Source organism: Odocoileus virginianus, chromosome 4, assembly GCF_023699985.2.
Source record: "Odocoileus virginianus isolate 20LAN1187 ecotype Illinois chromosome 4, Ovbor_1.2, whole genome shotgun sequence".
Classification (NCBI taxonomy): Eukaryota; Metazoa; Chordata; class Mammalia; order Artiodactyla; family Cervidae; genus Odocoileus; species Odocoileus virginianus.
Window position 1 is genome coordinate 4,851,727 of NC_069677.1, and position 72,089 is coordinate 4,923,815.

A 72,089-nucleotide genomic window follows, 5' to 3' on the forward strand; every position below is an offset into this window, starting at 1 on the left:
TGCAAAGAGTTGTACACGACTGAGCGACTGAACTGAACTGAACTGAACCTTAATTTTTAGAGCTCCATCTTTTCATATATCTATACATTGCTTCATCCGTGGTTTTACTCCATATTGCCTACCCTAAAAGCAAGAGATCTCTTTTCTAAAATTTATTCCATTTAAGAGAATCTCTTCTCTACATATCCAAAACCAAATGCATGGTCTTGATTTCCAAATTTGGGTCTTCTCAAATATTCTCTATCAGGGAAAGGAGTCATCATACATTCAATTCAGGCTAAAAAGAAAGGAATCAAACTTGTCACTTTCTTTTTCCTAATCTCCAGTATCCAGTGCATCACAAAAATCTTGCCAATTTTACTTCTAAATAAGTTTCCTAAATCTCATTTACCTGTATATCCATGTTACCACTAATTCAAACTCCTTCAACCTCCTGCCTGATTACTGCAATGCTCATGTGTTCATTGTTCACACTTGTCATCTCCAATCAGTTTTCAAATTGCACCCAGAGTAATTATTTTAAAACACAACATCAAGTCTGTCATTACTGACAGGTGAGGGTTAACTTATCCAAGAGAGACCCCCTGGGCCTTCTGTAAAGATCCAGGACAACGGAGGAAGGATCTGAACTTAAGGCAATCAATCCTGGCTGCCTATAATGCTAAAACTCTAGACCCTTCTCATGCTAAGGGAGGGGTCCCTGCTTTCACAAACAGGACAGTGATATGGGGAATTCTGTTACTTACTTACTACATCATATGCCTCTGAACTTCAGCGCCCTGTTTAAGTCACCATGGAGACTGGTTCTACCCACAATCATAAATGCTGAATATGGCTGGGGCCAAGTTTCTGCCTCATAATATTGCTATTATTTTTATGCTCAATTACTAGTCACATGATTAGTGCTTCCCTAATCATGCAGCTTCAAAATCCCAAAGGTCAAGGGGAGGGTTCTTCTTAAAGTCTGGTATATCTGGATTTGCTAGACCTCTGTGGCATATTCTAGAATACAAACGCACCCACCACTGAGTTGGTCTCCGTGAGATAACTTGGGGGTTAAACTTTAATTCCCCAAATGCTATCCTAGCAGGTTTGGTGTCCTTGTTCAGATAACAACTGCCAAGTTTAAAACCCTTCAGAGGCACCAACATCATTCTTAGGATAAATACCCAAGTCCTTACTAGGGGATGCAGAGCTCAGCATGACCTGATCTGCCTCCTGCCTCCTCTCCCAGATTCGCTTTGCAACCTCTTGTTTAGTCTGTTTTGGTTAACTTGAATTCTTTCATTTTTCACAAATACAATGTGTTTCTTTATGCCTCAGGGCCTTCAAATGATTTTTCCCAAAGCTCGAACATTTCTTCCCACTCAACCTTCTGATTAAGATCAAAAGTCACTTCTCCAGGAAAGTTCTCCCTGTTCTTCCAGACTAGCATGGCTGTCCTTTCAAAAAACAAATAAAAATCAGAAAACCAGGAGTCTTTTTTGTTTCTTTGCAGCTGTTATTTCAAAATTAAAGTTGAAACCTATTAGGAAAGGCTTATGCTATTAATCATCAGTTGCAGAAAAATGTGTTTATGGTAATAGATGTGTTTTCAGTATGCATGTTCACTCCAAAAGAGACCATTTTGTTAAAAAAAAATTAAGTTTTTGTTCCTCTCAGTAGAATACTATACACTCTTGCCACTGCATTTCATACCTGTTCCCCACACTTATCATAGGTGCTATTATATGACTAAATGTGAGGTTGTCTGATTTATTTCTAGCTTCCTCTCTAGACTATATTTCCTGCATGCAGGACAGGACTTTGGTCGGCTTCTCACTGCACTATAGTCTCACTGCATAGCATAGAGCCTGGCACATACTAGGTATTCCACAACTGTTTGTAGAGTTAAAAAATGATTGTTTAAACGAGTGCCATTTCTAAAAAGAAAAAAGAAATAAAAGATATTAACATTTTAAAAAATACATGATACTTATAAAAAGTTAGGAAAGGAATAAAAAAGAATATTCACAATGCCATCAATCAAACATATTTGGCTTTTTTTGTTTAAATTTACAAAGCCCAGTTTCTTTATCACAAAGATATATGCTACTTCTTCACTCACAAAAAGGGGAAAAAATGAAGGATTGAGAGGGCTGGACTTGGGACCCAGATGACAAACATAGGCTTGAAGCTTCTGTAGTGAGAAAAGAAAGGGTAGAACATACATTCCTGATTTAGTCTTTATAAGTGAAGAAAGTAGGCTGAGACATTAAATGAATGATTTGCTTTCGTTTTTTAAGGAATATGTTCGAGGGAGTCTCATTTGCCAAATGTCTTTGGAAACAAGCAAGGGAAACAGACGAGAATTATTAGATCAAATAGTGGTTAATGTACAAGATGTTCTACACCTAATAGATAAACAAGACATAGAAAAATCACCAGGACCAGATGGCAGTTCTTATGTCCTTTCATATGTAGGATTTTCCTCTCCAAAACAGAGATGAAGCCCACATGTGTGTCTGGGCTTAGACTAAGTGCTAGGAGCTGGGGGAGGAAGATAAGTCCGTCTGTTTCTAAGGCTGCCATCTTTCAATAATTTTGCATTCAGAAATAAAGAACCAATAGAAATGTCACCCCCTATCAAAATCTTCTGTAACTTTCATGACCAATAAATTCAGTCTGAAAACAGAACAGAACATCTCTACACAGAGCTTATGCTTAATCATATAATAACTCAATAAAGTGAGTATTTTGCAGTACGTCTGCAATTAGACACAATGGCACTCTACAAGATAAACACGTACAGTGGATTTGTATTTTTTCTTTATCCATTAACATGAGATTATTCAATTCTGGTTCTGATATTTCCAGCCAGAAGGGATCTAGACAGCTGGTTGAGTGAGTCATTCCACATATTCTCAGAGACAGGCATGAGATTCATTTGCTCTTTGCTTATGGGGATATATTAATGAATCTTCAATCTTGCTCTCACTGTCCCCCATGGGCATGATGCATTTGTAGAGAAAACAGGTTTACACATAGAAAGGCTTCTGTCAATAGTATTAAACCTGCTGTTATTTATCTTCCTCATCTTGGAATATGGAAAGAAGGGACAAGGGGAAAAAAAACAAAACAAAGTCAAGAATGGTACATTTGTTTAACAATAAAATACAGGATTATCTTTTAGTTGTTGGGTTGGTTTTTTTTTTCCCCTTTCCATTGTGGTTGTTATTCACAACTGTGAAGTTGAATCCTAATGGGGGAGCCTGTGATATTAGCCAACTGTTCTGGAAAGATGTCTTTATGGTAACTGAAGTAATTTGGACATACATATTCACTCTTAAAAAGAGCCAATCTTTGTTTTCTTGAAACTTAGTTCTTTCTTCAAAGACTTTCTGCCTCCTGCCTTCTTTGGTGGGGGCTGGCTATTCTGAATCATCTCTTATTACTAATATGATTCTTTGATAGAGCATTGGACAGCAGACATGATGATCAAAACACATGAATAAAGGATTGGGGAAGTATACAACAGCAGAGCTTGAAAAGCAGATCCTACTACGCCTAGTGTCTAAGCAAAAGCAGCCACTGTTTTTGTTTGGCCTATGGGTGGTTTTATGCTGCACCAGGGTTTGTGATGTGGAAAAGGGAGAGGAAGATGTACACTGAGGGAGACGCAGGATTAGCAGGGGGAGCCTGTGTTGTTGAAAACCTCAAGGACAGGGAAAAGCCGGAGACAGTGGGGAAAGGGTCTTACGTGGTCTTCTATTGTATCATTCTGTGAGTAGAGCCCCCAGAATTGTACAGTACAGAAACTCTAGAAATAAGAGGCATGACCTTCACCCTTCGACTTTTCCAGAGCCACCCTCCTATACTGTTGGTAGAAATGCAAATTGGAATAGCCGCTATTGAGAATAGGATGGCGGTTCCTTAAAAAACTAAAAATAGAGTAACCATATGATCCCACACAGCCACTTCTGGAAATATATGTGGAGAAAAATCTAACTGAAAGAGATAACATGTGTCTCAATGTTCACAGCAGTGCTATTTTCAATCCCTAAGACATGGAAGAAACCTAAATGTCCAGAGACAGATGAATGTGTAAAGATGTGGTATATACATATAGGAAAGTCTTATTCAGCCATAAAAAAGAATGAAACAATGCCATTTGCAGCAACATGGTGAACCTAGAGATTATCATACTAAATGAAGTAGATCAGAGAAAGACAAACACCATATGATATTACTTACATGTAAACTTTAAAAAATGGTACAAATAAACTTCTTTATAAAACAGAAATAGAGTCACAGATGTAGAAAACAAGCTTACGATTACCAAAGGTGAAAAGGGTGAAAAGCGTTGGGGGGAGGAGAGATAAATTAGGAGATTGGGATTAACAAACGCATACTTCTACATTTAAAATAAACAACAAGGAACTATTATATGGCACAGAGAACAATATTTAATATCTTGAAATAGCCTATAATGGAAAAGAATCTGAAAAAGAGTATATACATATGTGTGTATAACTGTGTGTATTTATATGTGTGTATACATATGTGTTATGTGCGTGCATATGTGTGTATACCTACATATATGTATGTGAAAGGTTGTTGCTGAATCACGCAAAGACACCGGGGTTCTTGGCCTCCGTAGGAGAAAATTCAATCCGGGGCCAGGGACGAGGCTTGATCGCTCAGAGCTTTTGTGTAATAAAGTTTTATTAAAGTATAAAGGAGATAGAGAAAGCTTCTGACATAGACATCAGAAGGGGACAGAAGGAGTACCCCCTTGCTAGTGTTAGCAATGGAGTTATATACTCTCCAATGAATCCAAACAATGTCTGGAGCTCGTAAAGACCTCACCAGACCTACTCCCATAATTACATTTTAAGATAACAGGATTAGCCAGAAGGTTTAATCCAGAGACTGTCCTCAGGCAGGATGCATTATTGTTATACAATCCTAAGGAATGTAGAGGAAAGAAAAATAAAGTTTGTCCTTTTTTCCTCCTTGAGAATTCCAGACCCCTTTCTTCTTGGGGACCCTTAGACTTCTTATCAACCTGCCTAGGAAATGACTCTCTCATATGTATGCTGTTTAGTTGCTAAGTCATGTCCAACTCTTTGCGACCCATGGACTATAGCCCGTTAGGATCCTTTTCCATGGAATTCTTCAGGCAAGAACAATTGAGTGGCTTGCCATTTCCTTCTCCAGGGAATCTTCTCAACTCAGGAATCAGATGCAAGTTTCCTGTTCAGCCGGTGAACTCTTTACCACTGAATCACCTGGGAAGCCCATATGTGTGTGTGTGTGTGTGTGTGTGTGTGTGTAACTGAATCACTTTGCTGTACACCTGAAATTAACACAAACTTACAAATCAACAATACAACAGTGGGGGGAAAAAAGAGGTAAGGAGAGTGCAGAGACGCAGGAGAGGGTCCTGAACTGCTGCTCCTCCTTTTCCCTTTTGTCTCTGACATGAGGAAAGAATGCGCTGAACTAAGGGTACATGTATGATGTGTATAAGGGAAATGGTGAAGAAAACCCAAGCTGAAAAACAAATCCCACTGTATCCAGAAAACCTTCATTATAAACTCTTCTCTTAGGAAGGGTATCCATTCCAATTGTATCACAACATGTTATGGTATTACAGCACCTCCCTCTGAGAGTCTAAAAGTTTGGCTGGTGGTTGAGTGGCTACTGTAGGGGTGGACTGCAAAAGCAAGAATGCACTGGTATCAGGATGGAAGGCAAATAGAAAGACATGGAAAATTAAATCTATCTACTTCACACTCTGCCAGTGGTCAATCCTATGAAGGCACAATTATAAGACCACATTTACACAAATTTTATTTCTGTAAGCTCCACTATGCCCCCTCCTTTCCATTCCTGTGGCAATTGCAGATATTTTTCTACTGTTTTGGACTGGTGCAAAAATCTCTGTTTTTATTTCTCTAATCCCCTTCCACAGAGAGATTCGTAAATTTTCCTAAAATACATTTTAGATAGTTACCACCACCATCAAACACCCTTGATGCCTCATAGAACCTCACTATTGCACTCAAGACTCCTATGATCTGAACTCTTTCTAGTCTGTCTTCCCCCACAACTCACCATGAGTGCCAGACTTCAACACATAAAAGTTATTTGCCATTTCCAAATATTCACATTGATGACACTGTGCCATGATCATTCCAATCATTTTGGAATTTCCTTCTTTTTGTGTAAAATAACCCAACGCATCCCACCATGTTTCTCACACCTCTGAGGCCTCCATGATGTTAACAGCTGGAATTCAGTACTCCTTGCACGCACCTCTAGCACAACATCACCTACGTCAGGGAGGAAGCACTTTTCAGTTCTCCACTGTATTATTGTTTGTCACTGTATGTTAGTCTAAGTAGCTCATTTCAAGTCCCTTCAAGTAATGTTCTTATCTTATTCTTTTCAGAATATCCACAATGTTTTCCATCTAATATTCTCATTGAATAGTAGTTCAATGACCTGCTAACTAACTAGAAAAGCTAAGTATATATGAAAATCATTACACAAAACTGATTGCAATGGGACATAAGAATAACATCTTTATGGGACTTCCCTAGTAATACAGTGGAAAAGAATCCACCTGCCAATGCAGGGAACACAGGAAGCTATCACACGCTGTGGAGCCACTTAGCCCATATGCCACAACTACTAAAGCCTGCATGCTGTAGGACCCATGAGCCACAACTACTGAACACACATGCCACAACTACTGAAGCCTGCATGCCTAGAGCTTGTGCTCCACAAGAGAAGCCCTCACAATGAGAAGCCTATGCACTGCAATGAAGAGTAACCCCACTTACTGCGTCTAGAGAAAGCCTGAACACAGCAATGAAGACACAGTGCAATCAGAATTAATTAATTAAAAAAGGAATGATATATCTTTATGAAGGTAAAACTTCTTCTAAACTGGGATTATATACATGCATATAGAATAAACAATTTAAATGATATCAAAGTCTTGCTATGGTAGAAAGTAAAGCATTTAATAAAGATGAAGAAAATATTAGGGCTGCAGGAGGCTAGTCCAGTATCCATACTATCATACCATGAGGCCAATCTCCGAGAATGAAATCATGGAAAATGCACAGGCAGTCCACAGAATGTGGACTTTGGCCCTGGCATAACTTTAACTCCTGAGGTCATCCCTTACTATCTTTGTGACCTTGGATAAGTTGCTCAACCTCTTCAGGTTGAGGAAGGTAGGATAATAATGTCTATCTCAAGGATGTTTTGTTAAATAATGTATAAGGAAGGTGCTTGGCACAGAATAATAGTTGCCATTTATTGAATAGTAATTTTTTTTTTTTTTTTTTTTGGTGTGAGAATGATCATGCTAATCTAAGTAAATGAGTCAGCTCTTTGCATCAGGTGGCCAAAGTATTGGGGTTTCAGCTTCAACATCAGTCCTTCCAATGAACACCCAGGACTGATCTCCTTTAGGATGGACTCATTGGATCTCCTTGCAGTCCAAGGGACTCTCAAGAGTCTTCTCCAACTCCACAGTTCAAAAGCATCAATTCTTCGGCACTCAACTTTCTTTATATTCCAACTCTCACATCCATACATGACCACTGGAAAAACCATAGCCTTGACTAGATGACCTTTGTTGGCAAAGTAGTGTCTCTGCTTTTTAATATGCTATCTAGGTTGGTCATAACTTTCCTTCCAAGGAGTAAGTGTCTTTTAATTTCACGGCTGCAGTCATCATCTGCAGTGATTTTGGAGCCCCCAATAATAAAGCCAGCCACGGTTTCCACTGTTTCCCCATCTATTTGCCACGAAGTAATGGAACCAGATGCCATGGTCTTAGTTTTCTGAATGTTGAGCTTTAAGCCAACTTTTTCACTATCCTCTTTCACTTTCATCAAGAAGCTCTTTAGTTCTTCTTCACTTTCTGCCATAAGGGTGGTGTCATCTGCATATCTGAGGTTATTGATATTTCTCCCGGCAATCTTGATTCCAGCTTATGCTTCATCCAGCCCAGCATTTCTCATGGTGTACTCTGCATATAAATTAAATAAGCAGGGTGACAATATACAGTCTTGATGCATTCCTTTTCCTATTTGGAATCAGTCTGTTGTTCCATGTCCAGTTCTAACTGTTGCTTCCTGACCTGCATGCAAATTTCTCTAGAGGCAGGTCAGGTGGTCTGGTATTCACACCTCTTTCAGAATTTTCCACAATTTGTTGTTATTCACACAGTCAAAGACTTTGGTATAGTCAATAAAGCAGAAATAGATGTTTTTCTGGAGTTCTCTTGCTTTTTCGATGATCCAGCAGATGTTGGCAATTTGATCTCTGGTTCCTCTGTCTTTCCTAAAACCAGCTTGAACATCTGGAAGTTCACAGTTCACGTATTGCTGAAGCCTGGCTTGAAGAATTTTGAGCATTACCTTACTAGTGTGTGAGATGAGTGCAATTGTGCAGTAGTTTGAGCATTCTTTGGCATTGCCTTTCTTTGGGATTGTAATGAAAGCTGACCTTTTCCAGTCCTGTGGCCACTGCTGAGTTTTCCAAATTTGGTGACATATTGAGTGCAGCACTTTCACAGCATCATCTTTTGGGATTTGAAATAGCTCAACTGGAACTCCATCACCTCCACTAGATTGATTATCCACCTAAATATAGCAGTATGAGAAGGGTTAGATTGGAGTTTGGGATTGACATGTACACACCGTAGCTTTTTTAAAAATAATGTTAAGAATCATAGAACCTGTTCCATTAGAGATTACTAATATAAAATGTGTTTACTTATCTTTTGTGCATTTGCTGACAAAACTTAGCAGTGAGCAAAGAGGACACTACCCTTACCCATGAAGAATTTTCCAAAGGCATCATCAAAAACAACAATGTCAAGCAGCACTATTTTCAGTAGTTAGGACGTGGAAGTAACCTAAATGTCCATCAATAGAGGAATGGATAAAGAAGATGTAGTATATATATACAACGGAATACTACTCAGTCATTAAAAGGAATGAAATTGTGCCATTCGCAGAGACATGGATGGACCTAGAGACTGTCATATGGAGTGAAATAAGTCAGAAATAGTAAAACTGATCATATACCAACACATATACGTGGAATCTAGAAAAATAGTATAGATGAATTTACTGGAAAAGCAGAAACAGAGACACAGACATACAGAACAAATGCATGGACCAAGGAGATAAAAGGGAGGGTGGGATGAGTTGGGAAACTCAGACTGACATACATATATCACTATGCATAAAGTACAAAGTAGATAACTATGAGAACCTACTGTTTACTGTTTAGGGAACTCTACTCAATACTCTGTGTTGACCTAAATATTGAGGAAATCCAGAAAAAGAGGGGATATATATGTGTGTGTGTGTGTGTATCAGAATCACTTTACTGTACAGCAGAAATTAACACAACAATGTAAACCAACTATATTCTATATTCCAATAACAAAAAAAAAAAAAAACCACAGTGAAGGCAGCTATATGAGACAGCTGTCAGTTAGCTATCCTTTATCAGAGGTAGAAAACTAGCTTCCTGTTTATAACTAAAGTGTTTAAAATTTACTTATTTTGGTTCATTTCTTTTGATACAAATTCTTTCTTCTAATATATATCTCTTCTTTTGATACATTGAAAAATAAAAAAAAATTAACCATAAAAAGGAAATTTCTTAGAATTCTCTCAGTGACGATGTCAGTATAATATGGTATCTCTCAGAAAGCTGTAAGGCTCAGAAATGTGATACAACAGTTAGAGAAAAAACAATCGCAGTTCTCTTAATTTTGCAGAAACAGGAAGGCAATTTGACTTGTCAGTCATGGCTGAAGGTTGTGCTGATTGGGCCTGTGAGTGTGCCCCCTCCCAAATTCCATATCAACACACATTTTTTGAATGCTTGCTCTGTGTTCAGAGCTGTGAGTACAAAAATGAATAAGAAAGGCATTCTTCCCACCTAAACCCTATAAGCCTTTAGAAACACATCCTTGAGTAAAAAACCACTTGCTTTCCATTAGAGTTACCTTTATACTCATAATGCTTTAAACAGAAAGCTTCCTCTCCACAAATACGAGATGACGCTTTGATGCATAAATTCATGCTATATTTTTTGATGAAGAGGAAACTTAATTACACTTTAAAAGAAAGGGATTGTAAACATGTGACTCCAGTAATTAGGGCTCAAATATAACGAGCCATTTAGAAATAATGTTGCATTACATTTTCAATGACACTTAATAGTTTACTCATTTACATAATGTGTTACATTCACTTTTTTCCATTTAATCATTCTGATGACTCCGTGAAGCAAGCATTTTTACCCTCATTTTATGAATGAGCAGGCTGTTACTTAGAGGAGCCATATTATTTGCCCAACAAATCACATGTAGGACAGTTACTTAAGCAAGAATGCCAAGAAGAAAATCTGGCCCAGTTCCTATTGTGTTCTTGGGCTTAAGGCATCACTGCACACTCGAAGAGAGAGCAGGATCTTGGAGTTCTGCCCCATGGTTACACTGTCTACTGCTTTAGATTTTACATTTTGAAACTCCACCCCCAAAGTTTTACCTAATAGAGGCTGATTATTCAAACAGATTAGTGTGTATAACATTCCATATACTCTGTTTATAAATATTTCAAAAAGGCAGAATTTAAAACACCATTATAAGAAACTGAATGTGCTTTAATATTTATTTGACACAATGTCTTTTAGCATTTTGCAGATCTCAATATTATGTCAATAGGAGTGGCAACTCAAGTTGAATCTGTTTTCTGTCACAGCCTAAAAGTTCTTTTTATTATGGTCACTATTTGCATATTTATTCAGCACTTTGTTTCTTCTACCTGAAGTACAAAATATGCAACTGAGGTTCTACTGTCATGCCAGTTAATAGAAATGTCTGGTTAACAGAATGCTAAGTAAGCCAAATTTTGCCTTGTTTAATTCACAACCATTTTTAGAAATAGTAGGGGAAAATGATTACTTAGGCAAACTGCCTGGCAATACTGTATTCAAGTTATGCCTATGTGACCTCATTTTTCTTCTTACCTAGAATGTAAGAACAGAAAAATTTAGAGACTTGAGGTCTACCTACTTCTTTCCATATTTGAGGCAAGTCATGTGCAAAGAGGAGAAACAACTTATTAGAGGCCTATTAACAAGTTTACTAAAAAATTCTGGAATTATTTGGAGGTTGGAATGGTCCTGACTTCTACTCCAGCTGTGCATGTGTATTCCGTATCACATATGGTGTGGATATCTGTGGTAGAATGGTAGAGATCAGCAATGATATTTTAACATAGAGGGGTTAGGAAAGTTCTCTCTGAATAGATGACACCCTCAAATTAAATACAATATTTCTTATCTGGCAATGATTTGATCTCGTTAGTGTATCTGCTTTCAATGGTAAGCTCTTCATAGGAAGTTTCAAATCTACATAAAGGCCTGAACTAACACATCCTGTAAAATTTGGTGTCTTTAAAATGACTTATGTTAACTCCTGCCTTATATAAAGGACAGACAACTTTCAATTAAGAAGTGATTGGTCTTAGCATATTATTGTGGCCACGTGATTTCAATTTCTGATTCAAATGTATTTCATTATTTATTACAATCTGCACATGATTGAAGAGTTAAAAGAAAAAAAATAATCCAAATTAATCTCTTTATTCAGATTTTTTGGGGAGGGGATAGGAAAGGGCAGTCCACCATTGGCCAACATGATGTTTTTATTTTACTATTTGTAAATTAAATTGACTCAAGGTATCTGCATTTACTATGATGGTATATAAATGAAATTGTCTAAAGGAGAAATGGCAAATTTTGCATTAAGTCCTTTCTATGTGACTAGGGACAGAAAGTATATACCTACCGACCTTATCAATATGGATGCAGATGTAAACTATGACTGCTTAAAATCAGACACAGTGATCAGGAATTATGTTTCTGCATATCTCAAAACAACCAAATTGAGGTGAACTGGTTCAGTCAAATCACAAATGGACCAATAAGCTGACTTTAAATGTTATCATTTACTGTTTAAGAGTCAACAGACTTCAAGACATTTCGATTCTGAAACAGTCCTACATTTTTTTTTAAATTTATTTATTATATTTTTTCCATTTATTTTTATTAGTTGGAGGCTAATTACTTTACATTTTTTTAATGTATAAAAAGTTTTCAGATTTTTTTAAAAAAATTGAAGACAAATAAAATGTTATTCCAAGTTAATATCTTCATAGCATTGTAGCATCTTTCAAATATTGTTTTCCAGTGAAAGATAACATAATGAGATAAAGCTTTTACAAGATCGAATACTGTAATTTACACAAACATTGGAGCAGAATGGAGCCAAGTCACTGAGCTCTGAGTTACAACCAACCATGTTGCCATTTAAAGTGATAAAATGTAAAAAAAAAAAAAAAAATACTTATGCATTCTCATAGGGGAGGAATAAGATGTACTGAAGATGTACATAGGAACTGGGCAAATAGCAATGAGACTAACAGTTCTTATATTTATTATTTGTAATTTTGTGAATAAAAAAAACCCACTCAAAATGTAATTGTGCTAATTGAAAAAATGGACTTGAAAAGGCATAGAAACAAAATAAACTGGGAGTTGTGACAAAATGCTACACTTGCATATCTTACAGAATAGTAGGCAAATTGTCATTTTTCTTTGCAACAAAGATCTAAATATATACTAACTGTATTATTAACTATTAATTATATTCATCATTATATAACTATATAATGACTATATTATTAACTATCCCCTAATATTAATTATTATAAAATAACTATATAATTAATATTATTACTATTACAATTAATGTATGGATCCACTCATTCTTCTATCATAAAGTTCCCATACGTATCAGCATTGTTGTAGTAGAATGTTCTATGTGCTAAGTCGCTTGAGTCATGCCTGACTCCTTGCGACCCTATCAACTGTAGCCTGCCAGGCTGCTCTGTTCATGGGATTCTCCAAGCGAGAATACTGGAGTGGGTAGCCATGCCCTCCTCCAGGGGATCTTCCTGACCCAGGGATCAAACCCGCAACTCTTATGTCTCCTGCATTGGCAAGAGGGTTCTTTACCACTAATGCCGCCTGGGAAGCCCGTGTGGGAGTGTAGATACCCTTATGAAGCTTATGTTCTATTAGGAAACAATAATAATTCAAGAGAACAAAAAGGTAACTTCAAAATCTTCAGTATTATTAAAGAAACAAAAGAAGGCAGATGTGATAGTGATTAACTGAGGGTATAGGTCCTTGAAGAGAGGGTTTCTTTTATGATATTGTAACAAGTGATTTGTGCAGGAAGAATTAGGAAATAAAAATGAAAACCATAAATCAAGTGTTACCTCTAAGTATGCAGCAAAGAATTTAGAGATACAGTATAAGGAATAAATATCATAAATTAAATACGGAGCTTAGTAGGCAAGATGGAAAGAACATTCTAACAATGGAGAGAAGGAATGTTTGCCCTGTTTTCATTGTACTCCAGAGTTTAAATGTGCTCAGAATAAAAGTGGACACTATCACTGAAATCCAGGAAGAATCTATACAAACGCTAATGAAAGCTTATACATTCTCCCTGGATAGACTCCTCAACTTTTGTTACTACTTCTCTTTATATTTTACACAAACCTGGGTTTATTTCCTTTCTCAGCACAATTTTATTTACCACTTTATGGCATCTAGATTTCACTCAAACATGGTTTTTCATTTCTCCATTTTTAAGTAAATGCCAAACCCCACCAAGTATGGCTAGGGTATGGCATGGAAGGGGAAAGATAAGTGGATAAAGAAAATAACATTTGTGATTTTCCCAAGAATGTCTTTAGTCCCATTCTGATGGTTCAAATGGCTTTGCTGGGTAGAGAGGAAATGTAGGAAGGGGTAGAATGGATAAAACAAAGGTTTTCCACAACTGAACCAACTCTCCACTTTTCCCTTCAAAACAAACATGAGCCTGGAGCATCGATGATAATCATGAAAAGTCACAGTGCCTTGCTTTCCCATGGGTAGGTGTAAAGACCTGAAAAAGAGATCAGGAGTGCCCACCTACTGACTCAGAATTTTTCTGGAGTATCTGCCTCTCAGATTTTGGACTTTTTTACAACTTCATCTTTTCATCTCCAGGATCAGATATTGCTTGGAAACAAGGAAAACTTATGAAGCAATTTTTTTTCAGTTCCTTTCTGAAGTGCAAAATTAAGTAATGTTGTTACTTTTAATAAGGATGGATATTAATAATCTAGCATGGTACAATTGACATGTTTTTAATAACAACCTCTGCTAAATTAAAAAAACAAACAAACAAGAATCTGGTTTTTTCTTCACCAGTGAAAAAGTTACCAACTCAGGTCTTCAACTATACAACCTATGGCAGTCACACAAAGGAAGTGCTGGGGATGAGGAGTGACAGCTGACTCAACTGGAGTTGAACTGAGGGAAAAGAGAAGAAAGTAAGAAAACACGTTCTTAATTGAAGGACAAAGGTGAAGCAAGAAGGCAAATTGGTTTTGTTTACTTAAGAAGATTAATGAGATAAAGTCAGGAAGATGCTATAGTTTTATTATGTACATTAAGAAGTTCTTATGTTAGGGATCAAAAAAGCAGTGTAGCAAGACAAGCAAATGAGCCTGGCAGACAGATCTCAGGAGGAAAATGTGAGCTGTGTGTATTGCAATGATGATAGAGAAATTAAAAAGAAAGTGCATAGAGTTTCCCAATATTGAATTAAGTTTGCCAGGTGGAGTTTGTATTGCCTCTCTGTTATTTGCCAGTATCTGTTAATGACATTCTGCAGAAGACTCACTTTTTTTTTTTTTTCCTAGCATTTTCCTGGTGAAAAAGGAGTTGAAGGATATTGAAAAGACTATCCTTTGGAAACCACTGTTGCAAAAATCTATGCAGCTGGACCTTAAACACTATTTTGGGCATCTATAAAGTTGTGTGTAGAGTCTGTTGAATCAGTTTAAGAGAACTAGGTGGTTGTTGTTGGTTTTTTGCTTTGCTTTGTTATCATTTATTTCCAATCAGGTAGTTATAACAAAACAATTTAGCTTCCACTGATTCTTTAATTCATGTCAAATTCTTAACTGAAAAGTGGCAAACTTGCCCTAAATATTAGTTGGACATAAATTTCATACACTAAGAACCAAGTGTTGCCTGCTGTTTGATGAATTTTCAAAATACATGTAACCTGTTGAAAGGGATCTGGGAAGGCTAAGCTTTTTCCAGTGACTTTCATTTAAAGCATTTTTATTGGCGTAAAGCTGATTTGCAACGTTGTGCTGGTTTCAGGTATATAGCCAAGTGAATCAGTTGTGCATACAGTCCCTCTTTTTTAGATTGTCATCCCATATAAGTCATTACAGAGTATTGAGTAGCATTCCCTGCTCTATACAACAGGCAAGAATACTGGAGTGGTTTCCCGTTTCCTTTTCCAGGGGATTTACAGACCCAGGGATCGAACTTGCATCTCTGGAGTCTCCTGCATTGACAGGCAGGTTCTTTACCTCTAGCACCACATGGGAAGCCCAGATTCTTATTAGTTATCTATTTTGTATATAGTAGTGTGCAAATGTCAATCCCAGTCTTCCAATTTATCCAGTGACTTTATTTCATTTCTCAATCAGACCTACATCCAAAGCATCCCTCTGAAAACAGAATCTAAGTAAAAACCATGTGTGTCCCATGCACCTTTTGTCTTCAAGGCTAGTTCCTCAGCATCTCGTTTTCTTTCCTTATGATAGTACCACTATAAGTGCCTCCTACGTAGAAGTTTCTAAGACATCACTTGGCCAGTAACATTCTCAATAACAACTTAACATTCTGTTCCCAACCTTATGTTCTAGGAAAACATTTTATGGTAATAAAAATAAACACAAATACTCAAAATAAGTTCCATTTGTAACAAGGGCACCTCTTGTGCTGAAGAAAAATATTTCCTTAGTGTCTAACTAACTTTCAAGGATCCTTTCCTTTATATACACATATTTGTGTAATGGGCTCATTTTAACTAGGTTTTTAGAAACTGAATATACGTCAGTAGTCAAGGAAAAAAAAAACCACATAGGGAACAAAAGAAAATAAAAGAAAAGCAACTAAAGTGAAGGGCTGAAGGAGGAGGAGGTATTCCTGTCTCTCTGTAATCTTGCTTGCTTCTTTCCCACTGAGGCAGCGAAGGGACCTGCCAAGATTTCACCACAAGGGGAAAGTTTCAGAGATGAGAAGCCACTTCAAATTGACACAAGACTGTTTTATCTGTCATTCAAGGCATAAGGTGAAAAGCAGAATAGCAACAATGTCACTAAAATTATATTTCTTTTCTTCAAGTACATACATATTTTATTTCTTTTTTTTATATTTATTTTCTTATATTGATACATTCCTAGATATAAAAGAGTGCATTTTTGAGTTACTCCTATTTCATAATAAATATTCAAATCTTCCTGGTTCACTGACATAAATTCTGAGTGCAAGACTATTGAAGTTAGAGGTGATGTCACATTACACGGCGGTGGGCAAATGCAACACCCTGATCCCTGAGGTTGCAGCCTTAGATCTGAAGCAGCTTTTGATAACTGGTAAGATTTCCTGAGGATGGCTATGGAGCATCAGCAGCTCCTCCCACGCTGCAAACAGGAGCAGGTGCTGGACGGCTACTGTCCGGAAAGGCTGCGTATTAATAAAACTAGGGACCGGGGTTTTCTACACCCTTCACATCCTTGTGTGGCTGCACGTCCTGAGTGCCCAGGAGACATACCATAGTCTCTCCACGGCAAGGTGCAGAGTAATACTCTCTCTTGGGAGGGCTAGGAAGATTCTAACCTTATCTCTTGGAGGTGCAGCCAAAGGAATGTTTGTAGGGAAAGAGACTAAAACCTTCTATTTTAAATCTGATCAACTTTATATTACATAAAGCTGATCAAGGGTCACTGGGGTTCCCAGCAGCTTAGATAAAAGCCAGGTTTCATTAGCCTTAGATGAAGAGATGAAGAAGAGGCTATACAAGTGTTTGTTGAATCAATAACAATATTATGTCTCAGGAAAAGGAAAAGCCTTTATATACCAAAAGGAATTCGAAGCTAGAGAAAAATGAAATACTTATCATAACAATATTGAAGGCGCAAGGTAATTTCACATATGTCCATGAAAAAGCTGCTTCAAAGAGTCTATCTAAAAACATATGGGAAGATGACAGAGGGATTCAAAGGAGGAAAATCTATAAAACCATTACAGACAGCAGAATCAACCAACACTTACTTTCTTTGATTTTTTTTCCCCCTGAGATAGGAAGAAATCATTATCATCATTCCTGCCATTTGTTGGGCACCCCTTGTATGCAAAACTGTGCTACCAAACACTTTCTATTACTTTTTACAAAGGAAATAAGACACCTCATCCTCAGCTTTCATGGACTAGCTTTAATAGGCAAAGTCAAAGACATCATAGGAAAGCCTTAAATAAAGTTCATCAATGGACACATGGTTGAGTCAGCTAGGTATGTGTGAAATGGATGAAGCCCAACCTACCCGTATTACTTCTAGAGTGAGAATTTCGCCCCTTCCCAAAGAAAGTGGAAGAAAGGAAACAAAGCACAATCGTGTAAGTCCACTACATTCAACGTCTGATTTTAGTGTCTCCTGTATATTTAGCTTTATGTTACACCTATTCCAGTCCTCAAAACTTTCAATCCAATTGAGAATAAAAACTAAAAAAATCATTTTATTGTAATACCAGACAGGTGGGTAGCTAAATCAATATTGAAGGGAGTTTAGGGCTATTGACATTGAGAGGGAGGCTCCATTCCTAAGGGTGAGAGTAAGAATTAAAACAAGAATACAATACTCTATCCAATCCAAGGACTGTTTCTGACAATCTCTATTTGGAGAATTTTGAGTTTTGAGTGTGCAAATTGGCTTTTATTATAGTGGGAATCATTTTTTAAGAAGTAAATTTTTCTCCATTAACACGCTAAAGGTGGTGAGTAAGAAATGGGAGTTGATGAGAATATTTGTTGTCAAGAAAGATACGAGAGCTATTTAGTGAAGAACACATCATAATGAATGTCTGCCATATAAACTCAAGAATACACTATTGCTACCTAAGATGGTGGTTATTGAAATGAAGCAGGATCCTATGGTCCTTCCTCACCATGTCCTCAGCTTGCTTTCTGTCTATGGAAAAATTTTAGCCAAAGAATGAGTTTAACCAGAGAAGTGAGAACATGAAGAAGCAAAGAAATGCAGTCAAACAGGACAAAACAATAATAGTCTAGTCATTGAGCAAAGTCAATGGCCTTTAGTTCCTTCTTATGGGCTATAGACAATACTCTGAGCCATATCCTGTGAGCTGTCTTATAAATACTGAACCCCCGCCCCCCATATCAAGTAGAAGTAATTAACTCCATGATGACCAGACTGTAACAATTACATAAGCTGCCTCTATTCCAAGAATTGGTCTCAAGGAATAGGGAATAAGCCAACCCTGGAATTGAAGATTAACTGTACATAAAATAATCGAGATGACACTGACCAGACCACTGCATGACCAATTTCAAGATGAATATCAGAGCTGACTGCTGTCTTTGCTTACAGACCCTTCCCTTGGTCTATAAAAGCTCTTGGCCACTGGTTGTTGGGGACAAGGTGGGGGATGTAGGGGTGGCAGCCTTTAGGCAGGAGCCCGTCCACCCCTGACCCTCCCTCCCCTGTTGCCAGCATCCAAAATAAAGCAAACTTTCCTTTCCACCAATCTTGTCTATTGGAATTTTGAGCAGTAAGCAACCAGACCTTACTTTCAGTTTCATCATCTCTGGCCAGCATTGACTCTTATATTCCCCCATGTGCTTGTCACCATCATGTTTCTATTCCTGGTTTCCAATCATAAATCATGGCAACAAGCATTTTTTTTCCCCCGGAGACTTTCAGCAAGAAACTGGAATGCTCCTTACTACTGCATCTTTCATTAGGAACTTCTGTTGCAATATAATAACCTTGAATTTCTTCTCTATTGTTCTATTTTTCACAAATGTATTGGAATTAATGAAGGACAGAGAACAAGTCTACCTCATGATATCCTGAAAGCTGTTTAGCTGGTACTGAATATAGAAGATAAATTTACAAATGGATGAAGAGATAATTGAACAGAGGTGAACATAAGTAATATTAGCCCAGAATGCCTTCAGGATTATTAAATTTTCATTATATAAAACATATATGTACCTTCACCAAAAATTCAAGTTAGGAACATAGCTGGAGAATTCAGTTTTCCGGAGTTTACCCCCGCCCTTCGGCTTCCAGGCCATTGCAATTTCCACAGGGACCTAGAACAAAATACTCAGCCCTCCTGTCCCTTTTTAGTTTGACCACTCTAGGTTGTATTGGTAGAAACCTATTTATTCTTTTTTTTTTTTTGGCTTCTAAATTTTCTAGTGGAGGTTAGTAATATTAATACATATAGACAGTATATTTCAGCAAAGAGCGATGAAAAATATGGGAAAAGATGGCAATTTGATTGTATGCCAGAAAAGGAAACAAAGCAATGAAACATTTTTATTCCAACTGTCAGTTCTCTGATAATACTAAGGGTTTCTTGAATTGTATAGTTTAAAGAAAGACACAAAGGAGTTTTTCTAGAACACAAGATATTATAATTTTACATGGTCTATAACTGTCAAAGATGGTTATGCAAAGGACTATTAAGAGCACATCTTTACCGGTAACAGTAACATTGATTGTGAACTTAATCACACAGATTAACCCTTGATCCCCTTAATTTCCTGCTATTTTGTTCATATTTTAATTTCTTCATTTCATCTCTTTGGGGTTTCCCTGATAGCTCAGTTGGTAAGAATTCCGCCTGCAATGCTGGAGACTTGGGTTCAATCCCTGGGTTGGGAAGATCCCCTGGAGAAGGGAAAGGCTACCCACTCCAGTATTCTGGCCTGGAGAATTCCATGGTCTGTATAGTATATGGGGTCACAAAGAGTCAGACATGACTGGGTGACTTTCACTTTCACTTTCTTCTCTTTATCTATACCTCAGACCATTTGCCTCCCTGGCTAGATTTGAATTTACTTCTCTTAGAAGTCTCAATATTGTGAGATGGAGGCCCAATATAAGCCACTGTAAAGAACAATCTAACAGAAGAAGGAGGGTGCTCCAAGTCCATAATGAAAAAATACATGCAGAGGTTTTTTATAAAGTATCTATACAACACATGTCCATGAATTGACTACACATTTCATTCTAATGTCTCAATATTGTTAACTTCCTATTCAATATTATTTTAGATATATTAAACATTTGAGCTATTTGCACAATCATATTAACAATAGTGAACATTTTTACATGGTATTTAGGAATGTATGTGTGGTAAACAGTTTTATAACCACATTAGTTTTCCCTGAAACATATTTAAAAGGGGGAAAGGCAGGTATATTAATACACCTGGAATTAAAGCAGTTGGGAGTTGAATTAAAAGTAACACTGCTTATGGCACAAACAACTACAGTGCAGAATCTGAGCAATTTGAGATGGAAAGTATCCAACTTGACATCAAACCTTTTCATTGCTTGCCTTGCCTCCTCCATCACTTTCTTGAATGCGTTTGGAAGACATATTTCAGCATTTCACTTCAGGTCACCCACCACTTCCAAATCAATGTCACCTCCAAATTAGTCTATCCACAGGGTAGATGTCATTAACCACCACCCAATTTCTACCTGCTATCTAAGCTGGATTTTCTTTTCAAAACCCATTTCTCTGTACAGTTCTACCTGTATCCTTTTTATCAGCATAAATTATTTCTTCCTCCATTACGTGTTTATGGTTTTCAAACACGTACACACATACCTTCCTTAGCCAAGTTGCACAGACATAATTCTTTCAAACTTTTCCCATAAGTCAGCCTCTTTCTGCTAATGAATTGTGAAACTCTTCTTTGGATTCTGTCCAATCTGTCTACTTATTTTCGGTAGTCAGAAAAACCAAACAGAATGGGGCATTCTAGAAGAGGTCTCATGAATGTCATTGGGAGTGGAACTGTCATCCTCTATTCCATGATGAAATGCTCTCAATACAGTGCATCTAAAAATAGCAGTACCCTTTTGGGTCCCACACCACACTAAAAATGTGTCGTCTTTTTTGTTTTTCAGTTTTGTATCTACAGATGTCCCTCCTAGCATCTCAGGAATAAATCCTGATCAGTCCAGATTCTTAAGAGAGTATGCTGTCTAATGTTGTTCATAAACATTCTCTATCGTCTTCTTACATTTTAAGTTTGGTTTTCTTTATGTAATTCCTTAAGCTCTTCAAGACTCTACTGTACACCTGTGTGCATCTACCACAGAAAATTCCCTAAAGGCTTTTTTAAACAGTTATTTGCCCATTGCTTGTCTTTTGCTAAGAATACATTTTTTCCTTTGACCCTTTTCAGTTTAACTCAATAAACATCTATCAAATTCCTCCAATGTCATTCACTGTATTGATAGAAATGGAGAGTATAGCAATGGAGAAAAAGTATAGCAACTGAGAAAGAGTAATGTCTACAGGAGAGACAAGCACATGATGATCATTTAAACATCACTTAATTCCCTTCTGGACATCCTGAGCACGAGTCTTCCTCTGACTTACTCAGATCCTAAACGCACCATATGGGCTTCCCTGGTGGCTCAGACAGTAAAGAACCTGCCTGCAGCGCAGGGACACAAGTTCAATCCCTGGATGGGGAAGGTCTCCTGGAAAAGGACATGGCAACCCACTCCAGTATTCTTGCCTGGGGAATCCCATGGACAGAGAAGCCTGGTGGGCTACGGTCCACGGAGTCGCCAAGAGTCAGACACAACTTAACAGCAAAACAACAGCATGAATAACACAGTTAATGTCTCTCTGCCTCAGTGACTGCTGAAAAAACTCAACTGGGCCCCAAGGACAAGGATGAAGAGCATTCCATTATGTGTAAGTGGTACAGCCTACACTGTGGGTCCTCCTTGATAGGTGGGAGCACAGCTCCCAGGCTGACCTATGCACGGGGCATTATTGGTAAACAACCTAGCTTCCAGAAAATCCTGGAAATCAGATTCTCCCTCTAGGAATGCCAACCAGCACTGTATGCAGCTCTTATCACTGACCTCTTTGCTTGCTTCAGTTTGCCCAGATTATGCCTTAACTTTGTTTGTTCTGCATTTAAATTTAAATTTTTACTCTCATTGAACAAGAATAATTTCAATCAGGAAAGACACCTAGGTAGAAAAAATAGAAGAATATTATAAAACAGAAGACCTGGATTCTCATCCAGGTCTTAGCACATCCTTACACCACAGCATGATTTGTCTGAGTCTTGTCTTTGCTCTAAAACCACCAGGATTTAAATATGGCACAAAGAAGAAAGAATCACCCCACTTCTCTATGTCTCACTTTTTTTTCCCCCATGTGCAAAGTGGCACCAATAATCCTGTCTCTGTCAGAGCTTGTTACCAAGATGAAAGGTGTGGTGGAGGTCTCCCCTTGGTGCCTGGCCTGCAGCAAATCTCCATAAATATCATCTGTAGGTTCTGTACTGTGCTGACTCTTTCTGGTGATTATTTCAGGTTGATTTGCTAACATCATAGCAGCATCTTTGAAAAGTAAGCAAATTTTCTTTCATTGTCATTCTAATAACATTTATTAATGTGTACCCATCACTTACTATGGCAAGCAAACTTTGTGTGATTGCTTTGAGAAATCAGTAACCTTGTTGACTGAGGATGACTTTTCCAGTATCTTCTCTCCAGAAACAGGACAATCAGTGAAGGAGAGGTAGAGAAGTGCTGCTCTGGTATGAGAAGTTGAATTGTTTGCACCATTCCTGATCCTTCCCACAACTTCTCTGACCTCCTCCATCTCAATATTGAATCTTTGTGACCCTGTTTCCCCACGGCTTCTCTTCTGCACCATTTTTTCAAACTTCTACCCCCAAAACCCAGGGGCATAAATGCCAATGAGCTTTACATTTCCGAGTTGACATCTTATCCACTGATAAATTTTATGCTGCACTTGTTTTTCTCTAACCTAGATTGAAAACCTCTAAATCAGGGAGGTGCTGTCTTGAGTTGCTTGTCCTGCACCACATAAATCATTAGCAGATAAATCATCATAACGATGCTGCCAACTAACCCCATGTCGCACTGCCAGGCCCTTCTTCTTACAAACTGTGTCCATTTTGTCTGAATCGTCTTCTAATTCCATCTTAATATTTAAATGAAAGTGAATTAATTTAAAAATCAGAAACCTTGTCACACAGCCTATTTAATTCTAAAATGAGAGGTATAATATTTTTTATATCTATGGCTATAGAAATTTCTTTCTCAATGAAATTATTCAGCACATTTAGATCAGTCTGATAAAATTGTTTTCTTTTGTCCTTAATATTTTCATTACAACCAGAAGAAGTTTATACTTGGCCTTATTGACATCTTTCTTTATGATACAGTCAACCACATCAGTATTTATTCACCAGACATTAATAACTGGTATCGTGCTTCTCATTCTCTGGTCTCCTGGATTTATTACTGTACCTTGCTTTTCCTACTTGCAATGTTTTAATTTAGTTGCTTAGTTGTGTCTGACTCTTTGCGACCCATGGACTGTAGCCTGCCAGGCTCCTCTGTCCATGGAATTCTCTAGGCAAGGATATTGGAGTGGGTTGCCATTTTCTCCAGAGGATCTTCCTGACCCAGGGATTGAACTCAAGTCTCCTGCATTGCAGGCAGATTCTTTACCATCTAAGCATCCCAGCAGTCTTCAAATAGCTTATTAGATTTGTTTCCGTATTGTCCCATTTCCCATGATAACATCTTTTGTTTTGTTGCCCTGTATTTTCATTTTATACATAACATAAAATTTACCAGTAGCCACTTTTAAAGTGTACAATTTGGTGGCATTAAGTACATTCCCAGTGTTGTACAGCCATCACCACTATCCATTTTCAGAATTTTATCATCAGCTCTAACTGCAATTCTGTTTTTTTTTAATTAAGCATGGTTGATTTACATTATTATGTTAGTGTCAGGTGTACAGCATAGTGATTCAATATTTTTATAGATTATACCCAAAGTTATTATAAAATATTGGCTAGGCTCCCTGTGCTGTATAATATATTTGTGGCTTATTTATTTTTATACACAGTAGTTTGTATCTCTTCCCATGGTAACTTTTTTGAATCTTTGGCATGTTGATATTTTAAGAAGCTGTTGCTTCTGTTTTTATTCAGTCTTGTTTTGTTTTTTGATCAATTCTATTTACAGATATTCAAGCATGCTAATATTTACCTGTCAGATATTTTGACAGGTAAATATTTTATATAATATCATCACACTCAAACTATAAAATATTGACAAAATATTTACCAGAGATGAATTTTTCACATGCCACTAAAATATTTGCTGGAAATTTCATAGTTCAACAGTTTCTTAGAGAACTGGTTTTGACCTCAGAATTTTAGCCAATTAATATGTTTACAGAAATCATTTCTTATTCACTTAACATAATTACAGAACTATGTTCATGGCTGTGAATATTAGCATGCAGTGATCAGCCCCTTCTTTGACTCTCTTTTGATGTTAATAAACAGGATAGAAACCACTTTTTAGTCTAAATATCTCAGTCTTTTGTGAAATACCAAGACAGTGACCTTGGCAAAGAGCATCTCAGAATACTTAGAATACATTTCTAAGTAGTTTGCCCAGGCATTTGTTGAGGTCTCCTCTGAAACCTTTTAGGAATGAGAGGAAAATAATTTTATACCAAATTTTATGAAAAGAAAACTGGAAATATGGAGATTATTATTTTAAAACTATTGAAAATTAAGTATTTATCCAGCCAAGAAGGAGCCAAGTCCAGAGTCTGTCATGAGATCATCACATTATAAGTATTCAAGAAACATTTGTTCAATGAATGTTGGAGTAGACAGTTCATGCAACAGAAAGCAAAGGCTTGGGAACAATAGTAATACTAAGTACTAGTATTATTTATGAATCCTCTGTATGTGTCAGGCAAGTTAGTAAGTTTTTTCATGCAAGATTTAATCATCACAATGACTAGAAGAAGAGATGATGTTTTAATCCCACTTTACAGATGAGGAAACAGGTTCACAGAAACTGTGAACTATAATCCAGGCATTTTGACTCTAAAATGATCATTCTCAACTTCTGTTTCCCTCCTCTCCTGACCACAAAGTCTTTCATCAAGCAGAGAGAGTTAAACTGAGCACAGGCTCTGGACAAGGGATTGGAAATTGGCACAAAATATTTATTTGTAGAAAGACTGAGGCTTGGTATTTGTTGAGCAAGATCTCAAAGTCATTTTTTAGAATTTTTTTTTTTTTTTTTTGAGGTCAGAACTGGTTTCTGAGTAGAAACGTATCTTAATCCAAAAATGAAAATGAACAATCTCAAGGGGAAATAGAGGAGTAACAGAGCCTGACAATAACTGTTAAAAGTTGTGTATAAATAGTTTAGGGGGCTCAAAAGCTAAACTTGAGAGGAGAAATGCAATTTATAGATGTTGGAGAGCAATTATTCAGATATGAAAAAAAATAAGTGTAGTCAAAAGTCATCCCTAATTTAGAAAATTATTGATGCTGCAAAAGTTATCTAAATCTCTTTTATAAGCCACTCTGCAAATAAAATTACAATAGCATTTTAAGTTTCACTGAATACTTGGGTTGAACAAGGTACTATACATAGATTCAAATCTCCTCCCAGTTGCTTCTATTTAGGTCAAACCTACTTGGGAATTTTGAGCCCTAATATCATCAAGACAAAGGATTTTATTTAACTATGTCCAAAATAATTAGGAAAATCAGGCAAAATCTCATACTCATTTAAAACTTTGGTTGGATAAAATTAAGGCTTGCCTCTGCTGTGGAATGCCTTTCACCTCTAACCTGAGAATACACTGACCCTGCCATTAGGACAGAGCCTAGGGAAACATCATTCCGGTCATGGGCCTAACCTAATCCTGAATCCAAACCCACTCTTCTTCCTTTAAAGGAGCTCTGTGCAGATCCTGCTCACCTTCAAACACCTCTGAATGTGCAGCTCCAAATATGCTGACAATCTGGATGTGGGGAGCAGAGGCATAGGTAAGAGCTCAGGTATTTTTATACTTGCCCCATTATGGAAATAACTTTCCTGATGGTGAAGACTTTGATTTAGGTTTAGGTTGCTAATCTAAACAGGCTTTTAATTTCTGTGATACATTTAATTTAATTTCTGTGCTACAACTCACTTTCTCCTGTAGCTTAAGGTCCTTGACTTAATTTTCTAAATTTTGTGATATTCAATCCCAGCACTAGATTCTCCAGTTTTAGGATGTTCAATAAATGATGCTTTTGAACTGTGGTGTTGGAGAAGACTCTTGAGAGTCCCTTGGACAGCAAGGAGATCCAACCAGTCCATCCTAAAGGAGACCAGTCCTGAATATTCATTGGAAGGACTGATGCTAAAGTTGAAACTCCAATACTGGCTACCTGATGCAAAGAACTGACTCATTGGAAAAGACCCTGATGCTGGGAAAGACTGAAGGCAGGAGGAGAAGGGGACAAGAGAGGATGAGATAGTTGGATGGCATCACCGACTCAATGGACACGAGTTTGAGCAAGCTCCTGCAGTTGGTGATGGACGGAGAAGCCTAGCATGCTGTACTCCACGGAGTCGCAAAGAGTTGGACACGAATGAGCGACTGAACTGAACTGAATAAAAGATGTGCTATTAGCAACATTCGGAAAGTCTGCCCTGGTTTTTCCAAATGGTGACTTTTTTTTTTCCCCACCAGGGAGGGTAATCTAGAGCAGTAATTGAGTGCATCATTATTTGTCACTGATGATAGCTGAACAAATCAAATATCAATCTACTAAAATGTTTCCCTGGTTTGCCTATACAGAATTCCAATTATGTCAAAATATTTAATCTCTAGAGTAGTGATATGTGTGTATATGTCTCTGCATATATAAATGTGCAGACACTCAAAGTCCTTGAAACATTCAACATCTGCTCAGCCAACATTTCAAGGGTATTTAAGCTTAATGTTACCAATATTAATTCACATATAAAATGAAAGTTTCAGCTTCAATATTTGCTTAACAATTTTGATAATATAGGACCAGTCTCCTGCAAACTGTAACCAAGTACAAAAATATTAGCAAAGAAAGTGCAAGAAGTTATAGCCAGGGAGTAAATGTCCAGCAAGAGGCCTGGTGAGGGCATTTAATGGAAAGCAACGTCATGGCAGAGGGGGAGAAATTCTACTGGGAAAGAAAACGGAATGCAGTGTTCCCAGAAATACAGTGAAGAAAGGTATTTGTATCAGGGACACAAAGTGGAAGTGAGGTGGACAGGAGAGCCTTGTTATTTCACAGTTGGGGGATAGATGCAAAAAGAGAGTGGTGATTGTTTTTGAAATGTACATTATTTCTCTTACTGTGAAGGAGAAGGCTTCTAAAACTCGACATCCTTTGCAACCAAACTGCCGGTTTCACTGCCTCCTAGGTAAGTGTCACCTTCATCTCCAGACCTTGTCTGTCCCTGGCCATGGCTGAAAGGCACTCCCCCTGGACTCCTGTGAATATGTCATCTAATGAAGACATCTATTAATGTGTGCACATTACAGCTCGCCATCTGGCTCTGCCTCTTAGACCGCTCTCCTCCCTATAGATCCCCGCACAGCGCGCTCTGTACTCAGTCAATTATTTATCCCCTCTCTTCCCTGCCGCCACACACCCAGCCTCCGCTCTCTGCTGTAGGGCTGCTGCGGGCTGATGGCACACGTCTCAGGCCTGAAATACTTTTCCACCTGAAATAAACATGGACTCCTCTCGCTCTGCTCTTTTCTCTGGGTTCCCCTCCATGGGTATATTGTGAGTGTTTCATGGGTATATTGTGATACTTCACGGGGATATTGTAGCAGAATAGGCTTATTTTGAGTATTAAACAGATAAGCATCAAGAGTCTAGATGAGTACCTGGCCCATAGTAAACCAAGTTATTGTGCTGTTATCACTCTCTCCTTTTATGTTACCACATACATTAATCTGCTCATTTTTTTTTCACATTCATTTCATGTCTCAGAGTTTCTGTAACAAAAGTTGTCTTTATCTCTTCCATATTATTCCTTCCACACCCTTTAAGACTTTCCCTTTGAAGTAGTAACAAGCATTGTTTCTCTAAATTTGTTCTTATTCCTTATCCTATTTTTCTTTTCAGTTTTACTCTTTCTTGTTCACTCTTGTCTTGATTCACTAATATTCCTCATTTACATCTCTTTTTGTCACTTTAGTAACTTCGTCCAGATACAAACCATGAATGAGATAAATTGCTATAGTGAATTTAATTTTCATAGTATTCTGTACTGAGTTCATTTAAAACATAAATAGCTATTATTTAGATTATTGGAAAACAATAAATATCTCATTCTCAAATTAAGCTGAGATTGTTTTTCAGCTGTGCTATGACAAAGCAGTCCCATGATGAAAACCAGCCAGTGAGATTCAGATTCTTTCTGCCTCTCTCCTGCAGGCTGTTCCCCCCACACACCCCCTTGCCCCTGACCCGCCTCTTCCTTTTTCTCCCCTGCTCTAATTCTCTAAGAAATATCACTTTTTAGTAAAAGGTATAATATGTGTCTTAACTTCAAACTTTCTGTTCAAACACTTACTATTTTAAAAATACCATTGACAATCACATCTCAGGAAAACCTTCTTTGACTTAATGTTTCTGTGGACTTTTGGTTAATGACCAGTGGTCTAACTTGAATTGTTCTGGTTGAAAGGAAGAGCAGGAAAGCTGGGCTTTACTTTTGAATACTACCTCAGCTGGCATTTATCCATCTGAGAGTTATGCAGATTAGTAAGAAAAAAAGTTCTTCCAATAAAGGCCTTTATAGTTCATTAAAACATTTATTCAAAATGCATTCATTCTAGTCTATATCAAGATTCTCCTTGAGCACTGAGGAATGATAGGAAAAAACAGGTGTATCCCTTTCCTTGGCTCCTTCCCAGGCTTACACAGATAGGCTTGATTTTAAGAAAGGCCAAGCATCAGGAGCAATATTCGCAACTTGGCAGAATAACTGCTCTGCAGGGAAGAGAAGGGTGATGCCAAAATGCAAATATTCACTGAGCACTGTTCCTGAGGGCATGTTGCTCTCTCTGTGTTTAACAAAGATTGGAATGTGGGCCTGTCTGAGTAAATGGCTGGTTCTATGTGTTTTTGCAAAATGATGAGATGGAAAAAAAAATGAATATTTATGCCATCTTTGATTCTTCTAAATTTTTTACCAAACTGCCCGCCTGTGCTTTAATATTATCATTAATAATACAAATTAGAATAATGTAATTAAATGCCCTTGGGCATCACCTGAGCATTTCTGTACAACTATGATGCCCCGAGGTTCCCAGATCCTAATGGTCTCATGGGTAGCACTTCACATGAACATACCCAGGTTGGCTATTTTATTTCTTGCCTGAAACTGTCTCTCTGCTCCCATTCTTTGGCTTTGGCTGCAATTAGATTTACACTTTGCTGTACTGTAAAAATCTCATTTGACGATCCATATCCATCTTCTATAAAACTTGGCTCCAGTGGAGGTGAGAGAAGCCCTTCACCCATGGCATACAAGGCAACATCTAGGGCAGAGGGTTTGGACTCTTCAGTGCCTGATGAGGCCATCAGCGAAATTAATGTCTCCATGTATTAGGAGTGCTACAGCCACATTACACATTGCAGGATCACTGAAGCTGCTTTCAGTAAAGGATAAAAATGCCATTCATTTTGCACACCGAAACCAAATGTTTTATAAGCCTACTCCTCCCAGATTCAGAGAGCAAGACTGGATTCTCCACATATTGAGGGAAAGAACCAGGGGCAAAACAAATTCAGGAAAGAGTCAGAAACCCAGGCTAGAGGGGGAAACCAGACCTTCACAGGAGGTTTGAGAAGCCTTGTTAAGATATGTAAGTATCAGTAAAATTGAAAAAGCAGACTGATCTGCAATACACAAGAAGGACAAATCATGAGATGGGAAGTGGTAAAAATGTTGCTGCTGCTGTTCAGTCGCTAAGTCGTGTCCAGCTCTTTGAAAGCCCATGGACTATAGCCCACCAGGCTCCTCTGTCCATGGGATCTCCCAGGCAAGAATGCTGGAGTGAGTTGCCATTTTCTTCTCTAGGGTAAAACGGCTGAAGAGCATATAATCCAAACGGCTTTGGGGTAATGCTTTGAAGATACTGAAACACACAGTCTTTTAAACAGAGGCTAAAGGCAGAGATCCTAACTTTTTCTACCCTCATACACCCTTCAGGGGTGACTTTCTGGGCTCAAGGTTACTCCCTTCTTTCCCTGTTCAACTTTCCTCACCCTCCCTGTACAAAAATCTGGAGACTGAGACTAATGCTCTGTGTGACTCTCCTTGGCCAGGAGTGCAGGGACTGCAGAATGATGACCGCTTTTGGCAGAGGCCCAGAGTGGAAAATTTATTTACTACCTTGTCGATGTCTGGTGAGATGGGCTGCTGACTCTCTGCATCCATTATAAAGTGCACACGGGACTAGGACAGAAACTGACAAAGGGCTTTGGCTTTGGTAACCTCAGTGAAAATTATAAAAGACCCAGGACAAGAAGTCACAAAACAGAACTGGTCTGGAGTGACACTAGCTGGGGTCAAGGCACAGAGGAAGGAAGCCACTGCATGCTCACTCTTCAGGGTGCTGGTTTTTGAACCTTCACCCACAGGAAACTAAGACAAACATATACATTAGCTTGTGTTTTTAAAGTAAAGTGAATACCACTTGATGGATAACTTCCCTTTTAGTTTTGGTGGGGATAACACTGCAAAACAGTATTTATTTAGCAGTTTTCAAACTACTTTCACCTTCAGTCCTCATTTTCAAGCTAATGGGAGTTGGTGATTCACCAAGAACTTTTAAAATTAAGGATCATTACTTTTGCTACATTTAAATTCAAATTACCTGGGATACTCAATTAATCAATCTTTAAACAATATTAAAACAGTCAAGGCCTGTCACAGTCTCATCGCTCTGATGGAAAAGGATTCAAGATTCCAGCCAAACAAACAAACCATTCTGAAGGGAGGGACCTTAATATATTCCACCAGTGTTCTTCATTCAGCTTTGTTCCCCGTGTTTTGTAATGAAGAAAAGACATATGTTGGCACTGAAATGGCTGTTGCCATCTTACTCTCCCGTCTGGCTGTCGCACAGCTAATTGTCCTAAAACAGCTGGAAGAAGCAATAGCATCATTAATGGCTCAGCTTAAATATGGTCAGGCAGAATGAGTACCACTGTATGCTAGGTCCTCATACAGCAAAATATCTTCCAAGAAAAATGCACTTTTAATATATTGCGTAGCCCTAAGTCTCTTTCTTTTTCAAACAGTATTTGTTCTTTGTATGATATCCTGTGTTACAGTTTCAGTTTCTTTCAGAGATATCTACATAAACTTTCAAAAAAAAAAAAAAAGAATAAAATATACTGTTTATTCCAGGATACTGAGCATTTTAGTTTGTGATGAAAACTAGGAACATGATACACATTATAATAATGCTTATTTGTCTAGAATTTTATAATCTGAAAATTCATCAAGTCTTTCCTTCATCCTCCTGTAGAAGGCTAATACATGTTTATGTGACAGCAACTTCAAAATTTTGAGAGATGGTAATTTCCATTTACTGGTTAAGAGGAATATTCTTAGTGCCAGAACATGCCATCTCCAGTCATTCTTAATAAAGGCTGCTGAGCATATAAGGCTTAATATATAAGATGCTTAGTTTCTACAGAGGGTGTGAGCTACATGGATTGGCTCTTCTCTGAAAGTTAAGCAGCTTATTCTCTAAATCAAGACTTATGAATGTACAGGCTGTTATTCTAGATTCTAAAACTGCCTTTGTTAATTATATTCATATAAATGTTCAATCCCCTTTTAGAGTCTTCCTAAATTATCTGTTTAATATTGTCCAGCATCAGTGATTTTCATAGGTTAATTATTCCCCACATAATAGAGCATGAGCTTCATCCAGTCAAAATTTGTTACCTTGTCATTTGATTAACTTTCCTCCTCTGGTTCAAAGAAAGAGAATAGAGTGAGAAGACATTGACCATCTATCTAAAACAATACCCCACACTTATAGAACATCTATTTGTCTGTCTGTCTATCTACCTACCTACCTACCTGCCTACCTCTCTACACCATGTCTGCATATCCATAAACATAAGTAGCAGAGGGAGAAAGAGAGAGATTAGAAGGATCACCAGTTTTATTCCTACTCTGTCCCTCCACTCAATATGTAAAGGACAATGTGACCTTGGGTGCTGCCTTCCTGCAATATGTGAGGTAACCAGAAAAGGCATGTTTGATTTGGCTGAAGAATTAGAGGGTAAGTGAGAGAGGGGCAGTGGCAGGTTTTACATTTAGGTGTGAAGAGGTATCTTCCAGCTGACAGCTGTTACACTACCATAACCTTTTATGCTGTTTCCCTTTGTCCAATCCTACACGGACATCTGGAAGCTGAAGAATTCTTTTGCCTTAAACACTGAATCTGTAAAAGCAGTCCATTAGTTCATAAAAGATGTATTTCTTTTACTTACCTCCAAAGACTCCCTCCATAATCTATTCCTAGGGCCATAGAATACCTACTCCATCCAGTGTATCTTTTAATTTTTCTTTAGTCTACTTATGTTCTTTTGGCCCACTAATGTTTAAGCTCCTTAAAGTTGGAGGTGAATTGTTTTTATGAAATGTAGTAGGTGCTTAACAATATCTGTGGAAATGAACTGTGAGATCAAGTCTAACTTGGTAATCAAAGCCAGCATTACATTTTTGGCTTCTTCAACCTGTTTATTTGTAGATGGATCCAATTAAAAGGTCCAAAATAGACATTTGATTCCATTTTCAAATCAGTCCCCTACTCCAAATCTTTCTAACCTCAGAAGAGCACATTCTCGCCCACTGAGTTACTCAGGCTAGAAAATTTGGAGATATCCTTTTCCCTCCTCTTTCTCTCATCTGCCACATTCAGTGATCAAAATGTGTCCATGTCTCTATTCCCAATGCTGCTTTCATAGTCTGGAAAATCATGATCTCACCTAGACTCCTGAATGATTTTTATGTCTTCTACTCATCTTGGGTCACTCGCTCACCTGAGCTTTAGTAAAAAAGTGAAAATGTTAGTCACTCAGCCATGTCCAACTCTTTGGGATCCCAAGGACTACAGCCTGCCAGGCTCCTCTGTCCATGGAATTCTCCAGACAAGAATACTGGAGTAGGTAGCCATTCCCTTCTCCAGGAGAGCTTCCCAATGCAGGGACTGAACCTGAGTCTCCTGCACTGCAGGCAGATTTTTTACCCTCTGAGCCACCAGGGAAGCGCTCAGGTTTTGCAGTCTCCACCATTCTCAGGACAATGGTCCCTGTTCTGAAGCTTACATTCTAGTGTGGATGAGAGAGGAGAAAGTAGAGACACATGATTGTGACATCCACAGTCTGTGGTTAAATGCTATAAAGTGAACAAACAACTCAGACAAAGACGTATAGGAGAATATTCTGATTTTCCTCATCCTTTGGGAAATACTGGGGTAGCATTTCTTTAAAAAGGTCCATTTTCATTGTCTTAGCACATAGTGGAAGCTCAATCTTGGTTAGTGTTGGATGGATGATCTTAGTCTCATCCTTGATTTCTAATTTTATCTTTCTGGTAAGTCAATTTTCATTTTTCACAGTAAATACTAAAAATGCCAGTCTTTTAACAAAAATTTTAAATGAAGGAACCAGGGTGTGTGTGTGTGTGTCTGTGTTCTGTTAAGCTAAAATCAACTTAAAATTTAAATCCATTTTTTTACACCCTGAATTACTCAGTCGTTTTACTTTCTGCTTCAGGGATCAGGTTCTATATTGACTTATTTTCAGTGACTGAAAATTTAGAGAAAAGTTGTCAGATGGAATAGCTGAAATGTCTGTTACAATAGAGCACAGGTATTAGTTTAAAATTTGCCTTTTGGCTCATATTGCAGGTAGTTTAAAAATAAATATATCATTTAAGGTTTGGGGTTTACATATATATATGGAGGTTTATATTCTGCTTCTGTGTTTTAAGATTGACAATCACCATCCAAGTGACTTGACAGGCCCATTCTTTGCTCAAAATGCTTATCTCCTTTGAATTACAAAATTCTTAAATTCTCATGTACCTCACACTATCCATCTATATTGTAAAAAAAAAAAAAGTAGAAATAATTAAACTATTCCATCTAATGAGCCTCTTTTAAATTTAGATAGTTTTAATTAGATGGCATAGAGAGAGAGCAATACTGACAGATACTATTTTCCACTGACCATCAGATTGGGGATATCTCCTCTTCTACTATCTCTATCTACCTATCAATTATATATCTTTCCTTCCATCCTTCCCTCCTTCTTTTCTCTTCTTTCCTTTCTTCCTTCTTCCCTCCCTTTCTCTTTCTCTTTTTCTTTTCTCCCTCCCTCCCCTCACTTCCCCCTATTTCAAATGACTATTCCTAGGGAGGTACTTTGAATGCATCAGCCATAGATGATAGCAAACTGAAATTCTATCCTTTCCCTTGGCCATCTCTTCTGGCCCAGGAAATCTAGGGAAGTAGCAGAAACCCAACACAAACTATAGATATAGCTCCAATATTGTCTATGTGTGTGTGTTAGTTGCTCAGTTGTGTCCGACTCTCTGTGATCCCACGGACTGTAGCCTGCCAGGCTCCTCTGTCCATGGAATTCTCCAGGTAAGAATACCGGGGTGGGCTGCTATTACCTTATCCAGGGGATCTTCCCAACAGAGGTATCAAACCCATGTCTCTTACATTGCAGGCAGATTCTTTACTGTCTAAACCACAAGGGAGACCCATTTCTAATATTGATTCCCATGAAATTAAAATACATATGTCCCTCACACTCATTTAGAATATTACTAGGAAGTCCTGTTTATTACTAATCCTGGTACAGCTGAGGTAGTGAAAGTAACACTCAGTATGTCATTATATAAATATGTTACACCCGACCAATGACTTTCCTACTAATAAGGACATAAGTGCAAGCATTTTTCACATTTTATATACTGTGCTTCGTAAACATTCCAAGCAACGTTTGTAAAAATTCTGAAACAAATTTGTAAATTAGTTTTCTCAAGTATCAAAAAGGTATCAGATCTTTTGCTATGGAACTTATAAGAACAAATCATTAGAATAACAAAGAAACAGAATATATTATTGAATGTCTATTCCTGGAAATAAAATTTTCCTGACAGTGAAATAAAACTCAGACTACAAATTACATAAAAGCATGTGCACATTCACTCATAAAAAATACAGAATACATAAAGACTGAGCAATATGATATAAATATATTAACTAAATATAAATATATATTTATGTTTGCATGTATGTACAAGATAAAAAGACTGAACAAAAATGTAGGAAAATATTAATAATATATCAGGGTGATGCTCTTGAGCATTTTAATTTCTAAATACTTTACTGTGTTTGTTAAAATTTCTGTGTTGGATATAGGATATAAGTTTTTTCAAAAGATAAACTACAACCCATAAATTCTGATTAATCATAGCTAGCAGTGTAAGATAAGATATATCATCTGGCTGAATCAGGAATTTGATTAGATACCTGGATTCAAACTATAACATGTACTTATGCCTTCAGTTTCTCATAGTATGTACAGAAGTCATAATTCCTTGTGTTCCTTCCTTCATTTTCATCACTGAAATGGTATCAATACACTACTTTTAGGAAGCAATTCATCATTTGCCAAGAACTTTTATGTGAATTCATCACTTATTGTTTACAATTTGTTCATTACTGAGTAGGCAGGGGGAAAAAAAGGCTTCCCTGGAGGCTCAGATTGTAAAGAATCTGCCTGAAATGCAGGAGTTAGCATAAGATGCATCTCATCCCCTAGGGCTTGCCTAGGATCACCCAGCCAGGCTCAAATCTCATCTGAAAATCCAAGTCAAGCATCGTTTATCTAAAATGACCTGTGGCTAATGCTCATACTTCCAGTCATTGGCCCCTAATGGCAGCTGAGAGCAATCAATATAGGTTAGCAAATGTATGTATAAGTACCTATTGTCTGAGACATGGAGAGAGCATGGAAATGCCTACTCTTTTCACATACTTAATTTTCCTAGTCTGCTATCCTGTGCTCATTCTATAGAACAGAATACTAATATCATATAAAATTTTCAGGGTATATCTCTGGCCTTTGACCAAATGATTAATATAAAGGGAAAAACAGTAGAGTGGGATCCCACCAAAGGGACAGGGAATTGTTTCCTTGTGTGTGCTCAGAATGAGTCATGGCCTTACCACAAATCTTGCAGCAACCACAATAATATAGATTTCTGCTTAAAAGTGTTAAAGTGATTGACATTATGGATTTCATCCAAGGGCTGTATTTGACTAGAAATCATTGGGGACTATCAGAAAACAGATTAAAGCAGTTAGTTAACTAATTTATAAACAAGACTTTGAGAATTGCTCAATCTTACTCACAGGGAAAGTAGATAAAAGAGGCACGATTCTAGTTCATTTCTGAACTACCAGAATGTCCAGCCACTGGACATGCACCAGCCCTGTCAAATGTCTGGCTTAAAGCTTGGTGGAGAATGTACTACATTATTCAGGATCTCTTTAAACCAATACATTTTTATGTGCCTTTCTGCAATTTCAACATCCATTTCAAAGATAGGTAGGAAAAAGAACAATTGATACCAGATCATAATATGATATAATAGCTATTGAAAATAATGTGTTCGTAAAAGAAACATTTAAATGATGACATTAACAAAGTACAATTAGAACTCAACTGGTTTGCACTGTCCCCTAGAGGTTCATAAACCCTCAGATGAGGCTCTGAATTAAGAACCAGATATGGCAAGATCATCTTAATTGCATCTTGTTTAACTTGACCAGGAAATGTCTTGGATCATATGTGATTTTATCTTTATCTTTTCATGATTTTTCTTTCAATAAATAATGACTTTCAAATATAGAAAGGAAAACCATTACAAAAACTTGGAGTTTTGAATCCCAAAGAACAAGGTTGAGAGGATCTTTTTGCTATTGAGGGATGGTAACTGCATGGTATGGAGAGAAGGGAGAATCTATAAATTTCATGGATTACATGAGTAGTAAGTAGCTTCATTTCATTGTTTAAGAGAGCAACTGAGTGAATTACCACTTGCTTATTATAAAATAAGTGCATGTGTATATACACATATTCACAGTAGCCAATATATAGACCAACTGCAGAACTCAACTCAGCTACAAGTAAGGGTTATCACTGATTCTTTACTTAAAAATAACTAGAAGTTGTATCTTTAATAGTTTGTATAAGTATATATTATAAAATGCACAATGTTCTTATGTTCTAAGTGGTAGATTTAGAGTGAGGATTCAGTCATTTTAAATAAATTCTGTTCACATCTCTACCTCTGTCTATACATATATTTATCTAAATATTAGAATCTTTATATCTAATATATTTCTAAAGGCACATACACACAGACTTCCAGGGTGAGTAGAGACTACCTTGTTACGGTCAAGATTCAAGTATCCTGAACAGGCAATAATAAAAGAATTGGCTCCCTTTACAGAATTCTGTTTTAACAAGGCTTATTTCTGTCTGGGTGTGCTACATAATACATTAACTCACTTATAAAATACTCTCTATCTGGGGTCAGGTTGTAGTAGAATAGACCAGAATTCCTCGATAAAGCTAGAATCAGGCAAACTGACATTTTTGTAGAATATTTTCAAATGTCACAAAAGTTTTTGGAAAGTATAGCTTTCTGCCAATTTCAAAGTAAATTATATAGTTTGTCTCAGGTTTAACATAAAATCCAGGTAAAATTTAGAAATATAATTTGAGTGTTACACTGAGGCTTTGTGGAAGCTTAAACTGGTAATTAAAAATCTAGATGGCACAAAATTGCAAAAATGGAAAGTCAAAATGAAATTTACACAGTTTTTCTGAATATGTACTCTAATGATTTCTCCTGTCTACAGGCTTAGATTATGTCCTACAAGACATATGATATAATGAGAATAAAATGGAAAAGAGTAAGAAAAACAATTGCGCTGGAAAGAAATATAAGAGCAATGAGTTTCAGATTGTCAGGGTAGTTCTGATTAAATAACTACTCTATATTATTTTAATGGTTTATTATATAATTCAAAATGATGTAATTACAAGATTTTCTAAGTTAATCGTCATCAATAAAAATGCAACAGAGTCAGGAATCAAGACGAATTAACTGCTGATAGATTGAACTAATGACTGGCTCTTACTGGGTATACAGTGCATGAATTCCTTTTGTTATGGTCAAGACAGTCCTATCTTCAGAGAATTTGGAGGCAGCTCATACTATTCCACAAGTAGCCAGTGATGTCAGAGCTGAAGCTAGTGATGGAGTATTGGCATATCAAGATGACTCTTCTCAAGGGGCTGAAATAGTGAAACTGGTATTCAGATAAGGATTATCTCATGACAACAATGTCTACAGTTTAATGGTGGAAAAGAAATTGATGGAATTAATCTATTTCTCTGTAAAAGAACAACTGACAGAAAGAAAACTTAGCAGTGGTGGCCGATAATGAGAATTTGGAAAATGAAAATAGCAACAACAATATGACTTCACTTCCTCCTGGGAAGAGATGAATTATCTTTCTGCAATTTGATGTTATATCAATTACTTCATCAAAAACATTTCTACAGGTCCCCAATCACTTCTTTATATATAAAAGCCTTGATAGCATATTCAAAATTCGATATGAGATGGTCTTTGGGAAGGGAAATAAGCAGATAAAGTGTAGGAAGAGCTCACATTGCAGCACCTGTTAATTAAAACTTCTAGGAAAAAAGCAATCCATGTTCCATAGCGAAAGTCACATTCTAACTCAGGGAAAGGGGCAAAAAAATTGTTGCAGATATTTTTTCTAAAGCTATTAGCCCCATGTGCTTTTGACTGAAGAAAGAACAGCCAATAAAATCACTGCTTACACTTTCAGCTGTTAAACCCATTTTATTTCTCACAAAACAGACAAAAGAAACAAGGGAAGCCCACTAAAAAGACAGGAGGTGATTAAAATAATCTATAAAGGAAAATAATCTGAAAAATAAGATATGTATATGTATGTATAACAGAATCACTTTGTTGTATACCTGAAAGCTAACATAACAATGTAAATCAACTGTATCCTTCAGTTAAAGAAAACATATAGAAGATGAGAAATATGGTGCTATTTATAAGCAGGCACAAACTGTCACTGTCACTTATGTATAGTTAGAATTACTTAATTTCACTGTTAAATATCAAGGTATCTTCTTTGTATTTTTTCTTTAGTGATTTTTCAAGGATAGTCACAAATGGCTGCTACTGTACTAAATTTTATAGTAATTCATAGTAATTCATAGATCAAAATATTGGTATGTACCCTAAGACTCCATCATTCCAAATAAGCTATGTAGAACTAAAAGAAAGAGGGTTTAGAGTATAATACAAGAAAGTGATTTGGAACCAAATACAGTTCAAGGAGAGCGGAGATGTACTCGAGTGTGTACTGCAGCATTCAGTATACAGCTGGACTGATTCAATCCTAAGGCCTCACTTGGTCTTACATGTTGGAATTAACAGAAGTTCATGAGTCTCTTCCTTTCAGTTTTCTCCTGATTTACTGGGCATTTACTTCAACTCTAGTATGAAACATTTATCTCTTCCTTTCTCTCCTAATCTGAAGAGGTTCCCTAATCTAGCCTGCCAGTCCCCTTCCTATCTTTCTCACTGTACACTATCCCCAGGATTTACATGCCCCATATTCAGGGCTGGCTTCTAGAATGCATATGTCTAAATCCTCCTCACAGTCCTAATGTCTGTTCTCCTCCCCAAATCTTTTTCTATCATTTATGAATAAATGGAACACGAAAAATATTCTTCCCACTTCACCCTCTTCCTCACTTCTAGTCATGTTAAGACAACCAATAGTATTTCACAGGTAGGATAAATATTCAGTGCACGACCTTGAATGTCCTTTCCTGCTTGGAGACTAAATAATTTAAATTTGTGATATCAAAATCAGTTTGAAATCCCACTCTTAGTCTGCTATCATAGGTTTATTCAACCTATACCTCTCATCTATAGCAACTATAATACCCATTGTAGATCTGTGTATTTAATGCACTTATCACATACTGTTCTATACTGTTACCATATCTCTTATATGCTACCCTCATTAGTGTCTTAAGCAGAGAAATTATTGTTTACACTGCTGTTCTTGGTGGCATCAGCAAATACATCTTTATCTCTATCTCCTTCCTCCTCCCTCTCTGTCTCCTGCTATCTTAAGCCTCCTGTATCATTTGACATTTTTTTTCTGAGTAATCATACTCTGCTTTGTTCATTTATTTCCTCTTTGAGGTGACCTCAGATCACATGTCAAACCTATTAAGCTTTTATTATTTTTTATCAAATCATGTACTCAATTCTACCTCCTCCACTGAAACTTCCTTGTTAAGAAATGAAGTATAGATTCCTTATCACAACAAAGAGATTCAACAAACCACATTTCTCTCTGATAAAACACATACATGAATGCAAACACACAACTCCCTACCCCACCAGTATAAACACAATAGTTCAGTTCAGTTCAATTGCTCATTTGCATCTGACTCTTTGTGACCCTATGGACAGCAGCATACCAGGCTTCCCTGTCCATCACCAACTCCCAGAATTTACTCAAACTCACGTCCATCTAGTCAGTGATGCCATCCAACCATCTCATCCTCTGTTGTCCCCTTCTCCTCCTGCCTTCAATCCTTCCCAGCATCAGTTCTTCACATCAGGTGGCCAAAGTACTGGAGTTTCAGCTTCAGCATCAGTCCTTCCAATGAATATTCAGGAATGATTTCCTTTAGGATGTACTGATTGGATCTCCTTGCAGTCCAAGGGACTCTCAAAAGTCTTCTCCAACACCACAGTTCAAAAGCATCAATTCTTTGGTGCTGGGCTTTCTTTATAGTCCAACTCTCACATCCATACATGACTACTGGAAAAAAACATAGCTTTAACTAGACGGACCTTTGTTGGCAAAGTAATGTCTCTGCTTTTTAATATTCTGTCTAGGTTGGTCACAGCTTTTCTTCCAAGGAACAAGCATGTTTTAATTTCATGGCTGCAGTCACCATCTACAGTAATTTTAGAGCCCCAAAATATAAAGTCAGCCACTGTTTCCATTGTTTCCTCATCTATTTGCCATGAAGTGATGGGACCAGATGCCATGATCTTCATTTTCTGAATGTTGAGCTTTAAGCCAACTTTTTCACTCTCCTCTTTTACTTTCGTCAATAGGCTCTTTAGTTCTTCACTTTCTGCCATAAGGGTGGTGTCATCTGCATATCTTAGGTTACTGGTATTTTTCCCAGCAATCTTGATTCCAGCTTGTGCTTCATCCATCCCAGCATTTATCATGATGTACTCTGCATATAAGTTAAATAAGCAGGGTGACAATATACAGCCTTGACATACTCCGTCAATAAAACATGTACAAATCTTTTTCTTCTTCTTTTTTTTTTTTTAGTATGTGCATTCCTAGAATGGGCAGATAAACACATCCTGTGGTTCTGTATATGGCACTCTGACAACCTGAGTATCCAATAAATACCACTTCATGTCTCTGATGATTATAAAATAGCAAGTGATTTTTTAAAAATACTGTCAAGTAAAATACTATTAAATCTATTTCATACCAAACATATTTATACATCTGAAATATGTGAGTGTTCATCTGAGCAGAATCTTCAACTTTCAGAAAATTCATTTCTCTCTTGTACTCTTTCTCTGCCGAGGAGGCAATTTGTCGGGAGGTTTCTGCAGCTGCTGTGGCTGCCATACTATTTTTACTCTCCAGATAAGGAATTTCAGACTCTAGGGCAGTCAAACTAGCACCTTCCACCAATGCTAATCTCACTTCATTATCCTTTTTTATAAAAGGTCACAACTCTTATTGTATCACATATTGCTATGGGCACATGCTCATGTATTTAATTTGACACAATATAACAAATACGCAACTGTTTAGAGAACTCTGTTGATCACTCCTCAAACATGTATTATTTATTGCCTTCATTATTAAAGACTGTGGGGAGCAGCCACAAGCCACACAATTCTTGCCTTTCTCTTTTTTCTCCCATAGTTTCTGAAAGACTCTGTTACATGGGATGCAGACCAGGAGGAGAAAATCCTAAACTCTGACCATATGCGTGCATATGTGCTAAGTTGCTTCAGTCATGTTAGAGTCTTCACGACCCTGTGGACTGTGCAGCCTGCTAGGCTTCTCTGCCCATTGGATTCTCCAATTTAGCAAGAATACTAAAGTGGGTTGCCAGTTCTTGCACTTGTATTTACAGAAACCTAATGCAATGTGTATCACTATTATCCCAATTTTACCCATGAGGAAACTTGAGGCAGGTAGAAATTTGCCTAAGGTCACATGTACAGGAAATGTTGGCAACAGGATTCAGACCCAGGCAGGTAGGCTCCAGAGCCCCAATTATTAACCATCACAATGTTCAGCGTTCAGAGGACTGTTGAACTACGGGTTTCATCATTTGGGCTACTTTAGCTTGCTCATTTAGTTAGAACAGTATGTTAATGAAGGAGAAATCTATGTTACAAAAGTTTAACTGGACTTGGCTTGTTATTCCACTGGTTGGAGCTTTGCCAAAGTGGACATATGTCTATGTGAAGCAGTTGAGGAATTCTAGTTTTGTCTGTCCCTGCTACCACACAAAGATCTCCTTCTGCACCCATGTTTGACATAGCTCCACTGAGAACTCATTGGTTTTCCATTACTGTTAGCAATCGTGTTTCTTCTCCAATAGGTATGTGACACACTGGACTAGTTATTGCATTTGTTCACAAGTGTATTAGCCCAGAAAATGCAATTAATAACTACTTGTTAAATGAATAAAAAGAGAATAGGGAAGAGAAAGTATGGATGGTTTGATTAAACATATCACCTCTATTAGATTAACAAATTAGCTTATGAAGGAGACATACCTAGTTTACATTTATATACTAGAGACATCCTATTTCATCATCTTACAAAAATGTAAATGCCAAATAAACATGTTATCGCTATAAAAATGAAACTTCTATTAAAGAAAGGAAACAGGGTGGGGGCACAGGTTACCAGAGGAAGTCTGTAGACATCCCACCAGAAGTGCGAGGGTGAGAAGAAAGTGAAAGTAACAAGGCATAGCAGGGTAAAGTATTACTAGCATAAGACAGCTAGTATTGGTCTACTGATCCTAGATTACCTCTCCATTTCCTAGCTTTAGACTATTCCCATCACACTTCATTTTCCTTGCCTACCCTTACCTAACCTTAACCTTGGGGCTCCTGATAATAATCACAGAAAGAAAGCATTTCTTACGGACCCTATTGCCTTGTTTACCACTTAGGAGTCTTGGGACTGCTATGTAAATGATAAGAGAGTGCATACTGCTTCTTCAGCTAGTTAGATCAAGATGCAAATGATGCCCAAATTTAATCCTACATACAGTGTCACAGAGTTCTATGGACATGATTACACTGCTAGGTGGTGGCTTAGATTACACCCTTGAGGGTCTTTTTCATATGAAAGCCAGCACATTCAACAGCATTAGTACATTACTTGGCCCCTCCTCATGGGCTTATCTCTAAACCCTGTTTTGCTGTCTCTGTAGACTCAATATGGTCATGTCCTGCCTTAGCTTCAATTATACTCAGACAAGAAAGAAATGCTCTTCTTGGTTGTGGAAAGCTGAATTCCTTTTTGTAGTTTGATGATGATGACATGTATTTACTCTTTGTTTAACCTTGTAAATGAGCAGTTTCTATGATACACATGGAAATGTATTTTATGTCTCAATACAAAGAATGAAGGCATGATTGTTGAATAAATGTAAGATGAAGGTCTGTTGTACATCTGAAGATGGACACCCTACCATAGTCTCCACTGCCTAGTTGAAATTTCCCATATTGATTTGGAAAAGCCAACTGATAGTGTACTACAATTATTTCACACCAGTTTCTTTGACCCTTTCGTTATCTTGTCTCACTTCTTGCCTGCCGCTATTATAGGGACATTCAGTTCCTACTTATTCCTGGCTTCAGAGTCTTTCACTGAGACAGCTTATTTCACTATTTCATAAATATTGAATTTTTATATTCCCTAAATAAATTAAGCATAAAAATTCCCTTCTTTTTCCTCAAGAATTATAAATATTCTTACTTGGTCTGAAAGTATAGATGGGTCCAATAATGTTTATATTTGTTAGCCAAGAATTCTATCAAATAAAATAAATAAACATCTTCAGATAAATTAATAAATGGAGAAAACAGAAATATCTTATAAATTCAATTAGAGAAGATGAAAGTCTATAATATAATCTAAGTAATTATAGGAAAAAATGCAAAATGATAGCCATTTGGGACAGTGGATCTGAAATTCATTCATACCTCAGCATCATCTAGGGAGTTCTATAAAATTAGAGATGCTTGGAACTCACATTTACACATCCTGCATCTAAAATTCCATGAGAAGTCACAAGGAATTTTCCTTTTCAAAAGCATATAATGTAATTCTAATGAATAGTGATATTTAGCAATCACTGGCTTATAGAATTCTTGTGACACAATGGTTTGTCTGTGGAATATCTATACCAGGGAACATCACGCAGCCCAGATGGAAAGGGTAAAGGGTAAAACTCTAGGAAGCTGGAGGCTACTGATGAACTATTAGTGTCTAAGGAAAGGAGAAGTATGGCCATGGTGAGAGAAAAGTATTGCTCAAATTATCTTGGGAAAAAAGGAAAATTTTTTTTCTACAATGAAAACTTGGAAGTTACATTAAGAGCATGCTACAAAAGTTGAGAGAAACTTACAGATACTTAAGTTCCAAGTGAATATCATAGTAATGGATTGTGGTTTACCGTGCTACCACTGGAAGAACTGGGCAAATAGGTATGATGGAATGAGGGACACCAGAGTGGGCTTTGATGACATCAAAACACAAGCTACTCAACAACCTTCTGTTGGGAAAATGCTTTTCAAAGGCTTAGAGCATAACTTTAAAATATAACTCTAGACCAGGTCTCTGGGGTCAGTCAACTCTTCTTGAAACAGGCGTCATCAAAGGAAGGTTTGTTTTCTGCTGGAATTTTCTCTGCTAACTTTTCAACCTGAATCAAAGCTTGCATTTACATTATGCAGTTATAATGTGTCAGAAAAGAAGAAATAAATCCAGAATCTTGAAGATAAAAAAGAAAAAAAAAAAAGGGAAGAAAGGAAAAGAAAGACTAGCTGTAGAGCTGTTCCTACCTGGAATGGCACATATAAGTAAGTTCCACAGTCATTAGAACAGGAAGTCAGTAATGACATGATTACTAAACGCACAGTTGGACAGTTGGACTAGGGACCATTCAAACAAACGTGTTTAAAAGACACTTCAAATTGGACAGAGTTGCTCTGCCACTGAGTGGAGCCACAATTACCCAGGTACCAAGCAAACCTGAAACTAGAGATTTGATGAAGTTACCTAAATAATGGAACTTAAGATTGGAAGAAATTACATAAAATCAGGATTTTGCTACACTGACTTTCATTCACATCCTTCAGAAATTAAAAATATATTCAACTCATTACTGAATGGGAAACAGTCAAATAAAAGCTTCATGCAATGGTGCTTGACAGGATCATGTAGGGTCCTCTAAGTGGGAAATTTGGATGCAACTTCCTTGCTGCTTTGAGCATATCAAGGGAAGAGAGAAAAAAAAAAATCACTTGTTTTAGTACTTGTCATTAAATACTATATACAGTAGTTAAGTATTAATAAACAAGTAGTTAACATTTATGCAATGATTCATTTCTGTTAAAATATGCATCAGCTGCTCTTTTATTATTTATTATTGCCTCCACAACAGAAAATGAAATAGAGTGGTCAGAAATGCCATTTTTTTTTAAATATCACTTTGATTTTTGAATATTCAGCTCATAAATAAAGGGTTATTTCCTGTATTGGAAAAATCATGATGATAAATTAACATTGGCCTGGCCTACTTGCACATTCCACATGAAATCATCAGCTACGATATTTAGAAAAACACAGAAAACAGTGTGCTGTTTATGACTGAGATGATCATAATAATGAAAATAAATGTTCTGATAACTCAGATTCTTCTGCCACTTCTCACTCACAGGCATCTGTACCATGACCAGTTTATATCTTCCCTTTCTGTGTCATAGTCAATAATTTGACTCTACTAAGCAGTCACTCAAATACATTTCTTCAAATCAAAGAGGATTAACAACTATCCTTGTAAAATTTAGGATTTTTGGGGATGTCAAGAGAATGAAGGTGCTCACCTCCTATAATATCTGCTTGACTTGTAAGAGTTCATAGGTTTTAATTTGGGATTTTAAAATAATGTAACTATCATTGCTAATTGTGACTAATCATGTGGCACTTTAAAGTTTTGTATTTTACCTGATTCAATAAGACAGCACAATACTTCAAACTCTGATATAATATCATTGCAAATTCAAGCTAAAGTCTTTAGATGTGTCCAGCCAGACATAACAGTATCTAGTATGACCTGAAACCTGACATTTGAGCCATGTGCAGGGTAGAAACAGCCCTAGACTAGAATCCAGAGAGACTGTATTCCAAACTTGGCTTGTACCTTTCAGAAGATTTGGACAAACCACTTAACCTCTTCGTATCTAAGTTCTTTCATATGAAAAAAGGAAATCATAATGCCTACATCAGAGATATGTTATAAAGATTAAGCGGAAGCATTCTGTAAACCATAAACATCTGTGTAAGTGCAAGGAACTGTGATTTAATATAACATTAGGGTAAATATCTTTTAATTAATTATGAAATTCATAGTCTCCAAGATGCCAGTCTAGCTTTTATTATCACAATAATGTCTTTTCCATGAGAACCGTGTCTTGGGAGTAAACCTGTTGACAGAACCCATTGATGGTGCAAGAACTAACAGTAATGACCCTTGTCCAGGTCCAGAGGACAAATAGTAAGGCTTAGGCTCAGCTTTCCCCTCCCACACCGCACAGCCACTCGAGCACTCAGAAAAATTTCTCAGAGTGTGTCAGAATCCTACAACCCCACTGCTAAAGGCAGGAAGCAATTAAATATGTAAATCAAGGAAATTACACGGCACTGATGACATTCGGAGCAGTGTTTGCCCCGCCTCCTCTTCCTCCTTCTCTCTGCTTCCCTTCCCTGCGGGACTGGGGCTGGCGTGAGATCTTCCTCCACTCTGCTCCCTGCTAAATGTTTTTTATTCTCAACCACCTGCCCCAGGCCTTCTCATCAATTATTAATCAAGTGCCCATGAATATGCATAAAAGCCTGTCCCTGGGTTTTATTAAGTTAAATACACACACACACACACACATAATGAACGTGTTCTGTGCCATGGTTGATGAAAAATCACACAGTAGAAGAGAAGAGGAAGATGCAAGGACAAGTCTTGGGTGTTTTTTTCACCCGATTAAAGGCTTCGGCCACTGATTATATGGGTTGCTTTTTTTTTTTTATTCTCAATGTGTTACTAAACTAATATTTTAAGAAGTTTAAACTCTGGATAATGTACCATTCTGAAATATATTTTCTTTTTTTAAATATTAATGAATTTATTTGGCTCCCTTGCATTGATAGTGCAGATTCTTGGTTACTGGACCATCAAGGAAGTTCCTGGAATCTGCTTTCTTTTGATAGATACAATTCTTCATGTCTTGAAGGAGATAGTATTGGTTAGGAAGTGACTGGACAGGTTACTGACATATCACTCTGTTCTCATTTCAAGATCTGTCACCATAGGCCTGGTGTCCTGAGGCAGGACTGGGGGTGGGAGTAAGTTCATGAAAACTATAACCTCATCTCTGTACTTGGTAATGTCACGTGGTCAACTCTCTAATAGTTTTCAATTCCCAACTTTCTACTTCACTTGAGGCTTTCTTTCTAAAGAGAAATAATACTTTCTCATCATGAATAATACAGAACAACATGTCTGTTGATAAAAGACATGGCTTCTATCCCACCACAAAGGCCTTCCCTGACCCCTTTCTCTCAAACAGCACACTTCAATCCTGTTGTACTCATCCCTCCTCACATATAAAATGATTTGTTTACTACATTTTGTTTCCTGTGCCTTTTCCACCACGAATTCAAGCTTAATGAAAGAAGAGATTTTGCCTTTGCTCAGTAACACTCAAAAATGTGTTTTGAATAAAAAAAATGAATGAAAAATATAAGGACGCTGTTTTAAAACATCATTTTCCTTATTACTAACATGAGCTTCAGGAACAAACAACTCTGGGTCCAAGTAAAGCAACTAACCATGACAGCCCCAAGTGATTTTCATTTTTCCACCCATGCTCCCTCATTCTCTCTCCTGTCTTCTACAGGTGGATTTACTGCACATGGCCAGCTGACCCTGATCCAAATAGAACCTCAATAGATTGTTATATTAAAAACATATTACAAATGTGTGTCTTAATACAAGGGTACTTGGGAATGGGATTTTATTTTGTTTTGCCAATTACTTATTTGTTCTCACCTATATCATAGCTGTATAGAACAAAATGTAAATGTATTTATCCACATGCAGGTGAAAAAATGGTTGAGGTTTGTGCTTTCTGTTTTTTTCACATCATAGGACTCTTGATCCCATGAGTCTTCCTATTTTCCTGCCTCTCATGTTTTTGCATCTTAGGCATTTAGCATCTATATGCCTCAATTTTTTTTTCATATATAAAAGAATATATTCTGATTAGATAAACTCTAAGAATTAATCAAAATGAAATGAAATCTATATGAGCAACTCAGGAGAAAAATGAATACTTATTATTTCCTTGCTTACAGCCCTCAGTTTCTTATTTGTCATTGAAACTTAATTTTAAATCAATAGTCAACACTTTTAGTTTGGAATTTTCTACTTTGTTCTACTATTTATCTTCCTTTTTAAAGAATCTCAAATTCAACTTATTGAATATTGTGTTCACCTAATATTATTGAAAAATCTAGTTTTATAGAGTGCCATTTAAACAGAAATGCCACTTTTCAGTAATAAGGGTCACTATAATAATGTTTAATGCCTCACTGACTTTTTACAAGCTAAAATGCCCTTTAAACATATACACTGCTTTTATTTCAAATTCAAAAATGAATCATTACACTTTGATGAGCATTCCATCACACAGACATAGTACTGAAATTTTCCTGTTTAAAAGTCTCATTAATTTATCACTGCTTTCCTGAACTCTCCCAATGTATTCATTCAGTGCACAGCTTTTGTGAAAACAAACAGCAGTAGGTACAAAGCTCTAATATAGATGCCATTCAGCGTATGACATTGTACAAGCTCTCAACGTTTGATTATCTAGGAAAACCCATGGGATCTGTAGACAAATAGCTATACTACAAAGTGGTAAAGAATCCATCTGCCAATGTAGGAGATTCAAGAGACGTGGGTTCGATCCCTGGATCAAAAAGAACCCCTGGAGTAGGAAATAGCAAACCACTCCAGTATTCTCGCCTGGAGAATTCCATGGACAAAGGAGCCTGGAGGGTAGAGGAGTCTGATGGGCTGCAGTCCATGGGTCCACGAAGAATCCGACACAACTGAGCAACTAGCGCACATACACACACAAAGTAGAATGGTCCCAGTACCATGTGAACAATTCAAAGAAAGTACTATCAGAGGGCCATGGAAGAGGATAACCATTCTGGCTCGAGAGATCAGGAGGGTGTCAGAGAAGATGTGAGGAAGGCCTCAGGGGATGAAAAAGGATCTCAAGAGTGGCAACTGTAGGCCAGGCCACCTAAAGCACACTCTCTATTTTTGATGCCTTGGATGTTCTGAATGGGAGGAATGAGACAGGCAGACAAAAAAAACTCACACATCTTCCTGTCTTCCTGACTCTCATCGTGAATAGTCAAAGGAATGAAGAGAACAAGAATGATGACAAGGTGATGGGGACATGAGGAAGTAAAATCACTGGTACAAGAGACATCACAAAATCATTTCTCACACGGTTTCAAGAGGGTCTAGGCTAGATCTCAGACACTGAACTTCTCCTAAGTCTCCTAGGAAGAGCACTATGGTCCTCCAAAGAACAAGCCAACACTCTCCTAACACTAAGATTAAGTAATGCACAGACTAGAAGGCTCATGAAGTTTCCTTCAAGGAATTACCAATAGAGTTTTTAAAGAAAAATCTTTCTTTCCCTATATTACCTTTGCCCCAGCCCACTGTGTATGTGTATGTGGCAAAAAATAATTCTACTTTACAGCTCCATAAGTATACCAACACATATCACATTTTAGGGAATAGATAGCTTTAGGTGATGGGAATATATTAAATAAATCAAACTGATGAATAAATCATTGCCAATTGCTTGGGGATTAGTGCATACACATGGATCTGGTCTGACCCCTAAATGTGAGATTTGTCATCAGCAATGGAAATGGGCCTGAAAACGGGATGATGGTGTAGCCATACAGAGCACTGTGAGAAATGAGGCAAGAGGGCTTTGAACACACAGTTGCCCCAAGCAGTCAAGAGAGATGATTTTTCAATCTGACATAATGGAAGTCCCTAAAGAGATTCATTTTTCATTCCGACATGACTGAGATAATAAGTCAAAAGTTAAAATACGTAATATGAAGCCCAACACAAAGAAAACTATTTTTATTTCAGGAACAGTAGAGTACACCCTGGTCCGTGTTGGCTTAAATGGATAATATTTTCCTTATAGAAGCACCCCAGTGACTTTAGTTCAAAAGAACAATTTTTAAGATTAGAACTCATTGAAAAAGTCAAGAAAAAGTACTGTTCAAAGTTTGATTCTTTGTGAATACTCTGAGATAAACTCAACCTTTGAAAAATTATTTTTCAAAGCACAGACACTAATAATGATTAAAAAAAAAAAACCAAATCCTCTGTGGTGAAATGGGAAGTTCGTTACCCTAAGATTGGATTTCACATTTCACATTATATTTGCAGGCCAGCAGACAGGTAAATTGTAACTGATATTACTAAGTAAAGTTTCAGTAGACCAAATTTGGGATATGATTTAATTTTGATATTCATGAAACATATATAAAAGATAGTAAAATAAAAATGTTGTCATAATAAATTTCACTTTGTATTATTTATTTTACTGAGACCAATCTTGAATTATATACTGTTGGAAATGCAGTGAAAAAGGAAGAATAAAAATAGGAAAGGCATTACAATAACTTTTATGATAAATATTTTAAAAGAAATTTTAGAAAGCTAAAGCATTAAAGTTCTGGGCTATACTCTTATCTGAGATGCCTGGATTGTAGCCGGCCAGGCTCCTCTGTTTATGGAATTTTCCAAACAAGAATACTGGAGTCTGTTGTCATTCCCTTCTCCAGGAGATCTTCCTGATCCAGGAATCGAACCCAGGTCTCCCAAATTTCAGGCCGATTCTTTACTGTCTGAGTCACTAGGGAAGCCTAGGTTGGAGCCAGGTTCATGAAAAATAGTTTCGAGTGATGGCAGTGGCATCACTCATAGTAACCACATTACTATATAATGTGGTTAAAGAGTTTGGGGTCTTCCTTTTTAGTAAAATCAATCTAACTATGACCATAAAGTAAAAGTTTCCAAAAACACCCTACAAAAAGAGCAAAATTACTATGAATCTCCAAATCACAACTGCTTTGGGAGGCAGGAACCAATACAATCCTGTATAAGAAGCACTCCAATTAGCACTGTCTGTAGACATTTTTGAGTTTTCACTTTTTTTCCCTGATGATGACCCAACTTAGATTATAGTAACAATCTTACTTTCTTCTCCAATATGTAACTTCTGTAACAAAGTTCTCCAGTTGGGTGTTTATCAAGACAACCAATAGATGTATAAAGACAGATATATTCTGCTGCATATTAACTCCAGAAGTTTCTACCTCTGCTTTTGAAACCTCTTCAGCATCGTGCTTACTGTTTACCAATCACATCTGCTAGTACAGATGCGATTTCTCTAAACCACCCAAAATTACTACTATTTTTTTTAAACAAGATTTATCTGTTTCTATCTTTCTGTTCTCACACTTGCTCATTTTTATCCCTTGTGGTTCTTTTTTTTCCTCCTTTTTGCTACAACATGCCCTTCTTTCTGTGCAGAACTCAGCTTTAAGTTCAAGTCAATGAGGCAATCTTGCCCTATGGAATGCCTGACTCTCCAGCTATTCCAATTTTGATCTTCTCAACATTTATTCCCGGCTTCATTAAAGCACAAATTTGTATGGGATTTCACATGTCCTTAAGTTTTAAATTTTCTTGTTGCTGTTGAGCACCCTTGTAGTTCCTCTTTCTTTATGCATCCTGTAAGCATGTCAATACTCAATATCTAATAGAAAAGACAGACAGTAACATGGCATGATGCTACCACTCTCCACACTGTCTAGGAACTTGCAATCATCTCTATTATAGCTATCATTTGCCTAAGAATGGAACAGAATATATTGGTTCATTCAGCACTTTGCTGATGATTCATTCAGTCCTCTCTCTACTTCTGATGAGTTTTTTTTTTTTTTTCTTTTTCTCTATGGATCCAGAAGTTATAGGGTTTGTCTGAGGCTCAGCACCACAGAGTTCTTAAAACTTTCCCTCCAGGTAATCAGGTTTTCCATTACCTCAGCCTGCCACTATTAGACTTTAACACAAAAATCTCTCCTAGGATCCAATCAATAATCCTTTGTATCCTTAGTTTTTAAGTTTCTCTTTCTGGGAGAAAAAGTCAGAGAGAAATAAGGCAGATGGAAGAAGAGGAACTTGAACTAGAAAGGGTCAGAAAAAGAAGGAATGCCTCCCTCTGTCCATCTAGACATGGAATGATCTTGTCAAGTCTGTGATATGAAGCCTGACAGGGTCTGAGTTTTATTCAATAGACAAAGAGCAGAAAAACAAAGGCTCTTCTCCACTGTGATGTAAATGGAATTCCTTCTTTTCTCTCCTGTGACTTACTCCCAGTTACTGAAAAAAATAAGTAATAAATACCCAATAAAGTTCCAGGACCCAGATTCCCCCCAAACCAGCCAAACTCTCTCTCTCTTTAGACCCTGCTTAAATGAGCAGCCAATTACTTCAGTGCTATTAGGGTGAATGTGACTCCTGGGGTCATCTCATCTTCACCCGTATGTCCCCTCAGACTCAAGTCCAAAGGTAGCTCACATAGTATACACCACCCCCGCTCCAATGACCTGTCTCTGCGCCCTTCCCCTTCTCCTTCTGCCCCCCAGACACATACTTCTCAAAGGCAAAGAATAAAGAATCCCCATTAAATTAAAAAACCACAGGCCTGACTTGACCACAAAGCTACTACTTGGCAATCTACAGTAAGGTAAACACTTTAGTTTTTTGTTATTTTTCCTCATTTACTGAATTTTCACCTTCACAATCATTTCCTTGAATTTGTTTATAAAAGACCAGCTCCACAGACTACTGTTTCTCCCTGCATAATAGCTAAGAGACTTTCTAACTTGCTTTAAACTACAAGTTGGCCAGGAGGAGAGGAGGGCGTAATGATTGGCCTGGAAAAATACTTGTGACAATGGATTTCCATGTTGTTTCAGTTAAATTTAGCGGTCACTCCTGCTACCCTGCACCTCTCACACCAATGAAAGAAGATATTCATTTGTAAAATGTCTGCAGAGCTTCAGACCAATGCTATAGATGCTTAATTAATCCTTGTTTTCTATTTGAAGTTGTGTCCACTACAATTGATTGTTTTCTGACGGCTAGAGGATACTGCCTGTGTTAACAGGAAAAAGTATTGTTTTCTGCTGTTCAGATGCAAATATACAGACCATAGGATTTGAGGTCTAGAAAGGGACTGTGTACAAAGTTCTTAGAGATGGACGCACGGAGGTCCTGAGAGGCACGTGAGGGCATGATTTCTCCCACTCGCTCTCAGGACCCCCAGGCCCTTTCTGGTGGTACATGGCTCTTGCTCTCACACATTGTCTTGAAAGCACCACTAATTCTTCAAATTTATGGGTCATTATTGGGTCCCAAACCCAACTTGGAGAAATATTACCATAAGGCTATGGCTCAGCAGGTCAATTTGTCTTTTGAACTACTCTACAAGAAGGGGACGATAGAGGATGAGATGGCTGGATGGCATCACTGACTCGATGGACATGAGTTTGAGTAAATTCCGGGAGTTGGTGATGGACAGGGAGGCCTGGCGTGCTGCAATTCATGGGGTCACAAAGAGTCAGACACGACTGAGCGACTGAACTGAACTGAACCCAGGCAGCTATTTCCAGAGGGTTTTTGTTTGTTTTTCTGTATCAGCAAATCATTTTTCAAATGTTCTTATCTGTCATGGAAGTCACTATCTCCTTATTGTGGGCTTGTTTTCAGAGTTTCATATTTCCCTATGATTCAATGCTATTAAATTCTTCAAAATATATAACTGGCCCATGGAAAAGAATTGCGCTAACTCTAAGGGTTCTCTGCCACTCCTCATCCTCCTAACTATCTTAATTCCATCTATTTTATTTATGAATCACTGCTATCATCCTCCAGGGCTTTCATGACATAATAACCCCTTGATAGGAATTTCACAGAAACAATTTCCATCACTCTCATGTTGTAATAGTGAAATAAAACTGTAGAAATGGTGAGGCAGCATGGCCTAGTCTTCATGTGTTCACATTTTACAGTCAGACAGCATCCTGGGGTAGCCACATTAGCCATTAGACCCTGGGCCATTTTACGCTCCAAATTGCATTATTTGTGAAAAGAAGAATGATTTCACTTCCTAAAATTCTTGAGACAATAATGAGCACAAAGCACAAACACAGATCTTTCCCCATATTAATGCTGTTCTAATTATCAGTAGCCTCACTCGTCATTTAAATTAACATTCGAAACAGTGTTCAAAGTAACTAGTGAGTGATAAAGGCAAATAAAAATACCAGTGAATATCTTTTTAAATCATCAGCTTGGGAAATATTAGGGAAAAAGTATAACTTCTTGGGGATTTCTACAGTCTAGTGAAACAGGTGTTCTTATATTCTTGCTGGTGGGATTCTTTTGGCAAACACTGTCCTGTTGTGTTTACATTGTCCCTTTTCCTTGAATCTAAATCCCATATTAATCATTCTATTGCCTTCTTTTTAAATATTATTGCTCACATATATACATATAAACATGTAAGTAGAGAGAGAACTAATTTTAGTTATTTTGTTCTTTAGTAGTAAAAATTAATTTTTTCCATATACTATTATATTGCCAATAATCGGCTACATTTTTGCATGTCATTCATATTGACTGCTGTATATGGTTGCATCAGAAGAATATGACGTAGTTTACTTTTCAGCTCTCCAGATGATGTACTTGAGATGTTTCCAAAGTTTTATCATGTTGAATATTATTGTATATTATCCTGCTATACATGTACAAGAATTCCCTTAGTTACTTGGGAGTGGAGTTGCTGGTATGCAAATATTCAATTTTAGAATATAAAGTTGAACAGTTTTCCAAAGTGGTTACATCAGTTTAAACTCCCAATGGCAAAATCTAACAGATCTAGCGGAATTTACTCATCATTTATTATCTGACTTTTAAGTGGTTACCAGTTGAATAGGCACAAAGTTGTATATCATCATAGTCTTTGCATTTCCTCAACAATTAATTTTTTAATATATTTATTTGGTTACAGCATTTCCTCTTTTGTGAAATGATGGTTCACATCTTTTCTATTGGTTTTCTTTTTGATTGTTTGCAATATGTGGTGAATTTCTATAAAAATGTGAATATATTTTGGTATAGCATTTTGAATTCTAGGAACTTATTATATGAAGATAAATTTTGAAAGTTTGCCTGAAAGCATTCACTAAAGCTGTATATGTAACAGCAAAATGCAGCACACATGCTAAATGTTCAATAAATGGGGACTGTCTAAATAAATTATGAAAATATATTTAAGAAGGATTACTGAATATACTAAATAGTGATGGTGATTATGTATATGGAATCAAAGAAAGATATTCACAATACGATGTCAAAAGAAAATGTTGGTCATAAAAGTGTAGATACATCATTCTATTGTGTTTATTTGTGTGCCTGTGTACAGACCTATATGCTAAACGTGAAAAGAAATACATATATTATTCACAGGTCCTATCTCTGGGTGGAAGGATTTAGAATGATCTACATTCTTTGTTTTTGTCTATTTCACTACTGTGAAATTCGGTATTATGCCATTAAACCAAGTCTACACTTTAGATATATAAAACTATGGAAATCTTAGATAATTTACATAAGGACACATAGCTAGTGTGTGACAAAGTTGGGCATATAACCCCAGGCATACAGTCTTTTAACATTTATTTTTTACTCAATTCACTGGGGTCCTGCATCAGGAATGTCAATATCACTATCATTTTGGTTAAGCATTAAACACTGGATGGTAATAAGAGTAACCTCTTCCTGTCTAAAAGTGCTACCTGGATGCACAGGTATAAAGGAAAATCATGCAATGATAATTCTGGGGGTAGGCTGGGTGAAACAAAATCTAACTGTTCCTGTACATGTACTTAATCTGAAACGAAGTGTCTACATAGAGCCAAACTAGGGAAGGAGGCACTTTTTCACAGTCCTCAGATACTTTCTGACACAGGGATGTCTTGGAAGTATTATAGATTCAGTTTCAGACTGACACAATAAATAAAAAATTGTAATAAAATGAATCACATTATTTTTTTCTGTTTTCCAGGGCATAAAAGTTATATTTACACCACACTGTAGTCTATTATGTGTGCAATAATAGCATCCTGTCTAAAAAAAAGTATATATCTTCATTGAAAAATACTTTATTGATAAAAAGTGCTATCATCTGAGCCTACAAGTCATAATCTTTTTGCAAGAGTAACATCAAAGATCACTGATCACAGACCACCATAACAAATATAATAATAAAGAAAAAGTAGGAAATACTGTGAGAGTTACCAAAATGTGACACAGAGACATAAAGTGAGGAAATGATGTTGAAAAAAATGGCACCAGTAGACTTGCTCAATGCAGGGTTGCCACAAAACGTCAATTAGTGAAAAAACACAATATCTGTGAAGTGTAATAAAATGAGGTAGACTGTACAAGGAAGGATTTGCTATTAGCATAATTACAAAGGTCATTGCCCCATATGGTCTTTAATAGTCTGGTGACAGATTAGGAAGACTATCATTAGCCTAGCATTTGGCTCACATGACTGGATGTGAAAAAGTCAGTGGATGTTTAGGAGAATGAATATCCAGGTGCTTTAATTTTAGTGTTATTATGTTGAATTTTAACTGTTTTTCAATTCTTTATTTTCATCAGACTCTATTCCTCCCATGCCCTTTTTCATTATTTCACATAAAATTCTAACCTTGGTTCAGAATATTCCCATGACAGTTCCTGATTAAAACACAATAAAGACCACAAGCATAATATAAAAGGTGACTAGGTACCCAGGGGGCCACTAATCTATTCTTAATTGAAGGTGCTAAATCTATTGAAAATAATTCCTCAAATTCAGTATGACCCTGGATTATACTATAATCAAAGCTTGTTCTTTTTAAGCTGGGATCTAAATATGATTTGAATGAAGGCATACCCAAGAAATTGAAGAGACACAAAGGGAAGACAAACTGGAATATAAAGCTGAGTCTAGAATTTAAATGTCAGCTACTACTATGATCTCTTCTCATTGCCCTAACCTTCCTATTATTATTACTGTATCTTCTTAGTTCACCTCCTTCATTTTAGCAGTGGTGGTGACCAGACACTTCATGGCAACTGTCATTGCTATAGCATATGAATCTACCTCATCTAGTATTTTTCTAATACATGCATAGGATCCTCCTAGTAATGAATAACTGAGGGAAAAGCAGGACTGAAATACACTATATATTTATTTAATATAAATATACTACATATTTTTATATATAAATACACTATATACACACACTTATATATTATAATATAAATATATTATATATATAATAAATATATATATTTAATAAAAGTGATTTGTAAATTTCTCCTATAAGCCACTTAGCATTAACTTGGAAGATTTTAAAAGCATTATGCTTTTCCACAGACCTAAATATTTGTCAATAATGAATTCCTAATTAAATTATCTTGGGATTTTCTTGCTAGAAAGGAATGATTTAGGAACATTGATAGCTTACTACATCAAGATCTATCAATGACTAAGTCTTGGCTTGGTCAGTGAAAAACCCTAAGCTTTTCTTCTTTGCCTTTAACCACTTATGTTGATGGCAGATGCTCAATAGCATGCTTACTGTATCTATCAGCCCAAAGGAACTGACTACTTTTAGTTCAGAAAAATTTGTGTCTTAAACAAGGCAATCCTCCTGTGATATCAAAAAATGTTATAGGACAGGAGCATCATGTAGCAAGATGACAGATGAGGAAGTTGTATCCCTGATTCCCTTCATAGAGACACCAACTTAAGAGAAATACACAAGCCAAAATACCTTAATGAAAACTCCAGAAGTCAGTAAACAAGGCACAGTGTGAGCACAAAGCTGCATTAAAACAGCTAAGAAAAACCATTTCATTCCACCCACTAGGAGCCTCCCTCACATAGTACATTCAGCATGACTGGGAGAAAATAGTCAACTTGGAAGTTTCATCCTTGGAAGGAAGAGAGGAGAGTGTAACATGTGTCCAACATTCTACTTTTTCTGGGTGGTGGGGGTGGTTGTTCAAGGGACTGTTTTTGTCTCCCTTCACAAGAAGAACATAGATAGAACAAGAATACTTTGGTTAGCTGGGCACTCAGTACAAAAGGCAGCTAGCTGTCTTAATGCAGGACCAGAGAACTTGCAGCACTGAAGACAGATCCCAGAGGGAGGGAGAATTGCTGAGCTCCCCAAAAAGAAACTGGCAAATCTCCCCAACTGGGAGATTAGACCCACAAGCACAGAGAAGACATATCTCCAGAAAAAGTTTGAAAGGCTCTGAGAATCTCTATCCAGGCTAATTGGTGAAGGGCTTGCCCTGTATGAGGCTAGTCTGTAAAGACTGTGAGAAGCGGCTGTTTTTCTGTCTTGTTGGGGGAGGGGATAAAGACACAATGCATATGAAGAAGCAGCAAAGCATGACCCAGGGAAAAGAACAAAATAAATCTCCAGAAACCAACTCTAAAGAAACGGAAATGTATGAATTGCCTGACAGAGAAATAAAAATTACTGCTCCAAAACTCAATGATCCTAAAGAATACAGATAGATAGCTAAGTGAAATATCAGGAAAACAATGCATGAACAAAATGAGAATATCAACAAAGAGGTAAAAAATAAAACAGAACAAAACAGAAAACTTGGAGCTGAATAATATAACTGAATTTAAAATTTTCCTAGAGAGGTTCAACAGAAGACCTGATCAAACAGAAAAAAGGAGCCAAACAATTTAAAAAATAGATCATTTGATATTACCAATTTAGAACAGAAAAATTTAAAAATGAAGAGAAGTGAATAAGATCTAAGAAGCTCATGGAAAACCATCAAAAGGACCAACACACACATTATTGGAAAAGAGAGAATATATTTGAAGAAATAATTTTTGAAAAATTTCCAAATATAAGCAATGGAATTGACATCTTAATTCAAGAATCTCAAGAGAGTCCAATTATGATAAACCAAGAGAAGCCTACATTGAGGCACACGAGAATCAAACTATCAAAAGTCAAAAACAAAGAAAAAAAAATCTTGAAGGCAACCAACCAGAGAAAAGCAACTTATCACACAAAAAAGAGTTCTCAAGGTTATTAGTAGATTTCTAAGCAGAAACCTTAGAGTATAGAATCAAATGGGATAATATATTCAAAGAGATAAGATAAAGGAAATTAAAAAAGCTGACCAAGAATATTCTATCTGGAAAACTACCTTTCAAAAATGAAGGCAAAATTAAATGTTCCTCAGATAAATGAAAGCTGAGTGAGTTCATTGCCACCAGACTTGCCTTACAAGAAATGCTAAAAGGAGTTCTTCACATTGAAATGAAAGGACACCAGATAGAAATATGAAAACATACAAAATATAAAGGTCTTTGGTAAAGGAATATAAATAGACAAGCACAGAATCTGAAATTATTGTAATGGTATTGAATAAATCATTTTAACTTTGATGTTGAATTTAAGATAAATGCACAAAAATAACTATACTAATAAAAGCATGTTAACAGATACATATTATAAAAATTGTAATTTGTGCCATTAAGAACATAAAGTAGGGAAAATACAAAAATTTCTCAAAAAATTAAAAGCAGAATTATTGTGTCTTCCAACAATTGCTGGTTTCCCTGGTAGCTCAACTGGTAAAGAATCTGCCTGTAACATAGGAGACCTAGGTTTGATCCTTGGGCTAGGAAGATCCTCTGGAGAAGAGAATGGCAACCCATTTCAGTATTCTTGCCTGGGAAATCCCCTGGACAGAGGAGGCTGGAGAGCCACAGTCCATGGGGTCACGGAGAGTCGGACATGACTGAGGGACTCAGCAGAGCCAACAATCTCACTTCTTGATGTATATCCAAAAAATAAAAAATAAAAACAGAATCTCCTTCTCTGTCTGATTTACTTCACTCAGTATGACAATCTCCCGGTCCACCCATGGCATTATTTCATTCTTTTTAACGGCTGAGTAATATTCCATTGCATATATGTACCACATCTTTCTAATCCACTCCTCTGTCAGTGGACATTTAGGCAGCTGCCATGTCTTGGCTATTGTAAACAGACTTAAAGATGAATTTTTGGTTGTTTGGGGGAAAGAAAGAGGGAAGACATAGAGAGTTTGAAATGGACACGTACACATTGCTGTATTTAAAACAGATAACCAACAAGGACCTACTGTATAGCACATGGAACTCTGTTCAATGTTACGTGGCAGCCTGGATGGGAGGGGAGTTTGGGGGAGAGTGGATACATGCATGACTGCGTCCCTTTGCTGTTCACCTGAAACTATCACAATATTGTTAGTTGGCTAAACCCCAAAACAAAATAAAAAGTTAAAAAAATAAAAACAGAACCCAAAAGAGCTACTTGCCTGCCTATGTTCTTTGTAGCATTAGTTATAATAATCAAGAGATTGAAGTAACCTTAGTATTTATCAACAGATGAATGGATAAAAAAATGTGGTTTATAAATACAGAGAAAAATCATTCAAACTTACAGAGGAGGAATTCTTGTTATACACTACAATATACATGAATCTTGAGGATACTATGCTAAGTAAAATAAGTTAGTGGCAAAAAGACAAATACTGCATGATTGTACTCAAATTAGGTATCTATAGTAGCCAAATTCAAAGCAAAATAAAGTAGAATGTGTTTACCAGGAGCTAGGGAGGAAAAAGGGGGGTATTGCTGTTTCATGGATATAGAGTTTCAGTTTTACAAGATAAAATAATGTTCTAGAAGTCTGTTGTATCACAATCTGTACTATACACAGGAAAATAGTTAAGATGGTAAGTTTTATATTGTATGCTTTTTACTGAAATAGAAAATTATAAAATTGGAACAATAACATAGTGTTTATGAGTACAAGCTTTGGATTCTAACTAACCTGGGCTTAATTTTGGATTTAGTCTCATAGTAGCCATGTGGGCCCAGAAACTTCTCTCTCTGGCAACCTTCCTATTTGGCTAAATGGATATAATAACTATGGCTACCTTGTGTAATCATCATTAGACATTTTTTAGATAAGTATGAAACCATAAGTTCAGTGCCATGCAATTGGTGAGCACTGAATCAATGGTAATGCAAATCAGGAAGAGGAAGCATAACTGAAGGACTGGGGATAACACAGTGACTTCCTGAAAGTTCAGATGTTCGTAGAGATTGTGAGTAAGTATTTGAAGACTGGCAATATTCACAGCATTGTTGTGGCCACCTTCGGATGAATGCCTTAACCTAGCAGTAGAAAGCTGAGACATACTGTCCCTAATTCATCTATAGGTCTTTATCCAAGGTCCTGAAGTACATTTTACATATAATCTCTCAACTTTTCCATACACACCACAGAACCTGATCAGTCTATTCTGTAATGCATTTTGCAAAAGATTATAACCTATTTTCAAACATATTGAAAATATATGATTACATAATTTCCATTTGTGTTTTCATATTTAATTAAAAAGTCATTTATAGGGGGGAAAAACACATTAGGTTTAGGAGAGTAAAACAATAAAAACATTTACCAGGACTCAAAGAATACTGGTAGTAAGTAAGTAAGTACAAGATTACAACTACCCACACCCTCACAATAAATTAGCCTTTTTTAATAAAAAGGATGACATGTCATTCAGAGAAATTAGAAATCAAATTAGAGTTTTCAGTGGTCTTCCTAGAAGAAAGCATTTCAGGAGTCAATCTTCCAAAAAGTAAAGTATTTCTCAGTTCTGCTAATAAAACAAAAATGAGGTTATGTAAACAGGTTTATCTACTCCCTTATAAAATCTCCTGATACTCCCAAAGGAAATAAAATCTGCCTTATTTCTTTGCCCACCTTCAGTGAACTTTAAAGTTGGTCTATATATATTCAAGAATCTTAAGTTCATTCTCCCTCTGGGATAGATTCAGCATATGGTCTGCTCCTAAAGCAAACATTATTTAAACTTTAAATCTAAAATGAATCCTTCTATTTTATTTCTAGTTTTGTTTCCTTTGATCCTGAAAGTAATTAACTTTCAGTGGCAGCTAATTATAAGTGAAGAGAAATCAGAGTCTATATGGCTGTTTGTTTGGTACAGGCCTGGCAAAGTGTTTTTTTTTAATTGGAAAGTCATTTTGTTCTATGTATTTCAATACATTTTGCACTGTATTTATTATCCAGGATTCATATTATAACCATGACCTTTCATCTAATCACAGAATCTCACACAGAGAAAGAAAATAATTATTTTAACAGAGAGACATAAGACTTATAAAAGAGAAATGAGAGAGGCTGGGTGGGAGTAAATGTGAAACAAGAAAAGCCACAAGTAAATCCACTCCCGAATCTTCATCATTATAATTCCATGAAAATCTCCTCCTATCAAAAGAGACTTGAACTGGGAAATCCTCTTTCCCAAACTTATTTCAGACAGAAATCAGTTCTTAAAAAATGAAACAGGAATGGAAAGACACATAAGTAAAGATAATTGAGGCCAAAGGTGTTACTCACCATTCCCCATTATTACTAATAACCAGGAGCGTGGAAGAACCTAAAAGTTAATGAGCTACTGGTCAAATGACCCTTATCATACCACCCACTTCTCTGAAAATGACCCTTGCAAAACTCACTAGTTCTTTTTGTCATCAATTCCTTACTTTTCAATAGGTAACCAGGCCTTATAAAATATGTATTGTCTATTCAAAATAAATATGTAATAATTTTCTCTTTTTTTAAGTAACTGAACACAAGGAGAGGATTTAAATGTCTCTCTGAGTGGACTCTAACCTCCCCAGCCTTTCCAAACAACCCCTTAGCTAAAAATAATCAGCATCCCAGAAAAGCAACCCCCCACTTGCTCACCAGAGAGGGACCTTGACCTACCTGACTGCTCTTCAGCTAAGGTAAGAACCAGTGCCACAAAGATAGTTCAGGTATTATCCAAATATCTCTCCATTTATAGAGAGCACATCAGAAAGCAATATATCCAGACTTAATTAGTTTATACCCATGCAGAACACTACATGTGAGTTATTTCTATGGACTTGGCTTATTCAGGGGTCAAGGCATAAAATAATCATATCTTTACTTCCTACAAAAAACTACTAATAAAGACAATAGTCTCTATGTTTTCAAATGACCAACATGAAAAATTTCTTTCCAAACACAGTGCAAGAAAAATATTGTTTCTCCTGAAGAACTGGCAGGTTATCTATTATTAATAAAACAAATTTTGTAATCTACTGCATATGCTTTCATGTCTGCTATTTCTAGGACTCTCAAGGTAAATACATTATCCAATCACAGTAACTAAATTAGCCTAGGTGAATTGTATATTTACTTACTCTTCCAGATTAATTTAAAATTTCAACTATATTTTAATAGATTTTAAAGTACAGATTTAATCCCCCTACTTTGGGAGGAAACTGACCTTGAATACTCATAAATGACTTTAGAACTTAGTGAACATAAATATTTTCTATCTCTACTTGGAACTTTAGAGATACACTCTTATTGATATACAACTGTACTTCTACTTTTAAGAAATTTGTTAAACTGTAGATAAAGTTCACACATGATAAAGAGATTCAAAGTTTTACATACATGACAAGGAATTAAAATGTCTCACTAAGGAGTCAAAGATCACACATTATAAGCCCTTATGTTGGCTACTCCACTATAGAGTTTATAAAGTTTGCTACCTTGTAAATATGGCTGATTGATCCCTAAGAGGTTAAGTGGAGTAGTGTCCATGGGCTAGTAAGCATCCATTCATACTGCTGGGAAATTAAGCAAAAGTATTTGTCATTGTTAGGGCATTGCTAATATTACCATTACACACAAGGTTTGTACATTCTTTCATTTTAAGAAACTATCAGAAACTGTTGCATACCAAGTCTTTATGTCTCTTTAAACAATTTCTCCCTCTTAAAACTTCGCTGTCCTCACTCATTTCCACTCAGTCCTCTTCTATTTCTAACCTTCCATAAGCATTTTGAGAAATCAATCTAGACATCATGGAAGGGGAGTTCTGAGGACTATACTATTGCAAATATTTATAGAAAGCTCTGCTAATGAGCCATCTTACTCTGAACTGCTGTAGCACCCACTTGAAACAACCTATTAAAAAATAAGAAACTGTTAACCAGGTCACACTTATCCTTTCCAGTGAAGTTTAGTGGTAGTTTCTAGAAGAGCACCATTTTTCTCCACAGGAGAAGTCTGAAAGTAGCTTCATTCTTTAATGTGTTATGAATACGTCATGCATGAATTTTAGCTTTTACAATAATTTCCAATAATTAATTCCATGTGCTTTGAGATCCAAGTAGTCCATTCTCAAAATTACAGAAAAAATATACCTCTAAAATGTGATAAATATGTCTATGTCTAATTTACTAATATTAATACATTTTGAAAAGTTTAAACACATTTTTAATCATTACAGAACAAATAGTACTGAGTTTTAAAGCATTCCCTCATATGAAAGCTCATCTAAATGAAAGCTCACTTAGAAATGCAATTTCCCTCAGTAAGAATTCTTGCTCAAGAGGGTTTGCATTAAAGATAAAGTAGGTACCTACTGCTTTTTTTTTCCTGTTTTTATTGTTGTTTGTTTTACACAATGATATGACCTTTGATAGTACAGTACAGATTGGTTTTTCTCTCAAATAAATGTCTTGCCATGTTCTTATGCATGGTGAAATACATATACTTTATATGTAGACCATCTGGATCGATATGGAGTGAAGCCTAATTTCATACTGCTGTCTCCAATTCAGATCATTATTACATAGGTTATTATAGTCTCCTCTTCCTTATTCTCTCATCCACTTCAGTAAGGTTATTTCTTACACTTATGATATATTCATATTATTTTGTCACATTTGGCATTTCAATCCGGGATTTCCAAACTTCCTAAATGATTATTAAAGTTCACTTTTTGCACTGTAAAATTTTATAAGTTTAGACAAATGCTTAATGTCTTCTAGTCCCCATTCCAGTATCATATAAAATAACAGATATAATTATATGCATTTTCCTCTTTAACCTGTTAATGTGGTGGATTATATTGTTTGATTGTATTATTAACTGTATATAAGATAGATAGTCCTCCAACACCATGGTTTCGGCTTCCAGACTCTAGAAAATTCACATAGAATTCAAGCCTGTCTCTCAGCAAATTTTGTTACTTTCTAAAATGTATTATAAGCATTGTGAGACTCCTACCAATTCTTGTAAATGAAACTTGAAACTGAATAGAAGGTGGCCAATGGGCAAATAATCCCTTGAATCCAGAGAATGATGTGTAACTGTGACCAATACATGCTTTAAAAGGCAGAAGACATGCACCTAATATGCTTTAAATCTCTGATATTTCTTAGCTTCTTCTATCGGCTACATAGCTATTTTATGTTACTTTATTCTCCTCATATTTCAAGTTATCTTTTTCAAAAAGAGTAGTTGCTGAATTTCATGATTTGAATATGTTATATTTTATGGTTATAAAAACACACCCATTTTATTATTTGTATTTTCAGATTTTCTCATAGTTTACACTGGATTTAAGTATGAAAATATTATCTCCCAAAACACTCATTCACTTACTCATTCTTTCTTCTTACTTTAGTAACTAATTAAGAATACAGAATTTCTATTATGTGCAAAACTTGGTTTAGGGTGCTTTGGGGAATGGAAAGATGAACAGTTTTCAAGCAGAATCTTTATTACTGACATATTTTAATAATCCTACATCTAATGAGAAATTGTAAAACACGTATTTTTGCCTCACAAGTTATCTTTCTTTAAAAAAATAAATTGTGTAGCACCATAAATGGAGAAAATATTAAGGCAGTAAATCAGTTTTAACCTTATTAACCTAACATTTATGTTATTATTCTTAGTACAAGTTTTACAAAAGAAAAACTAAGACTAAACAAAAATTGAATAGTTAAGATATAAAGAAGCAAATACACTTTCAGAAAATCCTTGATTAATTTGGGCTTTCATTGAACAGCGTAGCCTGGCTTCATCTAGGTAAATGACATCCAAAGATGATACGAAATGCTTAATTTCATTCAATAAGACAAGGAAGATCCAGAGACTGCTCCCTAATAAGGTGTATCACATTTTTTATTTGTTCATAGCTTAATTCTCTAGGCAGTGGTAGTTTATATATTCAAAGAACCTCCCCTCACTTATTATTATTATTATTATTATTATTATTTTCTAATGGCAACCTGAACACTGTGTAATTTAAATCTAGGCTTCTGATTATTGGCTTTAAGATTTTGAATTTTCACAAAAACAAGGGGTATCAGTCACATTATGTAGTCTTCATAAAACTCCAAACAAATTTTAAATATTAAATTTTCCTTTACTTTGAAAGAACAATTTTTATCTACCTATAGTTTCTAGATGCAAAGTGTCAATATACATAGGGAGAAAAAAGTGATAGCTATTTAAAGATGTAAAGTGGACAATTTTTCGGTTAATAAGCGCTATGTGTCAGAAGAAAGCTCTTCTTTTAAGTTAGCTTTCATATGTGAAATAAACTAACTTTTGAGGCTCTGTCTCCATGTACAACATTCTTGCATATAATGACTTTAATCTTTAAAACAAGGATAACATCAGAAGTACCACAATGTCTCAACAGTTTTCTCTCATTATATTGAAAATATTAGACATACAAAGAAGGGAAGAATAGAGAAGTAAAAATGATTAAAGTAAGATGCTTTTACCTAGCATTTCTCATCATGGATTTTAAGCTAGAGTATTTTGGAACAAATACAAGAAATACTACAAGTTGCTATAGCCCATCTGTTTACCCCATGTACCTTTCTTCTTGGTCATGTTGACAGCCAATGATGGGGCAGAATTAGTCAAGTTCCTTACATCATTCCAAAGAGGGGAAAGATCGTCTTTTCAAAGGAAAAATATATTTAGTAATGAATAAGATGAGGCAGCTATTTATTAATTTTTTTCTTAGCATCTGTTCACTTGAGTGCAAGTACCAGAAACTGAAGAATTCAGTTCTTTTTCAGTTTGGCCCTGAGTTTGGCCCATCCTCCTGCCCAGTACCAGGGAAAAAGCATACAGCTCAAACCTAAGCTAGTTCACCACATTCTCCCTAGAAATAAGTTTATGATGAAATCACAGACCAAGAGAGCCAATGGATCTCTGACTGGGGCTACCATCAGAGGGATCCTCTGTTTCCTCCATGGGATTTCAAACAGTTTACAGAAACTAAGAGGTCAACATTTGAGAATCTGAGACAAAGTAACTAGATTCTTTGAGCACTTGCTGAAAGCTGTGCTGGAAGACATATTTATCTCTAGATTTTTTTTTTTTTTTTTAATTTACATGACCTCACTAATTTCCTTTTTTGTTAAATTAGTTTATATTGAATATTCTATTACTTGCAACAGAAAAAGTCCTAAAGTATGCTGAAAGAAAACTATATAAGGGAGAGATGATTTTGTGGTGTGTGTAAGCAAGACAATCATGTAAGAATTCAAGAGACCTAAGTAATAGAGCATGTACTCCATACTCTATTTTTGGATTTCCAACTTGAAGTTACTAAAGATTCGCATGCAGAGGAGTCAATACACTGCTGATTTTTTTTTAATTTAGTTATGAGAAGCAATTATTACACAATATATATGATTTGATAACATAGAAAAATATAACATAAAGCTATGTCTTAGTATTTAAATATTAACATTTCTCTTTTCATTTTTTCCCCTCTTTTAAAGAGACTTCTCGCTAAAAACTTAAGAACGGAAACTCTTATTCTATTTCTTATGGTTTCAACTAATCCTCCTTCCATGTGCTCATTATTTTGTTTGATACCATCAAATAAATGTTCAACCTCATGAGAAAAGGTTTTGAAATAGTCTTCTGGAACAGCACAGAACATGATTCTCATATAATTATGTACAACACAGCAGTAAAACCAAGGATACAAAATAAAATAGCTGACAACACCAAGAATTCATCATTTCAGCTTGTTATACACACTCTCGTGTTAAGGAAGATGAATCAAAATTTTTTGCAACTTGCGTCATCTCTGAATAGGAAGGACTGCAATATACAAAGCTAAATTTGAACTTCCTTTAATGGACCATGAAGCTAATTCTAGCAGATGAAGACCGCAATGCCAATATTCTTCATTCTGAAGCGCTAAACCAAAGAGCTAGGTTTTGTGATTTTATTTTTCTCATTTTCACTGTCACTTTTCATATTCCCTTTGGTAACTTTGTCATGGGTTTTTTAAAAATTAATTTATTTATTTTAATTGGAGGCTAATTACTTTACAATATTGTAGTGGTTTTTGCCATACACTGACATGAATCAGCCATGGGTGTACATGTGTCCCCCATCCTGAACACCCCTCCCACTTCCCTCCCCATCCCATCCCTCAGATTGTCCCAGTACACCAGCTTTGAATGCCCTGTTTCATGCATCGAACTTGGACTGGCTATCTAGTTCACATATGGTAATATACGAGTTTCAATGCTATTCTCGCAAATCATCACACCCTCGCCTTCTCCTACAGAGTCCAAAAGTCTGTTCTTTATACCTGTGTCTCTTTTGCTGTCTCGCATATAGGGTCATTGTTACCATCTTTCTAAATTCCATATATATGCATTAATACACTGTATTGGTATTTTTCTTTCTGACTTCACTCTGTATAATAGGCTCCAGTTTCATCCACCTCATTAGAACTGATTCAAATGAGTTCTTTTTAACAGCTGAGTAATATTCCATTGCATATATGTACCACAGCTTTCTTATCCATTCATCTGCCAACAGACATCTAGGTTGCTTCCATGTCCTGGATATTGTAAACAGTGCTATGATGCACATTGGGGTACATGTGTCTCTTTCAGTTCTGGTATCCTCAGTGTATATGCCCAGCAGTGGGATTACTGGGCCATGGTTGTTTTAAGAAAAGATTTTATTATCAAACATCACTGCAAAAATATTTACCTGCTGGGTCCTGAAACCTGATACTCAAAAATGGAAATTCCTTTAACTCTCCAAACTGATCATGGACAATCTGTAATCTCTGACCATCTATGAGAAGTTGAACAACCTCCTTCTAATACACAACATACTAGCAGACTCAATATTCTTGGAACAACATTCCAAAAATCCAAAGTAGCAAGGATCCATCAAAGTATCAAACGGAAAACTGCCACCCCACTCAAGACAAATCATTTCTTTAAAGGATAATACCTAAGAAATGAGCTGATACCAAGGGCAACTCAAAAAACAAAAAATGATTTCATTGCATTCTGTAATAAAACCACATTACAGGAAAGACACACTTACCATTTTCCTAAAGGACATTCTGGGAAGATTTAGAAAGCATTAGCACTTACCTGGAAAAAAATAAAGAAGAAAAGAAAAGATTAAAACAATAAATAAGGATAATCATGAAGACATATTTTTAATACATTCTAAGATACAAAAATTGAGTCCATACCATCTACATAAGAGTAAGTCAGCAAAGGGTGGGGGGGATGCATGTATTTTCATTGTTATTGCCTTTACCTAATGCAAGAAGGAAATGTACAGTGATGAGGTACTTATTTTATATAATATGTATAACAGAGTCTTTTATATTATCACAATCCTCAATGAAATTGAAAATAGAGCCATTTAATTCTAAGAGGGAGATGTAATTCACAGAGATGAACATAGAAACTAAGTATCTTCAATGGACTCAAGAAAGGAAACATACAGTAGCTCTATCTTTTAGTTCCCCCTACTCCCAATCCAGGGTATCCAGAGAAGACAACTTAATTCAAAAAGATACATGCACCTCAATGGTCAAAGCAGCACTATTTACAATAGCCAAGACAAGAAACACCCCAAGTGCCAGTCAACAGATGATTGGGTTAAGAAGATGTGAGTAAAATGGAATATTATGTTTGTTAGTTACTTATTGCAAAGAGCATTGACTCTTTGCAATGCTGAGGACTGCAGCCTGCCAGGCTCCCCTGTCCATGGAATTCTCCAGGAAAGAATACCAGAGTGGGTTGCCATTCCCTTCCCCAGGGGATCTTCCCAACCCAGGGATTGAACGTGAGGCTTCTGCATTATGGGCAGATTCTTTACCATCTGAGCCACAGGGAAAGCCCAAAATGGAACAGTGCTCAGCCATAAAAAAAAGAGTGAAAAATTGCCACTTGCAGCAACATGGATGGACCTAGAGATCATCACACTAAGTGACAGAGAAAACAAATATTATATGATATCACTTATAAGTGGAATCTAAAAAATAATGCAATTGAATCTATGTACAAAGCAGAAACAGACTTAAAAACATAGAAAACAAACTTATGGTTACCTAAGGAAAGATGGGGAAAGGATGATCTGGATTATGGGATTAGCAGATGTAAATCATATATATAAAATAGATAAGAAACAAGGATTTACTGTATAACATAGGGAACTATATTCAATATCTGACAATAACCTATCATGGAAAATAATCTGAAAATATGTAGATACACACACACACACACACACACACACACACACAACTGAATCACTTTGCTGTATACCTGAAGCTAACATATAATTCTAAATCAACTACACTTCAATTTTAAAAAATGAAGAAGGAAAACCTAAACAGACTCCGGTTCCTTACAGAATTTTCTAGGTTCAAATGAACTGGTCTATTCACAGCTCTTTGAAAGCCTTATTATGTTTCAAAACTGTCATACTTTTCCATTTTGCTGATCTTAAAATAATTTTCTCCCCTCTATAAATTTTCATAAAGAACACTAAGCAGGTTTAGTAAGACACAGAGTTTTGTAACACTAATTGCTTTATTTTACTGTTACCTTTTAGTCCCAGAGAAATCTAAAAAAGCAAATTACATAAGTATTAAAAATTCTGGTGTACTGGCCATTAGCCATAAATACTATCAAATTCTTTTAAAACTCTGCCAATACACAGATACAGTGAAAGAAATCAGCTCCTTGCATACTGGAATTAGTCATTTTAGGAGTTCTTATGTCATCTGTAAATCAAATCCCTATGCTATGCTACCATTAAAATAGGCTAGAAAGCATATGCCCATCTAACTGCAGACAGGATAACCTATTTCTTCAAAATAGAGAGAAGGAGCCAAAGAACAAGAACTGAGTTTTATCTCTAAAGATATGATATGATGCAAGTCCATCTTATAGAATTGTTACTACT